This window comes from Hyaena hyaena, unplaced genomic scaffold, assembly GCF_003009895.1.
Source record: "Hyaena hyaena isolate Hyena2069 unplaced genomic scaffold, ASM300989v1 scaffold_583, whole genome shotgun sequence".
Lineage (NCBI taxonomy): Eukaryota > Metazoa > Chordata > Mammalia > Carnivora > Hyaenidae > Hyaena > Hyaena hyaena.
In genome coordinates this window covers 463,030-535,118 of record NW_024081216.1, presented here as the reverse complement: position 1 = coordinate 535,118, position 72,089 = coordinate 463,030, and positions in this window count along the sequence as shown.

Sequence of the window (72,089 nt, the reverse complement as noted above, 5' to 3'; positions counted from 1 at the left end):
TTAAGAAATAGAGGACCCCAATAAATAATTTTCCAAAGAGGACAGACAGATGGCCAACAACACACAAAAAGATGCTCAACATCAGTCATCATCAAGGAAATAAATGCAAATCAAACCATAATGAGATATCACCTCACATCTGTCAGAATGGCTAAAATAAACAAGATAAGAAATAACAAGTGTTGGTGAGGAAGTGCAGAGGGATCTTTCAAAAACACAAGTCAGGTAATACTGTTCTCCTGCCTAAAACCCTCTTGCTGTGCTTAGAGCAAGAGCAGAAGTCAGAACCTCTACCTGCATGGCCTGGCAGACCCAGCCCTCTGCCCTTTCCACCCCCTCATCTGCCTTCCTTCCCCTTGCTCACATGGACTCCCTGCAGGGCCTGAGCTCCTGGGGGTGACTTGGTACTGGGTTCTTTCCTCTGGCTCCTTCTCTGTCTCTCACATTTTAAGTCGCAGTTTAAATGTTTTGAGAAAATACTCCCCTTACCTGTGGCTGAAGCATACCCATTATTGTTTCATGCAGCGCCCATCACAACCCTATTCACGGTCTGTAATTATTTCGTGTTGGCCTGTGGATTCCCTGATGGCAGGAGCCAGACCTCCCTATGCTCTGCTGTGCTCTGCTCAGCCTCCTGGCCCTGGGCCTGGCACGCTATAGAACCTCAGTGAATATTTATTTTTGGGTGAATGATGATATTCACCATATATTACTGAGTGAAAAAAAAGAGCACAATGCTGGGGCACCTGGGTGGCTCAGTTGGTGAAATGTCCAACTTTGCCTCAAGTCATGATCTTGCAGTCTGTGAGTGAGGCCCACACCAGTCTCTGTGCTGACTGCTTGGAGTCTGGAGCCTACTTTGGATTCTGTGTCTCCCTCTCTCTCTGTCCCTCCCCCCTCACAATCTGTCTCTCTGTGTCTCTCTCTCTCAAATATAAATAAATGTTAAAAAAAAAAAAAAAGCACAATGCTAAAAATGTAGCTCTTAAAGTAAGAAAAGGAAAGCTCCTATATGTGTGAATAGCCAGGTATGTTTAAGCCACTAGAAGAATTCAAATTTAGAAGAATCAAATTTATTGCCGGAATGACCTCTAGGAAAGGAAGTAGATGGGGATATACAAAAAGGTGACTTCCTCTTTTTACCTCATACACTTAAAAATTTGTTTAAAACAATTTTTTTGGTTATAAGCATGTATAGCCTTTTTTTAAAGGAAAGAACTTGAAAATAAATAAAAAGTTTTTCTAATTGAATATGATCAGAGAAACTAGGCAAAAAAAATATTTTTAAAAAATTATGTTTCTGTAATGCCTCCCAGAGGTGTCCTTCTGTCCTTCAGCATTGTTCCTTTCCCCACCCCCATAAGTGGTGACTAGACTTGGCCTTGACCTGCCCTGACCTGGCTCCAGGAGGTCTCTGAATGACGGTGAGGGATGGGTCTCCAGTCAGATATGCACATTCCCTCTCCCTCCTATATCACAGCTCTGGCATTTTCCCACCTACAGAACAGAGGCTGAGATCCCAGGCCTAGTGGGTGTGTGTGTGTGGGGGTGTGTGTGTGTGTGTCTCTCTCTAAGGGAGTTGTGGCTCAGTGATGCTGCCAGAGTCCGACCCAACTTTCCAGCACTGTTCCTCGTATCCTTCTCACACCCCGCATACAGGAACCCAGAGCCAGGGCCCTCTGCCATTTTGCCTTTCTAGGCTTTTTTACCTGCTGTGCTGTCCATTGAGAAAGCTTTTTGTACCTGGTTAATATCTGTGCATCCTTTACTACCTGGATCCTCTGTGGAAATTTCCATTCTGTGCTTCCTGACTCTTCCCCCTCCCCAAGCAGAGCTGGCCTCTCCTTTCCTGGGAAGCTCCTAGAGAGATAGGAGGAATGGTTCAGAGAAAAGTCTATGCCCCCACACTGGCCACTCCCTGGTTCTAAATCCCAGCTCCGGTACCTAGTAACTGTGACTTTAGGCAAGCGACTTAAATCTCTGAGCCTCAGTGTCTTCATCTTTGAAGTGATGATTTGCATGATGACACTCATAAGGTAGTGGTGCCTTTAAATGGGGTGACCTATCTGAAGCTCAGCAAACAGTAGTCTTAAGGAGCCCGTGGCACAATGAATGTATCAGGACATGTAGTAGGTGTCCCGGAGGACCAGGGAAGCTTTACAGAGGGAGCAGTATCTGAGATGAGTTCTAAAGGACAGGGAGATGGCTCCAGTTGGTGGGTGGTACCAAAGCGTCAACCACACACAATGGGAGTCCAGAAAAGTAGAGTCATGGAGGAGAGAATGTGCCCAGTGGCCCAGAGGACGAAAGCCCCAGGCGTCAGGCCAGTTCCCTGCTGGAGGGATGTGGGGACTTGCAGCCTTTGTGCTACTTCGGTCCAAACTGTTTGGGGTTTGGCGTGAACACACAATAGTGCCTGAAGAGGTGGCTGCAATTTTCCCCTCGAGCTCTCAGATGTCTTCAAATTGGTCTGAATAATTTTTTCCCCTCAAATTGTTCAAAATGTTCTGTTTCTGGCCCGAGTGCTTGGGTTTCCTGTTGCCTCATGGAAATGGCCCTGGGGCAGATTTGGAGGTCTCGGGGAAACTCAGTGAGTCAGGGCACCCTCATCCACACGCCCTGCTTCTCTGCCAAGCTAGCACCCCAGGGGCTGGAGGGGCCAGTGGCTGGAGGGGCCGGTGGCTGGTGGGTGCTAGTGGGGCTGAGCTCCGAGGCCCCACACTCAGGCTGCGGCCAGCGCCTGTGGGCAGGCTGGGCTGCAGGCCAGCGAGGGCCAGCAGGAGCTGCTGGGAGCCTGGCCAGCTGAAGCCTGATACCTGGCTCCTGGCTCCATGGGTAGCTGCCCAAGAGGGTGGGACAGAGGCGTGGGCCTTCTCGGGCGGCCAGCCTGGGGGCGGCTCTGCGGCTCTGTTAGTGTTGGCGCCAGCAGAGCAAGAGTGAGGAGGTGCCGATAGCATCTCAGGGTCCAGCCAGTCTCCAGAGAGATAGTGCTTGTGCTTCCCTAGCACGGGTGGGTGCACGCACACACAGTGTTCACCCATCAGCCCCCTTCTCAAGCTGGCCCTCAAACGAACTTACACGCACACATTCCAGTGAAGGAGAAGGTGTTAAGGAAAGGGGTGTGTGCAAGGAATATGTGTCCAGGCCAGGGGAGTCTCTCGGACTGTGGCATCTGGGGTGGGCAGCAGAGATGTGGACGCTGGCAGGCAAGAGGGTTTGGGAGGGTGGGAACGCTCTGATTATAGAGAAGCCCTTTCACACTCCCAGCCAGCGTGTACCTCCCAGTGCTCTATGGCCTTGACTCAGAACTCTTTTCTCAACTGCCCTGTGATGGCCAGGCCACTGGCTTGTACTCTACAGCTCTGGGGCGGCATTCATCCTGCTCTGTGGAATCGTGTCACCAAGAGTAAAGGTGCTATTTTCATAGAATGAGCTGTAAATATGCCCCCTGGGCTGGGCTGGGCTGGGCAACATGGTGGCATGGAGAAAGGCTGCTATGGGGAAGGGAACACTAGCTTTCCCTGGGCTTCAGATCCTGGGGCTTCTATACCATCCTGCAGATAAAAGTCAGGAAGTCAGGAAGTTGTTTTATTATGTATCGTGCAGGAGAAAGGGGGTGGAGTGGGGGGTCTTGCCCATTGATGCTGATAACCAGTGGACACTACTCAGTTCTCCACAGGGTGACATGTCCATGACGGCTTGTTCCTTCCTGAGAACCTCCTGGCTTCCTGACCCTCCTCAAACCAAACCCACACAGGCCTTTGATTCAGGCGTGGCTTCTGCCTTGCAAATACAGAAAACAGCTCTGGCCAATTTGATTAAAGTGACAGTTTATTAAAAGGGTGCTGGGTACTTGCAGAATCTCTGGAAGAGCCAGGGCTCCTGGCCTAAGGCCTCCCAGCCAGAAACAACACTGGAATCACTTTGTAGAACTGATGGGCCTGAGGAGAGCTCTATGGCTGTCACTGCAGGGTGCTGACACTACAGTGGGCACTGTCACTGCCAGCACTTGGTACTGGACGCTCAGAACATTAGTCCTGGTTCTTCTAGAATCTGGTGCAGGAGCTGCTGTACTCTCACTGAAATGGACTCCAGGACACATCTGCTTGGTTACGTCATTTCCTTTCCATTCCAGGTTTGATGTGGGTGAGTTGGGTCACCAGAGTGAGGTCATGGGCTTGAGCTTTGGCTGCAAGGAGGCTGGGAAGGCAGTGGTCTGGCTTCCATACAAAGAGGTGGTCTCTGCCTCCAGCCAAGACTCGGAGAGGGGGTTTCCCCAAAAGCAGAAGGCAGCGGGGAGGGCTCTTCAAAAGTGACAGATGAACACCTCAGAGGTGTGCAGAGCCCATCTCAAAAGAGAAGCACAGAGGTCTTTTTCTTTCTTTTTTTTCTTTTTTCTCTCCTAAGGACAGTGGCAGTAAGCCTGGAATGCACAGATGCCTCACCTTCCTCTCATTTCCACATAGCTCTTCTGCCCAAAGACCTGTAGTCAGGTGTCCTTACCTCCTTTACCCTGGAAGTCACATATGACCTGGGGGAAGAGGTTCCCCATCCTCCTCGCTCTTGTACTCTTCTCTTCTCTTCTCTTTTCTTTTCTTTTCTTTCTTCTTTTCTTTTCTTTCTTTTCTCTTCTCTTCCTTTCCTTTCCTTCTTCCTCTTCCACTCCTTCTTCTCCTCCTCCTTCTCCCTCTCTTTCTCCTTCTCCTTCTTTTAATATTTGTGAATTTGAGCACCTTCCAGCTTTGAGCAAATGGAAGGAGGCTTCCCTCTGCTCCATCCTGCAGCTCAGGGGTGACCTTGAGATCTATCTGGTGAGCAAAGGAGGAGGTGTGCCCTCAGAGTATACTGAATTGCAGCTGGCTCCCTCCTGGTTGACACTGACAATAGCACACCTGGCCCAGGTGACCATTCATTTTTCCTGAAGATAACATGGTGTGGTGTCAAGTGGGCGATGGCTGTTAACCCTGTTAGCTTGACTTTGATCCTACCCCTGCCCATGCAGTCCCCCAGGGTAGACCCTTCCCTCCACTGGCTCACATAAGGATAGTCAGTGCTGGTTGGGAATGCATCACCCTGTGTTGGGGGATGTGGCTTCAGGGCACATCAGGTGTGGAATTGAACACCCATCTCATCCCCCAATGCCCGCTGCTATGGTCTTTCACTCAGTTTATGCCACTGCTCCACCACACAAAGGGCTTTCTTTTTTTAGACAACCTTTAATTTATTTTTTAATTTCAGAATAGAAATGTCTATGTTGTTCTTTATCATAAAAGTAATGCATATCCTATACAAATGCAAGCAATATGTAAATACATATTTTAGGAGGTTGAGTCTTCCTATATGAAACCCCACTTAGATAACCATCACTGAAAGTTTTAAGTCTACAAATAAAACTGTTCTCATATGTATATCTAAGGATGAAATGAGTGTGTATGTGGAAAGATATTCCAATATAGCGTGGATTTGAAAAGCCGTTTTGCATTAGCATCTGACTGTGGGGGAGGTGGGAAGGGCTGTCTAATGGAGTGGCCAGCCCTGCGATGGAGCTCCCTGCAGTGGAGTTGTGTCGGCCAAAGCTCACCAACCAGGCATCCATCTGGAAGGTGACCCAAGTGGCCAAGTTCTTGTCTTTTTAGCACAATCGTTCTGGAGTCCGGTAGTCGGCAGGGCCAGGGATGGCCAGCCATGGTCACCCCTATGGACGGAGGTGAAGAGAGCAGAGGGCACACGGGCTCTGAGAGGCCTGGCCCTGGGTCCCCCAGTGCACCTTCTCCTCTGACTACACCAACCTGGGGAGGAGCTGCTCCTTCTTGGGGATCATGAGAAGGTGGCAGGGCCTATTGGCCTCCCAGAGCTGTGGTCCTCTGGGGCATTTACAGCTCCAAATGCTAACCTGGGGAGTTTCAGGGCCCTGAGATAGGACAAAGATGGGGGTTCGGCAACTGCTTGCCATTAGTGCCTCGCTGGCTTCCTCACCAGAAGACACCGAATGAATATCTGCTGAATGAATGCATGAATGAATGGTGACATGTCACCTTGTTCGTATAATCTTCATTGGCTCGAGCTATATTTCAGAGTCTCAGGGAGCCTCCCCACCCTGTCCCCTTCAAGACGTGGACCTGTTCCTAGCAAATCAGAGTCCTAGGCTCATGGAACTCTGGTTTTCTGAGGAGGGTGGCCCCTGAGGCCACCTGTCCTCTCTCCTTCTGTGCAGACATCTGACCTGTGATTGCAGCCCTGTGAGCAGGGACTGGTCCAGACCCAGCTTCCCACGAGGGACACAGCAACCTGCCCTGCAGAGAGAGTGGCCCTGCTCTTCATGGAGGTGTGTGAATAAGCCATCGACCTAGAGGTTGCAGGGTCCACTCTGCCTTGGCTGGGACCCTGCTCTTCATAGTTCAGGGGTGTGGTGTGATTGGGGAAGGGGGGCATCTCTCATAGTCTTGGGGCCTGAGGTTCATTGCCAAGGTTTCTCATGTGCTGTGGGAGGGTCTGCCAGGCCCCTGCCCTCACTCAGAGTCCTCCTTCCCTGGTCTTGCTCAATAGGCCTTCCCCTCCTCCATTTCCTCCCCTCCCATCTGTCTCCCCTCCCCACAGTTCCCAGAAGTAGGACCCAGGCCACCAGCTGCAGGCTGTCCAGGTTCCCTATCGGATTATGAAGCTTAACATTTTTGTGAAGGAAGAAGAAAGCCTTCCCTCTGGGAAGTGATAAGAACATTCCATCGTCCTCTGGCTCCAGGGAGCCTGGGAAACAATCACCAAAGGGAGAGAGACTCCCCAGGGACAGGCTCCCCGAACACAAGGCTGGGCTGCCTTCTGCCTACTCCCCCTTCTCTTCCTCTCCTTCCCCCTCCCTTCTGCTGGGTCTGGTCTTGCCTGTGGTCAGCCAAGGAGACCCTAGGGCAGTGAGCCTGGGGAGCAGGGCAGGCCTCAGGCCCCAGCGACCAGGGCCCCTCTGTGTGGTTGTCTCCTTCCCAGCAGGGGGCTGCCACTGAAAACCTTGGGAAGCAGCTCTCTTGAGGGAAGGTTGTACAATCTGGGAGGTGGGAGCTTCCACCAACAGGAGTACCAGAAGAGATGGTCATGGTGGGAGTTGGTTAGCAATGTGGTGGTGGGCCCCACTCCTGGTGATGACCTAGAGACCCTCATGTCTGAGATAAGAAGCTGAGCTAATCACCTAGTGGGCACTGAGCCTGAGGGAGGCTCCTGTGGTTGACACTGTGGTAAGAGCATTGCCCAACCAGTGTTCCCTCTGTCTTTCCTCCTCTTCTCTCTCTTTCAATGACAATATTCACTAAAGTCTCCCTGGTGTCTGGTACTGAGAGAGACAAAAGGCTAGGCTGTGCCTTCTCTAATTCCTTGACCGAGAAGGACTGTGCCTCAGGACCTTTGCACTTCTCTTCCCTCTGCTTCTCTTCTTTCAGAAGCCATACCCCTTGACTTACTCAGATCTTTTTTTAGCCTTACCCTCTCAGTGAGATCTCCCTTGCCTCTTGATCTAAAATGGCAACCATCTTTACCCGCAACAATTCCCAACACCCGTCTCTTGGCTTTTATTGCTAACTAATGTATATTTTACTTACTGACCACACTTCTTGTTAGTCTCTTCCCACTACAACAAGTTCCCTGAGGGCAGGAATTTCCTCCTTTGCTTCAGTGATTAGAAGGCTGCCTAGAAGAGCAGGCTGTATGGCTGGAGGACCTGGCAGAAACCAAGTGATGCACTGTGCCAAATGTAGGGGGAGGGGTGAGGTGGGAGGAGTGTGAGTTTTGAAGGAATTTAATAAAAGGGCTGTATATCAACTGTATTCATGGTTAAGGAACACCAACAAGGGTGTGAAGCACCCCAGGGCTAGTGACAGAGGGCTGCTCACTTGTCCCAGGTGGGTGACAACAGTTACCAGACTGCTTTGGTCTCTTCTTGTCCTTTGGTCTCATGAAACCAAAGGACAAGGACACCTGGATAATGTGGTTCATGGAAGTCAGGCCCCTGGGATCTGGAGTTGAGTAAATAAAGCCTAGATTTGGAGGATCACTTGAGAAGCTCCACACACAATAAATCTGTTGGATAAATGAATGAATGCCCTCCAAAACTCACATATCAGTGGAGAAGACACACTCATTCATTTCCTCCATTCATGTATTCGTTCATTTAAGTCATAGATGCTGAGCATTGGGTGGGCATAGCACCCATCAGAGACCAGGGTGGGACATTCCCAGCCCTTCCTGAACCAACTGGGAGAAATTTTCTGGAAAGATGGACACTGAGGGCAGGTTTCAGGACCTGGACTGTCTTGCTGCCTCACACACCTGACTCACCTGCTGGCAGCATGCTATGGGCATGGTCGTAGAGCACACCTGGGTAGGGTGTAGCTGGCTGATGCAGGACAGAGCAGAGAAGAAAGCTTTGGTTCTTTGGGGGACCTGTTAAGTCAGGCCAGAGCACATAGAGTGACTGGGTGTGGGGAGACATCATTTGTCCTTTGTTTTTCTAAACCCTGGGGATTTGAAGCTTGGTGAGGAGGAAGTCACAGAGAAGGGCAGCCTATGGGCCCTTTAACCCCCTAATCACTCACACTGGAGAGCACTCACTGTGCCAGGGCTCTAGCACTTGTCCTCACTTAATCTGTGTGACAGCCCTATGAAGTGGCATTACAATGCCTGTCTCACTGTTGAGGGAACTGAAGCATGGAGAGTTTAAGTAACTTACTTAAAGGTCCACAGCTACTAAGTGGTGGGGTTGGCATTTGAACCCTGGCAGTTTGTGTCCAGAGCCTATGCTACCATCCTTTATGCAGAGACCTTTGATAGATGGTTCATAATGGAGGAGTGTGGCAGTCCTCTAAAGATCTGGGCTGATTCTTAATTCCCCAGCTTGGGAGGAGATCCTCTGCAGGAAAAGTCCTAGAGGAAGGGGACTTGGTCGGAGATAAGTGTGGATTTCTGGCTTGATGAGTTAAAGCCCAATGGGAGTCCCAGGCTCTAGAAGCCTGCTCTGCCCTTCAGCCTCACTGCCGCCATCTCTCTCTCATACTTGTCCTGTGGCAGCTCTCCCCCCACTGGCTACCCAGACTCCTGTCCCACCATTGCCCCATTCATTCTCCATGCCATATGTCTCCAGAACTCAAACATTGTCATGGTGACCCCAGGATAAAAATTCCAACCTTCTCCCCTTGGCCTGGAGTACCTCACATGATGTTCCCCGTCCACCTTGCTGGCCTTGTTTCTGGTCATTTCTTCCTTGACTTCTCCATTCTAGCCTGCTGGCCTTCTTGCTGGCTGTAGACCATTATTGCCATCTCATCCCCGAGACCATTCCATCTGCTGTGTCCTGTGCACTAGAATATAAGCTTTACAAAGGAAGGAAATTGTGTTTTGATCAATGTTGCATCCTCAGTGCCTAGAACAGTGTCTGGAATACAGTATCTGCTAAATACATAACTCTTGAATGAGAACTTGCTCTGCCATTTCTTATCGCTAGGCCTTTGAACACACTGATCCTTCTGCCACCTTCTTCACTCAGATGATCCCACTAACCCTTTAGTTCTGAGCTCAAAGGCCACTTCTTCAGAGAGCCTTCCTCCCTGCGTACACTAGCCCATGTCCTCCCTTAGCCCCTGCGTATCTTCCCTCCAGGATCATTGCACTTCCATTGTTGCATCTCACTCCTGGCCTTGCAAGGTCAATTTCTATCACTCTACCAAAAAGTAAACTGTGAGGGCAGGGACTGGCTGTTTTGTTTACTCCTGTGTCCCTGGTGCTTAGTGCAAAGCCTGTTACTCAAGATTATGTGTTGAATCATTGAAGGGACAGGTGGGGCCCTCAGGTGGCCGTTAGAGTGAGGGAACAGATCATCCTCATCTGTTTCTCCCTTGAAAAGCTCTGCCAGGCATCTTCACATACATAATCTCAATCTTTTAATATTCTTGTGAGGTAGGCATTGTGATCTTTCTTTACAGACAAAGAAACAGAGGCTTAGAGAAATTAAGGGACCTTCCCAAGATTATATACTCAAGAACAGCAGAGCTGAGACTCAAACCCAGGCCTCCTGACTTGAGTCTTTTTCTTGGGATCCCTTGCAGAAAGTAAGCTGCGGGGTAGATTCCAAGTGAGGTGGGAAGCAGCCCTATCCCTACCCCAGGTTCTTCACTTCCCTCAGAGCCTGCATTAGTTATCTGTTGCTGTGTAACAAAACCTGGTGGCTTGGAACAACAGCATTAATTGTCTGTAAGTCGGAATCTGGATGTAGCTTCAGAGTGTCTCACTGGTGCAGTCAAGGTGCAGGCTGGGGCTGCAGTCATCCGAAGGCTCAGATGGGGAAGGGGCCACTCCAGGCTCACATGGCCATTGGCAGGATGCAGTTCCCTGCTGGCTGTTGGGCAGAAGATATCCCCATTTCTTTGCCACAGGAGTCTCTTCCTCGAAGCAGGCAAGTTGAGAGGGCAAGAGAGAGCCAGAGAGATGGAAGTCACAGTCTGTATCACTTCATCATGGAAGTGACATCCCATCACAATTTGCTGTATTCTATCATGAGGAGCATGTATCCAGGTCCCCCCACACCCAGGGGAGGGGGCCACTGGGAGTCATGCCAGAAGCTGCCACTGCACAGCCCTGTTCCCTCTGGCAGCTCTCAGCTCATGAGTACCTGCACAGCAGCTGACATTGTCCTGTTCACAGATATCCGTGGGGACTCTGCCTGCATTCATTCACTTATGGACTCATCTATTTGACAGACATTTACTCTGTACGTACTGTGGGCTAAATCTTTTTTTCTTTTTAAAAACTTATTTTAACTATGTTCAGCTAATCATGTTTTTAGCTAATTTATCTTATTGGAATATAATTAACATACAGTGTTATATTAGTTTAAAGGGTACAACATAATGATTCAACAATTCCATGCACTACTCAGTGCTCACTCCCTTAAGTGCAGTCACCATCTGTCACCATACGTTAAAATCTTACTGACTATATTCCCTATGCTGTCCTTTTCCTCTCCGTGAAGTATTTGTTTTGTAACTGGTAGTTTGTACCTCTTCATCCCCTTTATCTATTTCACCCATCACCTCACCTCCTCTCTGGCAACCTCTAGTTTTATTTTTCTTATTTAGGAGTCTGTTGTTTTTGTTTTGTCTCTTTTTTACCCCCTATTTCTTCATTTGCTTTATTTCTTAATTCTATATACAAACAAAATCATACAATATTTACCTTTCTCTCTGTATACCCTCTAGGTCCATCCATCTTGTTATGAATGGCCAGATCTCATTCTTTTTTTTTTTTTTTTTTTATGGCTGAGTAATATTTCATTGTATGTACATACCATGTCTTTTTTACACATTTATCTACTAAGGGACACTTCGGTTGCTTCCATAGCTTTTGTAAACAATACTTCAGTAAACACTGGGGTGCATATATCTTTTCAAATCAGTGCTTTTATTTTCTTTGGGTAAATACCTAGTAGTTGAATTACTAGATCGTACAGTAATTCTATTTTAATTTTTTTGAGGAATCTCTATACTCTTTTCTACAGTGGCTTCACCAGTTTGCATTCTCACCAGTAGTGAACTGGGTGCTAAATCTTGATTACTGGGATTACCAAACTGAATAGGCTCATTTCCTGCCTTGAAAGAGACAGGTCTGTAAAGAAATAAATGAGATTTAGTGCATGCTCACACAGACTTTAGGAAATAATAGTGCTAATGCTCATTTAGCACTAACTGTGTACCAGCCATCACGCCAGATGCTTCCTATGTATTATCTGTTTTGCCCCTCACAGCAGCCAGTAAGGTAGGTAGTATTACAATCACTCCACTTTATAGAAGAAACTGAGGCACAAGAAGGTTAACTCTTTACTCCAGGTCAGCCAGTGGCAGGGCAGGGCTGAGACTCCAGCCTGGGCAGTCTGACCCCTGGGTCCATACCCTTAGTCACTGTGCCGTCTGTTCTCTTGAAAGATGGGCTCCTGGGGATGGACTGTCAGAATGGCAGGTGTTGGGGCATGTCTGCAGGAGCACTTCTTCCCTGTTCTTCAGGAGCAGTCTATCGACGGGTATTTTTTTTTGTGGGCCTCGGTGAAGCTGCCCGCTGGATTATCCAGGACGGGAAGAATGGCTAGGAAGCCCAGTGGCAATCTAGGGAAGAGAGTTGTTTTGGTTTAAAAGATTGACATTTTAATAAACTGCTCTTAATTAACAGCACTTTGAAATTCTGAGTGGTGCGCTCTCCATCTTAAAACACGCGGGTGGGTGGCTTCTTAGAGAGTGTGATGCTTGTGGGTGATCTCCCTTTTTGAAACAAACCCAGACCCTCCAGTCACAATGTATTTTTCATTCCAAAAATGATCTTTACTGCAAATGTTGCTTTGGTTCGAGTGAATTAGAAAGCCTTATTACACAGGCAGGCACTTCAAACAGTGCCCAGCTCGCTGCGCCGGCTGTGGCATCAAAGGCTCGGCTGGAATCCCTGATTACCACCCAGGCTGTCGGCCACTCGGGAGCAGGCGGCATCTGAAGCGGGCCCTGGCCCTGCGACCAGCAGGCTCAGGGTGCCCAGAAGCCGGGCAGCAGTCTCGTGCCAGGCCTGGTGCTTCCCCCCTACTGGGAGCGTGGAGGGGTGCTGTGTGCTGAAGGGGAGAACGGCTTAGTTGCCCTTCACTGTGTCCCAGACATACTTTTACATGTGTTATCTTATTTAAATTTTCCAATAGCCACTTACAATAGTTGTTGCACCAGGAGATGACACCCTCCTTTTTCTCCCTTATTCTGGCCTAATTAAGAAATAAGATGAAAGAACAAGACAAATAAGAGACGGCATGCCATGTTTATTACTGATACAACAGCTGATATTGGAGAAGGTGGCTTGTATCTGCAGGGAAGCTGGCTTTCTCATCCTGAAGCTCACAGTTATCTCGTTCCTTCCCCTGGGACATATACACGCTTACTGGGACCTTACTGGGACAAGCTGTCTCAGGTGAGATCACGGAAGTCTAAGTTGTTAGCAGAGAGCAAAATACATGCCCCATGAAGGTAAGCCAGCTCTCCCCAGATAAAGAGAAGGGCTGAAGGGGCATGGACACATTAGTCTTACCAAACTCACTGGTCACATAATTCCTTTTTGGTTTTTGACGGCAAGTGAGTGAGGACAGAGGAAGGGGTCTGTGGGCCCCTCTACAAGTAAGGCAACAACAAACCCCCAGCCCCTTTCCCTAGCCACTAGTATTATTTTCTTTATTCTTTGGCCAGGGAAGGAGGGCTGAGTTTCACAGCTGCCTAGTTAGTAGGTGATGAAGCTAAGATTCTGTCTGACTGTACTTCCTCTCAAGAGCTCGAGCTCCTCCGGGCGCCTGGGTGGCTTAGTCGGTTAAGCATCCGACTTTCGCTTAGGTCATGATCTCGCGGTTCGTGGGTTCGAGCCCCGCGTCGGGCTCTGTGCTGACTGCCAGCTCGGAGCCTGGAGCCTGTTTCAGTCTGTGACTCCCTCTCTCTCTGACCCTCCCCTGCTCGCGCTGTCTCTCTCTCTGTCTCTCTCCTAGAAATAAATAAAACATTAAAAAAAAAAATTTAAAAAAAAAAAAAAAAAAAAAAGAGCTCGAGCTCCTCAAGTTCAGAGGTGGGTCCCAGGCATTCAGTGTCCTTAGGAACTGTCAGAGGGTCTAGCTCAGGGTCTTTGAAGTGACCAAAGAAGACTCATCCTTTCGTTCAGCATTTATTGCATTACTATATGCTGGGTGCTGTTCTAGCTGTTGATGGCATTTAGCCGGTCAAGTGGGTGAATAGTGGCCCATCTCCCAAAAGATAGGCCTTCATGCTAATCTCTGGAATCTGTGAATCTGACCTTATTCGGAAAAAGGATTTTTGCAGATGTCATTAAAGATCTTAAGATCCATCCTGGGTGGGCTAGAAGCCCAGTGACAACCGTCCTTATCAGAAACCAAAGAAAAGGCAGGAGAAGGGGACAAGGCCACTTGAAGACAGAGGCAAGAGTGATGTGGCCACCAGCTAAGGGACACTGGGAGCCTCCAGAAGCTGGAAGAAGTGAAGAAAGGTTTCTGTTTTTGGAGGGAGCACAGCCTGGCTGACATGTTGGTTTTGGACTGCTGGCATCCAGAACCACAAGAGAATAAATTTCTCTTGTCCTGAGCTCACCAGTTGGTGCTAATCAAGTATCACCTGGGCAGCTCTACCTAGGCATTGGAGGATAGGAAGACACCTTGGGCCCCTTCCTCTCATTCTTGACACACATGGGAGGCATGGGAAGAGGTGGCCAGTCATCTCATCAGGACCTGGGTCTGGGGTGCTGGACTCCCTCTAGCTAAGGCATGAAGGCAGGAGGCCTCTCTGCAACTTGGACGTCATTGTACACAACATGCTACTGAGTCAAGTAAACATAAATGAAAATGAATAGCCACACATGCACTTGGACCCCTCTATACCAGATCATGGAGATATGGGGCTGGAGGGTTTGGTTATAATCTGATGGGTTTTCCCTGTAGCTCTGGCTGTTGAGATCTCTTGGCATCCAGAAAGGAAAGATGGAGAATTGCCAACTGGGTTTTAGAGGGAACTTCAGGAGCTACCAGCTCTGCTTGCCAGCCTTCTTCTCAAGGAGACATCCAGCTGCTGTCCCAGTGCCTCAGAGAGTTGGCACTGCATTGGCACCCTTCCCAGGGTACCTCTGTCAACATACTTCCCTGCATGGAACCTACATCTGGCTTCCTGTGATGGCAGCTTTCACTTTCATTTCACAAAGGAAGAGACTGAGTCTTGGCAAGTTTCTAGGGCCATATATATGGCAAGTGCTGAAGTGAGTACTCAGAGATGAGAAAACCTCAACTATCTTTGCTGGTAGTGAAGAGACTGAAGCACAATATACAAGTAAGGTGTTATGCTTATCACCGTCATGCTGTGAAGCCTCATCGTTGGTTATAACAAGCACTATCGTAACTGATCCAGGGCTTAACTATGGTCCTTGGAAGACCAGGTTGGTTACCTAAACCAGTGGCATTCTGTCTGTATCTCCATAGATATATGTATTTTGGGTGGGTTTTTTCAGAATATTTCATGAATTTTGGTGTCCTGGGTCGATGTACAAAGCACAGATTTTGCCGAATAGAGATCATCTCTCTGAAACCTGTTGGCTTGCTCAAGGTAACATTGGCCATACTACATATCAATAAATATTAAATGCTGATGCAATTAGGGGCATTGGGGAGATAAGGATTGTATTTGAACCTGCATTCTGGCTGGCCACTCACCTCTCCTTCCACCTGGGCTGTTTGCAGAGGCCTGGGAAGACATGGTGGGGACGTGGGTGGGACCTCTCTCCCTCCATCTAACCTCAAATCCGAACCATAGCACCAGCCACATGTGCCGTTCGAAGTGAGGGCTGTTCTGTAGCACGGTGATGCACAGCAGAGGCCTCTGTGAACTGTTAGCTTCTGCAGTGAGATAAGCATCATATGCAGAATGTAAATCAACACTGTTTCCTTCATCAAGAAAATCTTGCTGGGAAAAGTCAGCTGCACTAAACAGCGTGCTTAGTGACGTAGGTGATTTACGGCCTTGCCCCTAATCTCATTGCAGACCATACTTCAGCAGCACTGCTACAGTTCAGGTAAGGCATACAGAGAGATAAAAGAGGCAAGGTCTGCCCTCAGGAGGGGCAAGCACCTGTCCCCTACCATGTCCTCTGCCCAGAACCTACATTAGGGAGAGAGGCCCCACGGGCGTCAGGTCTCTCCATCAGTGGTCCTGCTGATTAGGAAGCTTGGCCTATCTAGCCCTCCTGGAGGCATCCTCTTAGCATTGGAATGAGGAAAAGGCTGGTCAGAGAGATGAAGAGAGGGATCCTACAGAGATGTCTTTCAATTGTGCTGTAAAGCCTTAGCAACAAGAGTGAAAGAAATTCCTGGCAATCATTATGCAGCCCCTACATGTTCTTGAATTTACGGTTCTTGATAAATGTAACAGCAGAAGGCCTGCAGGCATCTTCCAGCCTTCCTGGAAAATGTTATGTTTTGTTTCTAGGGTGCTGGGATGCAGGTTTTTGGATTGGCAAGCTCCCAGGAAAGGCCGAGATGAGCACACCTTAACCATTTCTTCCACTAGCTAGAGTTAATCCTTACTAGTAACTGACTGGAGGCCAGAGAGGCCTTGGGGCATTCCCCTGCCACTGGGCAGAGTGGCCAGCATTTGAGGGATTGGGATGCCCAGAGTTTTGTCCTGAGAACACATCAGGGACACCCTTGGGTTTGGGGGTCCTGTTGCAGGGGGTCTGTGGCAAAGCAGTCCATCCCATCACAAGGTGGGCAGTGAGCAGACAGGGGTCCTGGGGTTGCCCTGAGATCTTGCCTGTTTGCACTTGAGCTGGTCATGAAAGGATGCCAGAGAGGACCCAAGTTGCCAACCTGCTGAGGAATGAGGGTGAGTTTTCAGGGAAGGAGCTGGCCCTGGCTAGACTTTGCCTGGGCAGCACTTGGCTGCCCAAGGAGCTCAATTAACTGATTCTGATACAGCCTTGCCTCCCAGTGCCTCTTTTGTGGTGGGCTCTGTGGGGGGAACAGAGCTGAGGCAAGCACACCAAGCCTCAAGCAATACTAACGAGAGCTAATAGTACATGTTTACCACATGCCATGCTTATGGTCAGAGCTTAATTAATGCGCGTCATCTAATTTAAGTCCTCCGCAGTCCTCAGAGGAGGTGCTATGTGATCCCCTTTGATAGTTTCAAATATTGAGACTTGGCGACTTAGTCTGCATGAGGTCATCCAGCTAGTGATGGTGGAGCTGAGACTTGAACTCCACAGCCAGGCTCTGGATCAGTGGTTTGTGCCTTGGCTGCCCATGTGCATCACCTGGAGAGCTTTTTACAACTTACTGCATCTGTATCTCTTCATAAACCAATAAAACTGGGTTCTCTGAGGGTGAGGCTAGGTAATGATATTTACTAACTTCACCCCAAGGCTGCATATATTCAACCAGGTTGAGAACCTTGTCTCTAGAACCCTTGAGCTTAACCACTGCACCACACTGCCCTAGCCCTGCTCATGTCCACAGCAACCCCTAACACAACACATCATGATGACCCCTGAGCACTTGCTTTTTCCCACTGGGCCATACCGGCCCTAGAATGGGGCTCTCAAGGGAGGTATCCTCTCAGCAGGGAAGAATCAAAGATAGCTTCATGAAGAAGACAGGAGAATCTGGGGAAGAGTAAGAGATCAGAGAGGCTGCTAGGAGCTTAGCAGGAGCCCTTGGTCTTTGTTCATTCATATGAACTTGATTCCCTAGGTACCATGGTAGGAAGGTGTCTGAGCATGGTCATGACCCCAGCAGAAAGCCATTCCCTTGCTGATGCCCTTATAGCTCCTGTTGCACCCTCTACTTGTTTCTCCCCATCTCCCTGTCCACACTAGCAGTGCCAAAGTCCTGCAGCCCATACACTTAGTGCTTCACTCCTCTTGGCCTTTGTTCCCACGGTTTCTTCTGCCTGGTAAGGCCTTCTCTCTTCATCAGCCATATGAACACATTTGTGTTTATAGTTCAAAACCTGCTCCTGAAACCATTGTGAACCCTCCCTGGATAGACTTAACCCCTTCCTCCTCAACACAGCTGTAGCATGTACATAATTCTAGGGCTGCACAGATCACCCTGTCACTGTAATTGTCTGTGCCTGGTTCCCTGCAAGACTGGGAGCTCCTTAAGCAGAGGGTCTAGCACATAATAGGTGCCTAGATCATGATCGGATTCAATTTCTCTCCAAGGCCAAGAGTCTTGGAACAGCAGAATTTTAGGAAATCTCCCTATCCTCCTCTTGTAATCTCTTTCCTCTGTGCCTGCCACTGCTGAGCAGGATTCTCCATGATCTTTGCTGCCTTGGACCAAACAATTGTTTAGGAAGGTCTCTTTTGGAAGACAAAGGGACTACCTGTGATTTTGGTATCAGTAATTTTCTGGCAGCCATTCACATCTGAGCCCGGCCAGCCCAGATTGTCAGATTAGCTATCCCGGATCGTGGAAAAAAGGAGGCACAGATATGATACATTTTGGAGCAGATATGAGAGCAGGAGGGGCCTAAACCCAAGGGTGCAGTGTTTTTACGAGAGATGGAGTGTCTGTGAGTGCATTACTGAGGCCAGGGGTAGCATCTCTGGTGGTGCTGCCAGATGGCCTGAGGGAGGCCGTTGGATGTATGTGCAGAGAGGAGAGAGTGGGGCTTAGGGGGTGGCTAAGAGCCCTCTGATGAGGAAGGGGGAGAGGGAGCCATCCAGGACTCGTGGAGGTCTGGCATCATTTGGATGTGTAAGGGCATCTGCCAGAGTTAGGGGGTGGACCGTGTGCACATGCGCTTATGTGCAAGTGTGCGCTACTGGGTCCTCCCCCACCACTGTGGGCAGACCCAGGCTCCTGGAGCCAGCCAAAGAGAGGATTACTTTCTGGTTTAGTAGATTAAATGCTGAGGTTTCTGTGAATTAAATCCCAAAGCAGCTTTGGAATGTTTTCACTATCTCCACTGAGAAAATGAGATCTTTTTCATCTGGTAACACAGGGGTAATAATACCCAGATCCCTGGGCTACAGTGAGGATTAAATGAGATCATGAATGTCCAAACTCTCGCCTATGCCTGGGACACAGGGAGGCCCTAATCAGTGGTGGTTCTCAGGTGAACCGAGGCTCAGGGGGCTGGTGAGGGGCAAGCCTGAAATAAGAGAGTTTTATTCCTTAAAGACAGCAGCCAGTGCCCTTGTCTTTGGTGTCCTTTGGTCTGTGAGCCTTCAGTCCTGGGGCAGCTCATGCGTGGGGTCAGATGTGGGCTCATTCCCAGGCTGTCCGTGTCCTGGTACAAGACCTGAAGCAAGCCCTTGAATCTCTCTGAGCCTTGTTGCCTCATAGTATTAGGACTGACAGGGTTGCCCAAGGATTTGATACTCTCATCTGCCCCTTAGCTCCCAGCTTCTGCCTATGACCTCCTCCAGACTGTTCGCCCAAGAGTGGTGGGATATGCTCTTTAAAACTGAAGTCAGCCTGTTTTCCTGAGCACACAATTCAGAGTGTTTAAAGTGTGCAGTGCTTGCTATGGGCTGACAGGTCCTGGGTGATCAACCCCTTGCCATGTCTCCTCCCTGGGTAGATGCTGCCGTGCCCTGGGCCAGCAGGCAGCTTCCCTGCCGTTCCTAATCATACCAGGCTCCCGCCTCAGAGCCTGTGCTTGCTCTTCCCACTGCCTGAATGCCTTTCCCCCAAACAGTGGCATAGCCAGTCGCTGGACTTAATCTCCACTCAAGCCTCAAGCCTCTGGTTTCCCTGTCCACACAGCCCTCTCAGCCCTCTCTGTTCCCTTATCCAGATACAGTTTTCTTCATGGCACTGAGCCGTGGCTGCCGTTGTCTTGTGTGTTTGTCTGTGGTTGGCTCCCAGGCTAGGATGCAGGCTTCCGGAGAGCAAGGGCTTGGTTCGGCTCACTGCTGTCAGCCCAGCAACTGGATCACTTTTGGCTTAGTAGCTGTTTGGTGAAGGAACAGATGACTGAGCGAGTACCTGCAAAGCATTGTTCCCACCATCCAGTGAGCCCTCGGAATTATTAGCGATGGAATGAAATGGCTTTGAATCCATAGCCCTAGGATTCATTTCTTTCCTTGTTGTCAATTTACTGTGCAACCTCAAAGAGCAAACTTACCCTCTCTGAGCCCCTGGGAGAGCATTGGGCAAATGGGGATTTGTAGCTTCTGCCTTGGCTGAGGGAGATCAGGGTCATGGAAGGGTCAAGCTGATAAGGGTATAGTTTGTTAAGCAAAAGAAGCCCCCAAAATATAAAGTAGAGAGGCCCATTTTCTCTGAAGAAAACCAGTCACTTATTTCTCAATACACTGCCAGCTGGTCTGTGTCAGGTGGTCGTGTGGAAGAGAAGAAAAAATCCCTTTGACTGAAATGGTGGTATTTTACTGAGGCCCCTTGGTTTTGCTTTCAAATAATTTCTTCAGGGCTCCCAAGTGCCTCCTCTTTCTTACTCATTAGCAGTCTACAGAACTTAGAGGGAGACTCTAATTAGGGAGAACTTTCCTATCATTTGCTAGAGAAAGAATGAGGAGGGGGCTACCTTACAGGCCAGAGAGAACTTTTCGAATCTATGTGGAGACCCTTTGGCTGCAGGCCTTTGACTTGAGCTCAGGAGCAAAAAGTAAAGCCACAGGTCAGGAGGATGAATCTGCTATTCAGAACAGGGAATCATCATTATTTTTTTTAAATATAAATTCTGGAAGAGTACACAGGTCTGGGGCGTCTGGGGTGCCTAGGGATGGGTCTGACTCTTGCTTGTTGAAGAAGTGCAATTATTGACTCTGATATTACTGACGATCGTGGAGTTTACAGGCTCAGGGCAAAGGAAGAGCAATGGGGACAGCCTGAACTGGCAAAGAAGATTCCAGAGACTGCGCTGCCCTACTCTAACTCAGACCCCATAACGAAGGGGACAGGCCTACGATCTGAGTTCCTCTGGAAATCTGTGAAGGTGAAAAACATTTCAGCTCTTTTGCTAGTATTAGCTCAGTGTGTGTCAGCATTGGGGGAAGATTGCTGATGTCTTGGGTCATATCAGTGTAGGTAGAGTGGCTGAATGAGGGAGGTGATAGTCCTGCCAACCACCATATTGATCAGCTCCACTGAAATTCAGTTGTTCGGCTGTGGTTCCCATATAGAATATAGACAAAGTGTAATGAAAAGGAGAAAGTGGTAGAGTGATATGATTATTTTTTAAAACCACTTAATTAATGGTTAAGCAGCAGAACTAAGAAGGGTAGGGGGGACCTTTCTGACAATGACCATGCTTTGGGCAATGCACAAGGCAGTGTTAGGGAGGTGACCCCTGGTCTATGCGGGCAGAAGCTTTCTCGGGTTGCTCTGCTGCCTCTCCTTGTCCTTCTGACTCTTCTAGCATGATGCTTGCCTGTGATGTTTGTCCTTTGGGTGGGAGGCAAGGGCTGTTCTTAGGTGTGGCCCTTGAAAGCCTTAGGCCTATTTCACTCTGTTGGGCCAAGATATGGGAAGCAGTGCTTTGGATGGCGTTTGGGAGTGACAGGGACACTGCCAGCTGAGAACAAGATCACATGGGGGCTGTTGACTCCAATCCCAGAGGCAAAGAACTCTGGGCCTCAGTCTCTTCTGTGTGTCCTTTGGTCCGATCTGTACCATCACCCCAGCCAAGGCACCTCCCTTTGGAGCCACTGGGACCGTGGAAGACATATGCTCCTGAGCCCTACCTACAGCCATTAGCATGAGTTTGGGCTCAGAAGCAGACTGGGTGGTAGTTTCAACTAATGCAGTGACAGGAATGAGTTGGTTTAGGTCTTGGATATCTGAAGCCCCTGAGTGATAAACCTCTTTTTGTACTTCCCGTATCCCCATGGCATTCCTTACATTATTGGAGTCAGCAGGCCCCAGGAGATCTGTTCTGGTTGGCATCATTCACATCATTCCCAAATGCCTGAGCCTCAGCCCTGTTGGTCATTGGTGGAAGGTGGTCAGAGAGGGGAACAATGTGTTAGACATCAGACACATATCATCTCATCAATTTATGAGATAGATATTCTCAGCTCCATTTAACTGATGAAGAAAATGCAGCTCAGAGAGGCTAAGCAACCTGCCTAATCTCACACAGGTAGGGCATAATGAAGCTGATTTTTGCACCCGAGTCTCTGTAACTTTAAAGTCTGTGCTCTCTGCATCAAGACCTGTTTTGTCCCTGAAGAGATTATAGATGGGGAGACAGAGTGTGGCTGGCTGAGCACCTGCCCCAAGGTCTCTGTTTGAGACACAGGACAAGATAGCCCCCTTGAGAATGAGAATTGAGGTTAGCAAGTGAGGTGTCAGGACTATTCCTGCCTCTGACCCATGAAATGTTGGTATGGAAGCCAGAGGCCGGCTGCCTTTCAGTGGGGTCCGTGCAGGGGACTGAGCAGTGGGAGAGTCTGGGGGAGCCACTCAGTGGCTGCCTCCCATCCTGACTGTAGTGGTGAGAAGAGCCACAGACCCGTATCAGTTGTCCTGGCCCAGATGGCGAGACCCTGTCACTAGCTCTCCACTGGCTTTCTCTGTGGCCTTGGGCACACCCCTGCTCTCACCTCCGTGGGCATGCATAGCTCATCCTTCTGTACCAGGACCTCTGTAACTGGACAGTGCCTGGGATTGTGTGTTAAAAGTGAGATTCTGTTTCAGGAAGGCTGCAGAGGGCCTAAGCATCGGCCTTTCTAACTAGCTGCCAGGCAAGGCTGCTGCTGCTGTCCAGAGATCACACTCAGTAACCCCGTTCTCCTGCTCTGGGCTCTGAGCCACACTGTGCAGACAGTGTCACAGGAGCTTCCTTCAGGCAGTCTTCTCTGACCTCCTCCCCACCTGCAGCTCCTCTGCGTGCAGGGTGGTTAAGAACATGAACCCTGGAGCTAGATGTTCTGAGTTCAAATGCTGACCCTGCCTGTGTGACTTTGGGCAAGTTACTTGACTACTCTGTGCCTTGGTTTCATCATATGTAAATTGGGGCAGATGAGAATACCTATCTCCCAGGATTGGGGAGTAAAGCAATTGCTATGTGTAAAGCTTTCAGGGTGAGCCCATTATAAATGTTAGTTCTATCCTCTTCATTATTTTTGTCATTATCACCTTCTTTTTCCTGTCAGCCTCCCTGTCTTGCTCATCTCTGAGCCCCGTGCCTAGCTCAGAGAAATTGCTCAGAAGTCGAGTGGGGAGCACTGATGGGCAGGCAGAGCAGGGTCACTTCTCAAAGGATGCAGATTTATGGCCTGGAGGCCAACACTGGGGCCGAAGGAGGGATTCTGTGGGGGTTACTGGCTCCTCCCGGCAGGCCCGACCTTTTCTCATCTTATCTGGTTGCTGACAGAAAACAGAGGGTGTCCCAGCCCCAGCCCCAGCCCCACCCTGCTCCGGCCCTCTGTGCTCTGGACCTTTGCCTGTCTGCTGGGTTTTGCTGGGAGGGCAGACATCTCCCATAAACCAAGCCTCGTGAGGGAGGGATCTATAGGCCCGGGGGGTGGGGCATGCTTCAGAGCTGCCAAGACAGGGCCCCCGATGAGGTCTGTTTCATCAGGGATCCTCCTGTCTTCTTGCCAAATGCTGGGGATGCCAGGCCCTGCCGGGGGCTCGAGGGGTTGATGCCACATTTTGACAGAATGCAGTCCTCTCTTTAGATTCCTGGCTAAAAAGAAAAATGCACACACACGAAACAAAAGCCCTGCTGCCTAACATAAAATACTGCTTCCTAATCCCAAGTGTGGCCAAGTGGGCTGTTAAGATATTTAGAAGGCCTTTAAATTATTTCCACTTTAGAAATGGTTTTATGTCTCCCATTTTGTTCACTCGGTTGGCTAAGGTGTAATTGCTCTGCTGGCCCGGACTTTGCTTCCTCACCAACGGGGACCCTGGGTTTGCATCTTGATATTAAGAACAGATACTGAGAGCTGAATGGGGCATTGTTTCCTGGCCAGATCAGTAGCTGCTGCCTGCTTGGAGGAAGCGAGCCGTCCGAGACTGGCCGCCTGACCTAGCCCATGTTGTGGCTTTGATTACTTGGTTCTCTCCGGCTCCAATTGGGAGCCCATCACACCATCCAGGTTTTCCTTTACACCCCCCCCCCCCCCCCCCCCCCCCCCCCCCCCCCCCCGCTCACCCTCACCCCCACCGTCCATTTTCCATAGTTGCAGGTTAAAGGGGTGGGCTTGGCCATTGGCAGCCTGAGCTGATTTTTTAAAGGGACTGCGTTCAGGTATCTAGGCTGGAGGGGCGGGGGTGTCCCCTGGGTGTCCTCTGGTTAGATTGTGGGGCCAAAGCAGAGACCTGGAATCCAAGTACCTTCTGCTCTTTTCCCTTACTTACTTGTGACCCGTAAAGGTTCAAGGAACATCTCTCAAACTGGGAACAAGAGGGAACACCCATTCTTCCCCCAGAACAGAGAAATCACTTGAAATTTTGCTCTTTTCACATTTTAATCAGATAGGTTGAAAAATAGAAAACCACAGCATCTCATTTTGAAAGGATTTAGGAAAACATTCTACTGGTTACTTAAAAACTTTTTAAGTCTTTATCATCTTGCCCCAGTGCCCCACTGCTCCCCTCCCCCTTGATCATCATGATGTTTGGTCGTAAACGCCAAAAACCCAAATAGAACCCCCTGAGCAGTGAGACCCAGCTGACGAACAATGACAGGATGTTGGCTCACAGAGTGTCAGCATTTGCCAAATAAGTTTATCCTTTATTTATTATTTTCATTGTGGTTTAAAACACACAGCCCCCAAAGCCAAGTCTCTAAACCAAAACGTATGGCAGGCCTGCGTCGGCCCAGAGCGCACAGTAAACTCAGAGACTTTTCCCCTCCCTCCTCGTCAACGATCAGAACTGGAGATAGTATGTTTTGAATTTACTGAGAGATCTACTGCTTTGGGCCCAGTTTTAGTACTTTTAAAAAGCAATCAATAATGGCCAGTTTGTAATAAGAAAAATTTATGAACTGACAGGCAAAATGTAATTACGGAGGGGATTCTTTGCAAGAAAAAAGAGGTGATGTTAACAGACATCCCGACAATCTGTTTGCGCTCATTTCATTCATATAAATGATGAAGTGCTTCTGGGTTAAAGCAGCATTCTCCAAAGGCTTCCCGGGAGCCTGGAAAAGTCACTGCCAAAGTTTCTGCTAACGGAGGGCAATGAGTCTTTGCATTAACTTCTCATCGTTACCCGCAAAATGGGTTTTTCACGGTGTTACTTTTATGACTATGACTGTTCCCCAACAGCAGCTTACACACCTCATCTTCTTGGTCCCTGAGGAGACGCAGGGTACTTGTGAGCTTTCCAAAAACCAGGTGGTGTTGCAGGCACCTCTGGAGCCTCTGGCTCCTCCCAGGCCTCACTTTCCTGCAGCTTTCTCCTTTCAGCCACCACTGCTGAGGACAGAGGCGGAGCTTTTGGAGTGTAAAAGGTGCTTGGAGAAAGGGAAAGCAGAGGCTCCTGGAGAAGACAGCAGAGATTGCGCCCAAACTGCCTGATCCTGATCGTACAGATCACCAAGCCCATGATAGGTCTCCACAAATGCTTGACAATGCTAGTGACGTCTGACACCTACATATCACTTTTCAGTTCATAAAGTACCCATGATAACAAAGTCTGTCCATTGTGACCATCCCAGCAACCTGAAGGGACATTCATTGTTACACCCATTCTGCAGATGAGGAAATTCAGGCTCAGTGAAATTACTTGACTTCCCGTGGTCACACAGCTTATTACTGTTTCTACCAGGATTTCAACCCACGTTTCTCTATCTCTTAAGCCTGTGTTCTTTTTGAACATGCCAAGAAGGGAGACACTGGTTCTTTTAGAAAGAGTAAAGAACAGGACAGACATTCTTGTTAAAGAAATGTGTTCCAGTGAAATTTTATGTAAATATGTTGACTTTTAAAATGAGACCAAAGTTGCCAGAAGTAGAACTGTTTTACTGTTTTGCATTTGCAGGGTGTGATGATTTTCCAAGTGCTTCCACATCTCAACTTTATGTCGTTTGCAGCTTACCATGGCTCTGTGGGGTGGGTGGGGGAGGGAGCAAGGAAACTTCATCATTCCCGCATTGTGGAGCAGAAGCTCAGAGAGGCTGGGAGACCTGCGTGGGGCCAGAGAGCGCGCACCCTTGGGCAACTAGAAGCTCCTGACCATGTCACCACAGCTCATTGCCATGTAAGGGGGTCCTTTATATTACCTTCTCAGAATAACCTTACTGTGCTAGAAACAAACAGGTTCCTTAATGATTTGCTCCTTTTTTCCATGTTTTACCTCTCAAGTTGAAAGTTAAATGATCACAAATCATGTTGACATCCAGGAGTCAGGAGAAGAAGAATCCAAAATAGGGGGAGTTATTAGAAAGAGTCACCCAGGGGAGGTGCCAGGGCCAGCCCAGCCTCAGGGTAGCATGACCCCCATCTTGACATTCATTCCCGGCCCTGATGTCGTGGCCTTGTTAACACTAAGTCATGGAAGCAAAGGATCACATTTCGCAGAATTTTTTTAGGAACATAGGTAGAAATGGAAGGGCTCTTAGCCTTCAGTTCCCTTAGGAACCAAATGCACAGCGTCTTGTATTTCTCCGGGCATGGCTGCTGGTTGCAGGTTTGGGTGTCTTTGGCTCTGTGTCACCTTTCCTGACACAGTAATGGGTGATGAGGGTGGCCAGGGACAGGTGTGGCTGTGAGGGAAGACGTCAGGATAATCCAGTCAGCCTTTTCCGTTAGAAATTTAGTTTTTGGATCTCCATTTGTATTTCTCATTTGTTGCTCTAATAATGCTACAAACCTTGTAACCGTGGTTTAAAACAACACTTTCTTCTTCCTCCTGTGTTTGTGGGTCATCTGGGTTTTGGCTGATCTCACGGGGGTTGGCCCTAGGGCTCTAGGGTGGGTTCACATCTGCTCCCTGTATCTTTCCTTCCTCCAGGGCCAGGGGAAAGCCCAGAGCAAGAGCCATGGTGACAGCAGAGTCACAGGACCCCAGCCAAACTGCTCAGCACATGAAGGTCTCTTCTTGGACCACTTTTGCAAATATTCCACTGGCTAAAGCCAGTCACGTAACCAAGCCAAACCTCGGCAGGCCAGGGAAATCTGCTCTGTCCTCTCCAATGAGCTGAGAGGGGAGCGAATATTTACTGAATTATCTGAACTATTCACACCATCTGCCTGACTTCAGCATCTATTTGTTAATTGACTATAACTCAGAAGGAGAAGAGATGTGCTAATCATTATTGAAATTCCCTAGATCTCCCTGTATGGGAGAGACAAGCCACGGAAGCCGCAGGTGAAGAGGCTTAGAGAAGGGGGTCTGGCAGGTGTGGCTGCCTCCATCTGAGGGCAGAGGTATGGAGCTAGGGACCAGCACATCCTGAGGAGTCTCTTGAAGCACTGCAGGACAGGAGGATAGGACTGGGATGCAAGGGAGAAGCACCAGAGCCTGACTAAACTGGGTTCCATCCCAGCTTCCCTGTTCTCTGAGCATGCTACTCCCTTCTCTAGGCTTTGGGTTCCCCATATGTCTTCATAGGACGATAATGCCATACACCTCAAGGCAGGCAAGGGTGCAGGGACTGGAGGCAGAAAGTAAGAACCCCTTGGGGGCACCTGGGTGGCTCAGTCAGTTAAGCATCTGACTTCAGCTCAGGTCATGATCTCACGGTTCGTGGGTTCGAGCCCCACATCAGGCTCTGTGCTGACAGCTAGCTCAGAGCCTGGAGCCTGCTTCAGATTCTGTGTCTCTCTCTCTCTCTGACCCTCCCTCTGCTCACGCTCTCTCTCTCTCTCTCTCAGAAATCAATAAAAACATTAAAAAAAAAAAAAAGAACCCCTTGGTGAAGGAGTGTGGCTCTTCAGGAGGGAAGGAGGAAAAGCAGTACTATTTGAAAAGTTTTGGGTTTCTCTATAGGAAGAGGGCTCTAAAATGAGTCTGTAGCACATGAAATGATGCTCAGCATCCCTCCTCATCAGGGAAATACAAATCGAAACCATACTGAGATACCACCTCACACCAGTCAGAGTAGCTAAAATGAGCAAATCAGAGAACTCTAGATGCTGGCGAGGATGTGGAGAAACGGGCACCCTCCTACACTGTTGGTGGGAATGTAAACTGGTACAGCCCCTCTGGAAAACAGTGTGGAGGTTCCTAAGGAAACTAAGAGTAGAACTCCCCTATGACCCAGCAATAGCACTGCTAGGAATTTACCCAAGGGATACAGAAATGCTGATGCATAGGGGCACACGTACCCCAATGTTCATAGCAGCACTCTCCACAATAGCCAAAACATGGAAAGAGCCTAAGTGTCCATCAACGGACGAATGGATCAAGAAGATGTGGTGTATCTATACCATGGACTACTACATGGCAATGAGAAACAATGAAATCTGGCCATGTGTAGCAACATGGATGGACCTTGAGGGTGTTATGCTGAGCGAAATAAGTCAGGCAGAGAAGGACAAATATATGTTTGCACGTATAGAAGGATTAGGAGGAACTTGACGGAGGAACAAGGGGGAGAAGAAGGGCAGAAATGGTAGGGGAAAGGGAGAGAGGCAAACCATGAGAGACTCTTGAATGCTGACAAAAACTGAGGACGGATGGATGTGAGGGGGAGGGGGGATGGGCATGGAGGAGGGCACTTGTGGGGATGAGCACTGAGTGTTATGTGGAAACTAATTTGACAATAAACTATTTGTAAAAATAAATAAATAATAAATAAAATGAGTTTGTAGGTAAAACAGAAGGAGGTAGTGAGAGAGGTTGAATGGGGTGGGCTTCTGCTTCAGCTCATTAGAATGCCCCCTCAGTTCCTTCATTCCTGTAGGAAATGTTTACTGAGCTGCAGCCAGCGGGCCCCACTCCACCCCCGACTTGCAGTGATTGCATCAATGAGTAAAAGATGAAAACCTGCATTCATGGTGGAGTGGAGACGCATTTATTAAGCATTTACTATCTTTAAGCCTTGTGCTGGGCTCCACATCCACCCTCGCAAGATGCTTGCTACCCTGTCTGATATAAGGACTAGAAAACCAAGACTTGGGAGTAAAGACCATCAGCCCCAGGTGGGCGCCTACAGCAAGTGAGAGGCAGAGCTGGCACTGCACCGTTCGACCCCAGAACCCTCCTACTCTGCGGCTGTCCTGGCCCCAGATGGCAGTTTACAAGCAAGCCTGAGCCTCTCAGAAGGGAGGGGGACCAGATGAGAGGAGATGGGCAACAGCATGGGGAAGTGGTTCCAAAGTCTACAAATGGGAGCTGTTTGCTGATGTGAGCAGAGGCACTGGGCCGGGTTCCCAGGTGGGTGCGTGAGCGTGGATGGGCATCCTGGCCGCAGGGAAGTCTCTCTCTTGGCCTGGCAGGAGGGGCCAGAGGGGCTCAGTGGCCCTTTCTTAAGAGTTGGGAAGCAGGGGTGACTCCACAGGTCTCTGACCTGCTTCACTGTTAAGGCCCATTACTGGTGTCAATTGCTCAAAGATAATGGAACCAAGGCTTGCCCAAAATCAAAAAGAAATCTGGAACAGATGTTAGTTAGGAAACACTTGGGTTTTGTTTTTGTTTTTGTTTTTGTTTTTTTGCTTCAAACGTGAGGATAAGCCTAACAATTATTGGCAGAACTCTGGCTCATATCAGAAACAATCAGCTGCCTGGCCTGAGACTGAATAGAATCTCCAACTTCCTTCTACTTCCTTCCGCATTCAAGCCTGGATGTGGACTTCCCATGGGGTAGATGGACCCCCTGCCTCCAATTCAGTCTAGTCTTCAAGGCTCTCTGCTCTGCCCCTTTTGGTCCATCATCTTTCCCTCTTCCTGACCTTTTCTCTCTAATCCCGCCTCCTATGAATCATGTAAGCTTGGCAGGTGCACACATACACACTCACACACACCAGATGCTGCAGCTTCCAACCTTGGAAACTGCCAACGGTTCATAGTGGGGGTCATTCCCAACAGGGCTAGCTGTAGCCTAAATCCGCCTCTTCGCCAAGGCCCCTCAAAGAAATCTTTCTGTGGGGGTACCTGGGGGGCTCAGTGGGTTAAACGTCTGACTCTTGATTTCAGCTGAGGTCATGTCTCATAGTTTGTGAATCGAGCCCTGCATTGGGCTCTGTGCTGACAGCACGCATCCTGCTTAGGATTCTGTGTCTCCCTCTCTCTCTGACCATTCCCCCCCGCCCATATATAAATAAATAAGCATAAAAAATAATCTTTTTCTAGACTTCACTCTGAGGCACTCCAGCTGAATGGGGCTTTTGGCTGGGGCCCTGCTTTGGAAATTCCAAGAGTGTGAGGTTCAAGGACACCATTTGTTTAGCACCTATTACGTGCCAGACATTGTACAAGCATATTCCAACTTTGTTCGGGATCTTTTTAGCCCATAGCCTAGATGAGGGTCTCTGAGGTGGTCTTATCTTATGTTTCATTGGCTCTTGCCCCAATCTACAGAATTCCCTGGTCCTGTTTGGAGGGGCCCTGGGATGGTGACACAACAACTCCAGAACCAGCTGGCTGGCTGTTATTTCCATGCAGCCTGCATTAGAGTTTTCCTTTCCTACCCTCCTGCCTATGGCAGTCTTTAGAGTTTTGACATTAGTGACTAGGGCCAGGTCCCCAAATGCTCCTCAGTTTGTCACTCTTCAGAGGCTTGAATGTGACTGTACTCCACAAAAAATACCTTCCCCGCAGTCTGTGTTGATTGGGTTCCAGACTGTGTTGGTTATGGACCACGTTTCATCAAGTCTCTCTGGAAATTCATTCTTTCTTCTCCCTGCAGCTGTTCTCTCTATGGGGTTCACCCCAAGGTTCCCATAACTAGACTGAGTGACCAAGGTCCCCAACACATGTCATATTGTCATAGCCTTTCTGCTTATGTTCTCCTTCTCTCCATGTTCCTTTCCCCATGCTTTTGGACATGCCGAGATGTGTCTGATTCTAAGGCCCAGTGGTACTTGCCACTTAATCTCAGGATAGGTTAGACTGATTCTTGACAACAACTGTGTGAGGACATTGGCCGTATGATTGTGTGGTCAAAATCACGGGCTCCAATCAGCAGGCTGAATGTCACTGAGGAAAGATCACTGAATTGTGTTCTAAGAGTCCTGAGTTCTAGGGCTGTCTTGCCACAAATCCTGATGTGGCCTTGGGCAAATGGTTCTCCTCTGTGGTTTTCTGAGCTCCTACTCATGACCTGGGGGCAGCAAGAAGATAGCTCCCCAAATTCCCTTCCTGCTCTAACAGGAGAGATGTCTAGTTTAAGAATAGGCTGGTTTTCTTTGCCAGCCAGTGACTGGCCATGCACTCCTTGAACGTCCTCAACAAGGACATTCAGTGCTCAAAGGACTGAGTCAGCTCAATACCTGTCTGCCCAGATGGTCTTGCTGCTGTCTGCATTGACCTCCATCTTCACCTGAAATTTACTTAATGAACAGGGCCCTCACTACCTGCCAGACCTCCTCTGCTATTGCTGTCCTTTGGTCTCTCCATTTCAGCCATATTGGGCTCTTTATGGTTCCTTGACACATAGACATGCTCCAGGCTCAGGGTTATTACCTCTTCCTGAGACACTTTCACCCCAGATACCAGTGAAGATCTATCCCTTCTCCTTCTGGTCTTTGTTCAAATGATACCTTATCAACAAGGCCTTCTCTCCAGCCTCTTTATATGTACTCCCCGCATTACCACCCCTCTCCTCTTTCCCTACTTTATTTTCACCACATCAGTTATTACGCTCTGACATGCTATATATTTTACTTATGTTTTTGAAATCTGTTGTCTGTCTCTGCACAATGGTATGTAAGCTCTAGAAAGGGGATTTGGTCACTGTTGTTGAGTTTTGCACCCTTCCCATCTAGAACCTGGGCTAAGACACTGCACAATTCCAGAAGGCACCCTTCATGTAGAATACAGTGTAGACTATGATGTAGTGGTTCTACCTGAAATAGTCCCTGGCACATAGTTCGTCCTTTGTAGATTCCTGTGGCATGAATAAGCCATATATCCTTGGCATAGTTAAATCTCTTAGGAGTTGAATGGAATAACTATATGTGAGTTCCCCATTCAAATACAATAAAATGGGATGACACAGCCTTAGAAAATTAGGTGGAAACTTTTTTCCCCTAAGTTTTAAGCCAGTCTCTTGCTCCTTCTCCATCCTTACCTCTGAGCCAAGAGATTTAATAATCAGGGCATTAGAGAAATAGGCTGGAAGCCCATTAGAATGATACTTAATGCAGAGAGATTCAAGTTTATTCACTAAGTCATCATAGGCAAACAATTTTCATGGGTCTCTTGAATTTTGCAGATCTGGTGAGTAGAAGCAATGACTGTTCTTACTCTGGACTCTCTTTTCAAGGGTGTTTGTACAGCTAACAGCCTTGCTAGACAGAGACAGTGCCTTCTTCTGGATGGAACCAAGGTCAGGCAGGATGGGTATGTGTCCCTTATAAAAGATTGGGGTTTCCTAAACTGAGGGTTCCTCTCCTGTGGCACACTCTGGTGGGTGTGCACATGTCATCTGGCCCATTTTAAGCTACCTCAGGAGAACGGAGACTCGGGGAAATGCACAAATGCTAATCCTCTAACTAGTCCCTTGGAGTCTCTTCCCTTCCTGCAGCATCCATGGAACAGTGGTAGCCCAACTCCTAACTTGTTAGCTCACAAGTAAGATCAAATCTCAGACCTTTCTCAGTTCTTGACACTCTTTCATTCCTTTATCCCTTTTAACATTTTAAACACCTTCTATCGGATTAATTACAAAACTAGTACCCATTTGCTGTGAAAATTTTAAATAATACATAAATGTAAACAATTTATGAAAGCAAAAATTCCTTTTCCCATTTGCTGGTAGTTGGTACATATCTTTCCAGGTTCTTGTGCATGTATCCATAATCTCCCTGTCTCATATGCATGGTAATCTCTGTTCTTCTCCCAGACTCATGCTCACATTCACTTACTGAATTCGGATTTTTAAATTAAGAAAATGGGCACTATAAAGGCTCTTATGGGCACTCCACTATGTCAGTCTGTACAGACCTACCCCCTTCCTTTGAGTGATAGCATATTCTTCCACCTTCTGGGTCTACAGAGGGAAGTGGTTTCCATGGATTGAGTTCTTCAAAGCACTGGAGATACACGAGGTGGAGAATGTTCAACTCTTCCATTTTGATCCAGGCATTTTTAGTATAACTATTTAAATCAGAATTATGTAATAATGATGAATTTCTATTGTAAAACTATTCTCCAGCACCAAAAGGCCTTAGGTCAACTCAAACCCTTGACCTGTCTTTTTTTTTTTTTTTTTTTTGTAGTTAAACTGTTAAATAGTTACAGAATCTTTACTTTTCCAGTTATCACTATAGATTACTAAAATTATGCTTATTTTTGTTCACTCCTTTTCCATGAAAACTTTACAATAGAGATCTGGTTTATGGATCAGTTTTTGATTCATATCAAGCATATTGATCATTGACTTGGGTTTGATGAATTTTCTTTTCTCAGTATTATTTCTGTCAAGTTCAATTCTCCTGGGTCAAATTGTATATATCTACATGTTACCATTTTTATCCATTGTCTGTTTTATTTTGTTAATTATTTTCACAGATAACATTCATTAAGCTTTGGATAAAGACTCAGTAATCATTATTTATAGCAAATCCTAGAGAAATCCTGAGTAATTCCCCATGGGGTTCCAGAATGGCTTTCTGGCCCTGGACTGGTCTATTATATGGTGAGCCCAAACCACCTTCTCTTGTTTCCCATCTCTTTGCCTTATGGTGTATTCTTATTGTGCCCTTGGCTAGGCCATTAGCAAATGGAAGCCATGACATGTGGGATCAAACATCCTTGTGGCCAAAATAGGGGATCTAAGACATCTTCCTTTGGGTACATGAATATAAGACATGGTTCATGCTCTCTAGGTATAGAGGAATAAAGATGGATACAAAGACCATTAATCACCTAAGCTAAGGGCTAACAGAATCTAACTCAGTGGTCTGGGAACATAGAGGAAGACTCAACTACCCCTTCTTCAGGAAGTTAAGATGGGAACAACGACCATGTTCACCAACTCACTCTAATATAGAAACGTGTGATTTCATAAAGTGTTTCAGGAAAAAGGCTGAACTATAGACTGGAGGGCTGGGGAAGCTTTTTTGGTTAACTTTTAGTAAGCTGGAACTTTCCAATTACCTATAATCCTCTCCCCCATCCCCTTGCCCTTTCCTGAACACTCTAGTTAATCAAGGTTGAACGGTGCCTCCCAGGGGGTCTCGGAGAAGTGCCCTTGAGCTTACTGAACATTTGGCTTCAGGGACAGGAAGACACTTATATGGTGCTGTGTCTTTCAGACACAACAGGCTAAGTCATCTCTTTCTTTGTCTCTTTTTCTAAACCGAGTATCTATTAATACAAACCTTGCCCGGCGCTGGGGCACAGAGGGCTGGGCAGGAGAGTCTGCACGTGCCGCTGAGAAAGCTTTCGAGGCCATTATCTCCAGGGGCGCAGCGGGAACCAAAGTGGGTGTCATTAGAGGCCTCTAAAGGGCTGGTCTGCATCCCCCCAGAGATATAAAAAAGGGTTAATTGCGAAGAGGAGCTGGCTGGACAAAGGACCAAAGACAAGAAATTGTAAACGGTAGGAAAAAAGGACACAGTGGAGACAAGATAACGTGGGAGCAGATCACAGTTCCCCAAACAATCAATGCAGTGGGAAGTTTCAGGGCTCCTCTGTAATTGTGGGAGCTAGGAGGGAAAGGGAGCTTTTAAAACACATTAAGATAGGAATCTTCAAACCACAACTGGCCCTAAATCCTGCAGAGCCAGACCTGGAAAGAAAGGGGTACCCCCAGACTTCTGGCAGCATTCTTTCTGTATGCCCCATAGGCTCCCTTATCTCTTCTGGCATTTATGGACAATACTGTAAGTTTTTCATCTCTTGAAATCAGCGAACTTAATAAGAGTAATTAACTGTATTGCCTCTCCTGGCTTGCTTGTATGTGACATTTGTAACAGAACCCTTTCTTAGCAACCTCTTGGTGCATGTGCCTGGGACGGGACAACCAGACCCACCATGGCCTGAACCTGCAGGCTGAGTTACCTTCTGGGACACAGGCCCTGCCTGAAATCATTATTAGTCCGTGTACTGTAGGCAAGTCTAACATACAAAGAATACCACAATCAAAAAAGACATGGATTTAAATCTCAGCCTTGCTAACTTATGATCTGTGGGAACTTGGGTAGTCACTTCACCTCTCAGAGCCTCTGTTTTCTTCTCTGTAAAATGGGACCAATAGTAGCTGCCAAAAGGGCCCATGGGATGATATAGTGAGATGGCTCCAAGTCTAAGAGACTCTTTTCTCTATGTCACAGCTGTCCTCCTCTGCTTTCAGTGTCCTGGTCACATTCATGACATTAAATGAGCTCTTTAAACATGGTGATGATGATGTTGTCATAGGAATGTGATGACCAGGACAGGGGCACGGCCTTGAGCTTAGATTTAGCTCTCAAAGTAGGATGTTGTCCAACTGGGACAATCAGGGTAGATGGAGACTCTCCTCACATGCTGTGGGTTTATTAAACCAGCATGTTGTAGAGCCATCCCTCTCTCTCTTGTATATCTGGCGAATGTGGCCGTTCACATTCATGCCCACTGTTTGTATAGGCGGACACCTCTCTCTGCGTGATTTCTCATGGATTGGCTCGTTAATTAATTTCATGGCATATGTCGTTTACCAACACCCTTGAGAAATCTGAAATACAAATAAATGCTTTTATCAGAAGTTATATTAAATATTTGATTAAGTGGTTAATAGATATTTAACATTACATGGCTAGTCTAGATATAAACCTTGGGGATTTCTGGGTGACTTTCAGTCTGTAAAATTTCTTTGTAACCTATGGCCATTTTATTTCCTTTCCCAGGGGCATTCACACATGCAAGACACTTTTCCTCTTCCCCCATCTTGGGCATCCACCATAGGCTCTGAGTTTCCCCAGGAGGCAGGAGCTCCAGGCAGCTCTGCCTGAAGTAACCTCTCTTTTCTCAGCCAGCACCTCCCACCACACCCACGATGTCCTCTTGTGATATCCTTAAGTCTGTCCAGTTGCCTGATGTATATGGGGTTGAATGGTGACCCGACCCCCCCCCAAAGTTATACCTACCAAGAACCTGTGGATATGAGCTTATTTGGAAAAAGGGTCTTTGTGGATATAAATAAGTTAAAAATCTTGAGATAAGATGATCCTGGATTACCTCAGTGGATCCTAAATCCAATGACAAGCGTCCTTACAAGAGACAGGGGAAGAGAAGACAAAAAAGACAGGGGAGGCATGGGAAGACAGAGACAATAGGGAATGCAGGCAGCCAGTAGAGCTGCAAGAGACAAGGATTCTCTCCTAGAGGCTCCAGAGGGGGCGCTGCCCTGCTGACCCCTTGGTTTGGGACTTTAGGCTCAGAATATGAAAGCATTCAACGTTGTTTTAAGCCACTAGTTAGCGATAATTTGTCACTGCAGCCCTAGGACACCAGGACACCAGCCTGGCTTACTTTTCACTGGGGCTGGTCTCCCAGTCCTCTCTGGTATCACCCGGGGAGGGTGATTTACTTGCACACTGGGGTCCCTACCTCCTGTCTCCTTTCTACTGACTTTCAGTTTTCCTCTTTACCTCAGAAAATTGTTCTCTCAATGTTCCATCTGCTCCCCTGATTCTCCCCGTCCACTGCTTTGTCTGTGGCATCCTTGCATTCAACTTTATTTAATTTGTTTTAGCTTTTAATATTCAGGGGTTCAGACACATGCCTCTCAGCTTCACCCTTTCAACCTGAAGATACCTGTGCTTTGAGGCCGCAGTTAACAGGTGACTCCCCCATCCCTGTGCTCATGGTAGATGGTCCTCTAGAGCAATGGCAACTTGGCAGGGGGGCTTTCTAACACCTGGCCATCTGCTTGTATTTATTTCTAGGTGTGGAGCTCACCAAGCCTGGGGAAGCTTGTCTGGTTAGATTCCATCTACCTGTTGAGACGTTGTATTGGCCAGATATTTAGCCAAATTTGTTCATTTGCCTGCAACTGCACCCTCTGCTCTTTTTCCCCTCTGGAGTTACTTATGATAAGCAGGCCTCTAATATTTGCTGTCATCATCCCTAAGCTCTCTTGGTGCCCAGATGAACTGTCACACTTCCTCTGGGTTGCTTGTGCCAGATGTGCTTCCGGACTCAGGGCCCAGCACTCTCCTCTGCGGTGTCTTCTCTAGCCCGTCCATCATGGCTCCTGATGATGACAAATGTCCTCTGGTCCCTCACACCACAGCCCTGGGTGAAGGGCTTGTCAGCCACTGCCCTTCTGACTGCCTCTCTTCCTTCTGGGAAGAGTCTGTGTCCTACTCCCTGTGATTCTGATGAGGCTGACCAAGAGTCCCATTCTTCTCACCACAGGGAGAGTACAGATTCCCGGCAGAGCACCTCATACCCCTGGATGACTCTTGCAGGGATTCACTTGGGATCAGGTGTTGTTATTATTATGTAAGCCTGAGCCTCTCCCACCCCTGGTAGAGGCCCTAGTAGAGAATGCTGCCAGCCCAGTGGAAAATGAGAGAGGTTGGGGGGCGGGGATTGATTCTCTGGTGATATACTTGGAGTGTCTGGATTCAACTGTGTTTGATGCTAACCCATCCCTGGATTTTTCAGTTATGCGAATGCCAAAATTCCATCTTTGCTTGATCTAGTTTGCCTTACGTTGCTGCTTTTGCAAGCAGGAGTGTTGACCAGTACATCCAGCGCAGCCAGCGCTCCCCTGTGGGCCACTTAGGAAGGACATACTGTGTTTGATCATAGCTATTACCAAACCTCCTTTCCTCCACTGACTGCAATCAGCCATGGTCATGCAGTGTCCTTCCTTCATGCATGACATCCCAACCGTTGCTGTCCTCTTGTTTCACATTGGTCACTTGCAGCCCAGCCTTCAGTCTGGGTGTCCCATCCTTCCCTGCCTCTTGCGCTCCATCTCTGGGCTCTACTCCATTAGACAGGTCTCTTGTGCAGAGGGATGTCCCCGTGCTGTCACCAATGTCCTGTCCTCCTCAAGCCCAAAAGGAATCCTTTTGGCCTGTTTGATATTTCTGCATTCCTTTCAGGGGACCCACACTGCCGAGACTCCAAGAAAGATTGTGTGCACAATACAGGAAAGAGCACCTTCATTCAGTCCAGTTTAGCCATAAGAATAACGGTGTTGAAAAACAATCTTTAGCAGTCAATGCTGCAGTGAATTATGCAGCAAATCATAAGCATCACCCCCAAATATTATGTCTACAGGAAATGGCCTTATGCAGCTAATTGTTAACTGGGAAACTCTTTCATTAATTCAAACGGGTCAACATTTTAAATGATACTGTCATATAAATGCGGTGTGAAGGTTTACGTGCAGATCACTCCAAGGTATCCCCCCCCCCTTTTTTTTGGTGAAGCCGACTAATGCTGCATTATGTTTTATTGTGCAATAAAATTATGTGCTAAAATTATGCTCATAAATGTACGCAAATGTAAACCAAGCTATTAGTTATGTTTTCACAGATAAAAGTCATTAGCATAGCTATCAAACTCTTCTCCCATCTGAATAACAGAATTATGTCTGGAGTCTCTGGCTGGCTTGCTGGGGTTCAGTCTCAGGGAGAACCAGTGTAAATCTTGCTGCCTGTCGGGTATGTGGGAGCAAGCATCCTGACCTGACTCGGCCCGCCAAGGCCAACTCTGTGCCAACCCTGCTGGGGTCACGGGCTGAGGAAGAACCCTTTCAGCAACTCCCAGCATCTTACTTCCCTGGGAAGTCATTCTTAACACCTCCCCACCTATTTCCTGCTAATTAGACTTATCGAAAAACAATTGCAGATCTTTTGAGATTTCAGGAGGCTGACAGCATCCTTTAGCAAACAGTCTCAGGGAAACAAAGTTTCATGTATAATTCATGAGGTGCGTGGTCATCCTGGCGGGAAATTATCTCCTGACAGACTCTGCGGTGGTGGTGTCCTGTCAGAATGGCCTACAGTGTATAATTAAAACCTGAACAGAACAAATTAATGCTGATTACTTTATAAACACTTTGAAAGCTTGAATTCTTTTCCCTGTCTTGCAAGAAGAAAACAGATATTTCAGAAATGTGTAGCTCTACCCCCCACCTCACTAATAGTTCTGCTAATAAAGGACCCTTGAATAGATATTAGAGTTAACATTCTTTGTTGTCCAGTTTGCTCCCATGAAGCGCAACTGCACTAAGTCAGAAGCACCGAACCAAAAATTTGGCAGGTGCTACATTGCCATGCTGACAGCGTCTGCCCCTCTTCTGTAAATGCATGTTTGTCTGTCTGTCTGGGCTGACAAAAGCTCTAACGTTCACAGAATGTGAGTGCTGTGAGGTTCCCTGCCAGGTCAGTGAGATAACACCCCTTGTTTTAGAGAGGAGAACTGAGGCCGCTGGAGGCAGTCGACTGGCCCACGGTCAGGCAGGCAGAGCTTTGCTGAGATACGAAGGTCAAGGTTGGCAATCTGGGGCTCCTTCCAGAACCCTGTATTTGGAGCAACAGCAGCTGCGATGTTAAACTAACATTTTTGAATACTGATTAAGCACCAGGCACTAGGCAGGCAAATCTCGCTGAATTCTCACATCCCTGTGAGGTACATATGATTATTATCCCCATTTTACACATAAGAAACCAAGGCTAGGAGCACCTGGGTGGCTCAGTCCATTAAACTAACAACTTTAGCTCTGGTCACGATCTTGCGGTTTGTGGGTTCCAGCCCTGCGTTGGGCTCTGTGCTGACAGCTCAGAGCCCAGAGCCTGCTTCAGATTCTGTATCTCCCACTGTCTCTGCCCCTCCACTTTTGCTCTGTCTCTCTCAAAAATAAACATTAAAAATTTTTTGAAAAAAAAAAAAAAAAGAAAGAAACCGAGACTTAGAGACATTCAGGTGCTTGCCAGGGTGCCTCATTTGAATGAAGGTCTGATGCCTGGATCATTTTAACTCTCCCCCCCATTGTCACAGATGCCCACCTCACCCAAGCCCCCTGCACTTTTGCCTGAACTGTGGCCCCAGCTTTCTAAGTAGTCTGTCTCATAGATTCTGACTTTCATCTCTTCTCATCGATTCTCCACATCTCAGCCAGAGCTAGCTTTCGGAAACAGGAAATAGATCATTTCGCCTCTAGCATGAAATAATCAGTTCAGCAATTCTCTATTAAGCTCCTGCAGTTCTCTGGGCACAGGGCTAGAGGTGGTATGTCAGTGACTAAAACAGACATGGTGCTCACCCCCGTGGAGCCTGCTGTTAGGTGGGGGGACAGATGGCAGCCTCCGCACTGCTCTTAAATCAAGGTCCAGATTCTTAAACATACTTGAAAAGGCTCGCCAAACCCTGGGCCCTGCCTCTTTCTCCAGCTTCACCTCCAATAGTCTTTCCTGCCTTAGACCAGTTTAGAAAGACAGGGAATTGGGTCTCGGCTGGCTTTTTTCACTGCAAAAACCTGTGAGTTGAACTTTTGTCAGTCCGGTCTGGCCCACAAGAACCCCTACCTAGAGTTCTCTTTTAAAATGGAAGTACTATCGCACAACAACCTTCTATCACATCCCTCCCTGCCAGGTATGGTGTGACTGGGTGAAATAAGCTGAGGACTGAGCCAGGCCTGGGTCCAAATTCTAGCTCAGCCTCTTAGCAGCTGGCTGAACTTGGACATGTTAACTTTCTATGAGCCTTAGTTTCTTCATATGAAAAAGGGGGTCTTTTGGTTTGGTGTCATCCCACTTGTTTGTTTTTGCTTTTGTTGCTTTTGTTTTTGGTGTCAGATTAAACAAATCATCACCAAGAGCTATGTCAAAGAGCTTACTGCTTATGTGTTCTTCAAAGAATTTTACAGTTTCAGGTCTTACGTGCAAGTCTGCAATCCACTTTGAGTTAATTTTTGTGGGTGGTGTAAGAAAGTGGGTCTAGGCATGTGGCTATCCAGTTTTCCCCGCACCTTTGTTGAAGAAACTGTCTTTCCCCATTGTATATTCTTGCCTCCTTTATCATGTATTAATGGGCTATATATGCATGGGTTAATTTCTGGGATCTCTATTATGTTCCATTGATCTGCATATGTCTGTTTTTATGCCAATACCATACTGATTTGATTACTATAGCTTTGTAACATAGTTTGAAATCAGGACATCCCTTTTTGTGATTTTCTTCTCTTGACCTTCAGTATGCACACTTGAGGAAGTGCAGACATGGGCTCATGTGCAGTCACTTCCATTTCTGCAAAGGTCAATAGGAGTGTGATCTTGTCTGACATGGTCAACTCCAGGCTCAGGGGGAATTCCATTTTTCACTCATGGCCTGGCAAGGGGCTGGGCTCTCACAAAGGCAAGGCTTATTTTTTTGCAGTGTTTTCTGATTGTTGATCTCTGAATCCTGTGGAATGTAGGAGGGAATTCTGTCTGTCCCATAAAAGGTAGTACCCATGTGGGCAGAGAACTTGAAGGCAAGAAGCACCATGAAGGATGCCTGGGAGTTAGAATATCTTTGGCTTTACTGGTTCCAGGAACAACAACAATCCAACACAGCTAGATTGAGGGGAATAAGGTGGCTCACAGGCTGGCTTGCACAGTTGTTCTGGATGAGCATTATACAACTCTAGGATGTGCCATTCATACCTTATTCTTTGTAGACTTGTATATTTATTTACTTTTCTGACAGATGGCAGGTAGTAAAATATCTCAATAAAGGAGTGCCTTGTTTGAACTGGTACAAAGTATTCCGTAGGCTGGTGATGGTACTGATCAGATATTGATCCTGGCAGCCATCTCTGAGGTACAGAACACACTCCCCACCTCTCCTCCTAGGTTGATATGTGGTTGCTCTTCTCCTTAAAGCAATGTCTGACCCTACTGTGACAGACATAGTGGACTGGGCTCAGACCTGCCTATGTAGGGCCAAGCTCTGCCTGAGGGGAGAGTGGACTCAGCGTCCAAACAGCCTGAGTAAAGTTCCCAACTACAGGGTTTCAAAAAATTCCTTTCCCCCAGGACAGTCCAGGGAGTAAATGCTAGATGTCAGCGTCAGTTCACCCCCCAACTTCCTCAAGAGTAGGAATATCCCACCATATGTTCTAGAATGTGGGGTGAGATATTCATCCCTGTCCTTAGAGCCAGGACTCCTCTTGAATTGACATCTTCCAGCGATGTGGAAAGAGCCCTGACCAGGGAAGCTGAGACCTGGGTTCTCATCCCCCCACTGCTTCCAATCATATTCAGTCCACCTCACCTCTCTGGGACTCAGCTCTAATGTTTTTTTAATTTATATTCAAGTTAGGATACTGTGTAGTCTTGGCTTCAAGAGTAGAAGCCAGTGATTCATCTCTTACATATGACACCCAGTGCTCATCCTGAAAAGTGCCCACCGTAATGCCCATCACACATTTACCCCACTCCCAGCCCCCATTCCAACAACCTCAGTTTCTTCTCCATAATTAAGAGTCTTTTATGGTTTCATATATACAAACACATTGATGGCAGAGTAAAGTGTATGGTCTCAAACCCCTTCTCTGTTAAATTATATCCCAGGAGCCTGGTGCATTTCTTCACTTTTCTTGGGCTATGTGTCGAAAGTCCACTGCTGGCCTTCCTTCTCCCCCTGTGAATTCTCTTTCTGCCTGGCATTACTCCTCTCAGCCTCTGACTTCATGTCAGTGTGTGGAGTAGCAGTGGGTAGGTAGGTCATTTTTGCAGCACAGACAACCTCTCCTCACGTGTCCTCTGCCCATCTAATTCATGCCATCATTTTTCCATTTCTTGGCACCAAATCCTTACCAGCACTTGAAGTGAAATCTTTTGATTATTTTATTCCTTTTAAAAAGTGTGAGGTCTTCAGCACGCCAGCACTATTTAGTATCAAGACTGTAGTTTTAGAGAAGTGTGTGCACTCATGTGCTTGTCGGGGGTGACGGGGAGAAAGCCGTAGAAAGGTCTGGAAGGTTATCTGTTCTCCGTCTTAGCAAAGAGCAAGCAGAGATATGCACACATTTCAACCCAGGAATGGAGATTAGACACCAGAGAGAATTTACTAAGAGAAAGGAATGCATACTTGCACAGTCTGTCTGCATGGAAGGCCTTCAAGCCTTCCTGAATGCCACCTCTCTGCAAGGCACTATATGTAGGGACTGTGGACCCAGGGTTGATCAAGGCTCAGAGCCCTTTTCCTCAAGAAGCTTACAGTGGAGGTCTGGAGAAAGAAGTAAACAAATATGTGTTTACAACTCCTCAGGAACAAAGATCTTTTTAGACAAGACTTGAAATTTAAAAGCCATAGAAGAAAACATTTGAATGAAATCTTTCTAATGAAATTCGAAGAAATGATTTGAAGACATCAAAACTTTGAAGTTCTATATAATAAAATACACAAATAAACAAAATTAATAGTAAGCAAAAGATTGGTAGGAAATAGTTGTCACATGTATCATACATGAAGGACTTTCAGCTGTGTTGTATAGAATGCCTACAAATCAAAACATTTTTAAAAAAATGGGCAAAGCATATATATTTGTGATCTATTGCCACATAACAAATTATCCCCCAAATGTAGTGGCTTAAAACATTTATTATCTCACTGCTTGTGTAGGTCAGGAATACAAGCATGGCTTTGCTGGGGCTTCTTTCTCAAGATCTCTCCCAGGCTCAGTAGAGGTGCTGGCTGGAGTGTAGTCATTGTAAGCTCGACTGGGGAAGGAACCATTCCAAGCTCATTCACATAATTGTTGATGAGGTTCTGTTCCTCTCTGGATGTTGGCTGGAAGCCATGTGGGCTTCTCTACAAGACAGCTAAATACATGACATCTTATTTCGTCAGACTGAGGAAGAGCCAGAAAAAGACAAGAGAGAGGGCTAACAAGATGGTAGTCACTTGTCTTCTGTAACCTAACATTGGATATGACAAACTATCATCTTTGCCATTTCTATTCATTAGAAACAAGTCACGGGGTCATTAAGGGACGGAGATTATATAAAGGCATGAATACTAAGAGATGAGGACCATTGGGGACCATTTAGAAGTCTGCCTACCACAGGTTACAAGTGGGTAGTCTAGAGACAGAGAAATGACCTATAAATTCATGAAAAGATGCTCAACTTCACTAATAATGAAAATGAAAATAATAAAGAGAAATCACGCTTTATCCATCACATTAAGGGAAATTAAATACTGATGACATCTAGTTTGAGTAAGGGTTTGGGGAAACAGCCACTATTATGCAGTCCTGGTGAAGAGAATATTGATATAGAATGTGGTGATTCTTTACAAGGAACAAGGGAACTTCTAAGACTCTACTGCAACAAAAATACAAGTGCACAAAGCCCTGTGTTCAAGACTGTTCATGGAAATGGTGTCTGTGATAGTGAAAAATGAACCCACAGGCATGCCCACTTATAAGGATGGTTAAGTTGATTATGAGAATTCTAATCCATGGGATTCAAGCTGGAGATAACAAGAGTGAGGTAGATGGGAAGATTTTCAAAACATATTTTTAGGTAAACAAAACAAATTGTAGAATAGTTAGTGTAGTGCCAGGTAAAAACAACACAAAGGCACACAATACAGCAAAACAATTGTTTTTCTATATGCATATGTATGTGTCTGGATCCTACTGAGAATATGGAAGAACACAGACCAAAGCGGTTACCTTGGGGATGGGGGGAAGAGTTGGGCAGTGGGAAGGATGGCTAAAGGGGGTTTCTTTTTATCTATGTAGCCTTAGCTTTTACAGTAAGAATGTGTACATGTATTATTTAATTAAAAAATAACTGAAAAGCGTGGGTGTTTTTGAAGCACACAGTTACCTTCAGTGGAAATAAAGTAGCCGGAGTAATCTTGGGAATTGAAAATCCTTCCTCCAAGAAAAAGAGAACATATGAGGAAAAAAGAAAGTCCAGGGGCTCCTGGGTGGCTCAGTCGGTTAAGCTTCCAACTCTTGGTTTTAGCTCAGGTCATGGTCTCAGGATCCTGGGATCCATCTCTGCGTTGTGATTGGCTCTGTCCTGACAGCACAGAGCCTCCTTGGGATTCTTTTTTTTTCCTCTTCTCTTTCTGCTCCTCCCCCACCTGTGCACTTGCTTTCACTCTCTCTCAAAACAAAGAAAGAAGAAAGTCCAATAGGCAAACAAAAATAGAGGAAAATCTGCTCTCCCACTTCTCTGACATTGTCTCCTTAAAGAAAAATCTAAAACAGTCTGGAAATGCCATAGATCCTAATGGCATCTAGAGGCACCACAACTTGGGATCAGTTAGAGCCTTAGTAAATAATGGTGAGATCAAATGATTATTTAAATACCTTTCTGGCCTATAACATCTGTAAGGCTGTCATTTCTGGTGAACTGTGGTTAAAATATTGGAATATTCCCATACTGGTTAGTAAATAGCCACTGTCACGTGGACCAGACCCCTCCCCGTCAAACCCCTCACACCTGACACTGTGGCCTCCCCCTGGGCCTGCACCTCCCCACAAATCAGCATGAAAAGAGGAAATCTCTGTCATACCAGGAGCCCAGGACCATGCTTGACAGGCCATCATCAGTTCTGATTGGCCAGTGCCAGGCTATTGCAATGGTAAATGTATATGCTTATATATATAAAGTTTTAGGTAACTCAGGATGTTTGATGCATGGCATGAGGTGATAAGGAAGCCAACCCATGTAGAACATTAAAAGCAGGTACAGGGGTTAGTGTAAATGAGAACACCTCTTTACCCTTAGGTCATGATGGAGAAGTTCGTGAAATATTGAGGCCTATGAAATTTTGAAAAAGTATCCCCTCTGGTTGACTTGGCTTAGACATGTCAAGTCGTAGATTCCATGCTGTTAGCAACACATCCTAAGATTTCGTTTTGTGAATCAGTATAGCTTGAATGGCAGTGCAACAGAGGAGTGCTGTAGTGGAAGCCTGAATGGGCCTTGAGTGCCATGGGAGTGCAGACTATAGTATGGATCAGGGAATGCTTCCTGGAGGAGGTGATCCCTGTGCCTACCTGGTCTTTCGAAGACAAATTAAGAATTAACTAGAAGAGGAGAAGTAAGGGTATTTCAGGCAATGAGAAAGGTGACCAGAAAAGAGGAGGAGGGAGAGGAGAGGAAGAGGGGAACAGGGACAGGAGGAGGATGAGGAGGGGGAGGAGCAGGGGCAGGATAAGCAGCAGCAACCTTGGGAAAAAAAAAAAGAGTGTGGACCACGGGCTGGGAGGAGGCTGGAGAGGCCAGGACAGACGTAGGCCTGAATTAGTTATAACTAATTCAGGGAGAAATGTGCCTTGCTGGGTCACCTTTTCTATATTGCCTGAAAGTATCCTTATTCTTCTTAATTCCTGATTCTCCTTCTCCAAAGTCAAACTGTGCCTTGCTGCCTCCAGCCACAGGGAACAGGTTGACTTTTTCAGAAAAACACTAGCAGAGTGGGAATTTTTTTTAAGTTTATCTATTTTTGAGAGAGACAGAGAGGCAGAGAGAGGGAGTGGGGGAGTGGCAGAGAGAGAGGGAGAGGGAATCCCAGGCAGGATTCTGTCAGCCCTGCTGATGGCACAGAACTCAAACCCACGAACCATGAGTTGACTCAAACCCAGGAGTTGGATGCCTAACAGACTGAGCCACCCAGGAACCCCAGCAGAATGGGAATCTGCAGCAGCTGTATATGAGCTTCTCTGGCAAAGATATAACCCATGGCTTCAAGATGACTGACTTGGGATCAAAGGCTCTTGGTCCTTAAAACCGAGGGGCAGACTGGAGTCATCTGAGAAAGGTGAATAATCTGTGGACTGTGGAACTCTAGGTCTGGAAGTTCTGGTCTCAGGGGAGAGAGATGCCCCTCCCCCCACCTCAGGGTCATAGTCCTGGAGACCACTTCGATGTCACCTTCACCTCCCCTCCCCTTTCCTCCCAGTGAAGGTGCTGGGATGGGCGGGACTTGCTAGGTTCTCAGGAGGCCTGCGGTTGTGGTTCATGTCTCCTAGGCAGAGTTTGGTGGTGAGAATTCTGATTTTGTGTCTGCTACTTTAATGGTTTCTGCCATGGATACTGTGGGCAAGTTGTCTACATTCTCCGAGCTTCAAATTCCTCATCTGCAATATGAGGAAAACAATACTGGTACAGAGCCCTAACCAGTAAAGACCCCCATCTCTTCCTGTTACAAAGGGATGGACCAATGGAAGTGAACATTCTCACCCAAACTGCCAGTCCCCCGGCAGGGAGCTTAGGAGAAGGTGAGGCAAAGAGCAGAAGGTTTCTTCCTAACATCCTGAGGGAGAGAGAGAATGACTCCCACTACAGGTGTTAAGATTAAAGACCAGCCTTGAAGGAGGGAGGACCCAGAGACCTACTTAGAATGAATGGTAAATTATGACAGGCAGATATGGGAGCAGTAAAGGTGGACACACAGCAATCATCCTGGCTCTGCTGCCGACTAGCTGTGTGACCTTGAACATGTTGCTTAACATCTCTAGGACTCAGTGTTCTCATCTGCAAAATGAGGGAGGCATGATAATATCAACTTAATTTTTGTTGGATTGAATCTGTATTATTATAAGGATTAAATAAGTTAATACAGGTGAAGTTACCAGATCACTGTTAACTGGATTGCTTTAACTCTTATGATGCTTACATGACCCTGGTGGCTGAATCCATTGTTTTATCTTTGGGATAAAAATCGTCACTAGCTAGCCTGACAGGGAGTGGGAGTGGTCAGTGGGAGAAACAGTAGTTCTGGGTACAATCTACTTTTCAGAGAAAATATAATAGATTGTTGGAATAATAGCATTTGGAGAGAAATTCCTGTCCCCAGTGAGGCCAGTGATTTACTCTGTGGTTATGAGTATATAATGTTACTAATGTAGTGTGTGTGACCCTAGCTCTTCTAAACTTTCAGTGTCAATGGATTTCAGCAATCCCCAGCCTCTCCTAAACGTCCGGGGGGGGGGGGGAGTGAGGCGTGGTGGCTACCCCCCCCCCGCAGCCCCTCCCTTTAGTGCTCTAATGAAATGGCAGCCCTTGGGTGGAAATTCTGAGCTCCCAGGGCCCTCACCCATGAGAGGCTGGCTCAGCCTGCCTGCTTCTTTACTGAATGCAAGACGAGGCAAGAGGCCAAGGCGATTTCCTCTCTTTTACTGTATCATAAAAAAGCATCTCATTCTGCATGTGACGTCTCTCGAGTGCTCATGCCCAGGCCATGATTAGCAGATAATCTCATAAAGGCCTGTGGTCCAGTTGCCAAGACCCACCTGGGGAGAAAGCGAAGGCCCACAACAGAGACTCTTCCTACAGCCTCGAAGACTTGCTTCCTTAAAGTCACTCTTTTCCCATCTGGGGATAATCTAGGCCCTCCTGCTCCTTGCTGGCGTGGCTCCCTGGCTGCCATTTTACTTCTTCAAAGGGAAGCTTGCTGCCGACCACGCAGACCCTTCCAAAGAGAAGACATTATTCTCTCACTAAATTAGGGAAGTATTGAGCTGGAGACTTTGGGAATTGTCCAGTAGTAAAACCCTTTCACATTGTGGTGGGGCAAATGAGGCTCAGAGACATCAAGTGATTACCCGAAGGGTCAAACCACAAAGAAATGGTAGAAGGTGGGCTTGGAATCCAGATCTCCTGACACTCACTGGAAGGAGCCATTGTCTATATTCCCACTGACCATAACCCAGGACTGTGTCCTAGGTGAGTTTTTATTGTCAGCACTATCCAAGATTGGCCTGAGATGGGGCCTGAGCTCCCAGACTGGGTCTGGTACCATCTCAGGAAATCACCAGTGCTGCTTTTTGCCTGTTTAGCTCAGCAAGGACACCCAGGAGGGGACAAGGGGATTCATGACTGGCTGGCGGCAGAGCCTCCCAGTGGGAGCCTGACTATTAGATTCTGGTGACCAGCACAGGCCATTCCTCTTCCAGTCTACAAGGAACACCATGCAGAAGGAATGGCATGGGTGTGGGTGTGGAACAGACCTGAGCTCCGGTCCTGACACCACTTCTTCCAAGCTGTGTGACATTTGGCCATATAATCTGCTCTGAATTATGTTTCAAATATAAGAGTATAAATTGCTAGCATCATAGGCTGTTGTGAGGGTTAAAAGGGATTCTTCACAGATATGCCAAGCATGGAGCCTGACACCATGCACTAAGTGTGCAGTTCTTGCCGTTATTATAATCATCCCTCCTACTAGACAACATCAGGCAAGTCACAACCTAAGCTTCAAGTTTTTCATTGTTTTCTTGAAAATAATGAGATTATTCCTACTCTCCAGACTTAACCAAAAGTTTATGGAAAAGCACCTAGTGGGTCCACCAGTCAGCTTTAATTTCCTTCCTTCCATCTGGCAAGTCCACAGAGGAGTTCTGGTAGACAGAAAAAGGTATGTTAACTCAAGGTTAAGGCTCAAGTTCTGTTAGCACCATGGATACTAAACATCTGTACCCGTGTCTATATCTGATGTGTCTCTATACCTGTCAATATATCTCTATGTCTATCTCCCTGACACACATGCTGCTAGTTTTTCTTTTTTATTTTATTTTTTTTATATATTTTTTTATTTATTTCTAGGAGAGAGAGAGAGAGAGCGTGAGCAGGGGAGGGTCAGAGAGAGAGGGAGACACAGACTCTGAAATAGGCTCCAGGCTCTGAGCTGGCAGTCAGCACAGAGCCCGATGCGGGGCTCGAACCCACGAACTGCGAGATCATGACCCAAGCAAAAGTCGGACGCTTAACTGACTAAGCCACCCAGGCACCCCTAGTTTTTCTTTTTTAAAACAAAGGGAATCTGTTCCATTGTATTTGAAAAAAAAAGTTATGTTCATGCTCCTTATAAATGATTAATATAATATTAGAGAATAGTTTAGAGGAGCCTGGGTGGCTCAGTTGGTTAAGCATCTGACTCTTGGTTCAGCTTAGATCATGATCTCACAGTTCATGAGATCAAGCCCCACATCGGGCTTTGTGCTAACAGTGGAGCACCTGCTTGGGATTCTCTTTCTTCCTCTCTCTTTCTACCCCTCCCCTGCTGTCTTTCTCTCTCTCTCAAAATAAATTAATAAACTTAAAAAAATTCTTTAAATAGAGAAAAGTTTAGCAATGAAAGTAGTAAAATAACCCAAATACTACTACTCATAACATATATTCAGAATAAGTAAACGTCTTCACTGTTGTCTTTGTATTTTTACACATAGATAGAAAAATAAATATCTAAAAACACTTTGATAAAAATGAAATCATAACTCTAAATACTATTGTAAAATATGAAGTATTACCTTTAGCTTTCCTGGAATTTAACAGAATAAAATGTACCAAAGTAAAACTGTAGATTATTGAATACATGCTTCTTTACTGTAGGATGGTATTTCATGAAATATCCTTTTAAGGTTGATGGAAGTGATTATATAAAGCATCAAGAGATGGCAGTCATTATGTCTCCTGAAACCACATTTCAGTGTTAGTAACAATGATGTTTGGAAGTTAAGGACATTAACACCCTCACACACTCTCAGCTCCCCTCTCCACAAAATTTGGATTTTGTTAGTTATGTGATTATTTGTACACTGTTCAGCCTTACAGCTCTATCTGCTAACTAGAGTAGCTCCCATATTTCCTGCAGCTGTTCAATCCAAGCTCCCCTGACTTACTTTCTAGGGTAAGTGGTGTAGGGGCAGCTAAACCACAAAAGAGTAGAATACATGGTATATTAGAAAATCATACATGCTATAGAATATAAGCAGAAAGTAAAGCATACGAAAGGAGGTTCAGAATGCTGGAGGGGAGTGAGCACGTATTGCCATAGTAAATAAGGCAGGTAAAGGGCGCCTGGGTGGCTCAGTCAGTTGAGCATCTGACTTCGGCTCAGGTCATGATCTCATGGTTTGTGAGTTTGAGTCCCACGTTGGGCTTTGTGCTGACCGCTAGCTCAGAGTCTGGAGACTGTCTTCGGATTCTGTGTCTCCCTCTCTCTCTTGCCCTCCCCTGCCCATGCTGTCTCTATCTCTCATGGGTAGATGGAACACTAAAAAGAAAAAAAAGAAAAAAAAGTCAGGTAGGGCAGGCTTCATTGAAGATACTGTTTATTACCACTATAAATACTAACTAAAACTACTGCTTACCACTAGCGCGCCTTCATGATGTTTCTGTTTCTGAGTTATTTTTTTCTGTATTTCTTAGTTGCCTGAATGTCACTGTCACATAGTTTTGTTCAAGAAGGGCCCATTGGCACTGTATTACTGATTTCTCAGTTTTAAAAAAGCATGTTGCTTTTTATATTTAACAGCACTCTTGTGTGGTTGTAACACCTGGGGTGCATTTTCTCTCTCTTATTGTGAACGCTGTCTTTTGGCCTTAAATGTTGCTGTGGAGAGAGCTGAGGCCAGCTTGATTTTAACCCATCGCAATGATTTGCTTTTGCTGATTGAATGTTTGAAGTGTCATTTTTTTTTTTTAAACCTATATAGCTCTATCTTGAGTTGTCTGTATTAAATTTTCTTGGAACATGGTATATCTCTCAATTTGCATAAGCAATTTTTTAATTTATTTAGATGATTTAAAAAATTTTACTTTTAGGTTTGGAAACTTATTTTTTTATGTACTAGGCTTTAAAAAAATCTGTTAGTTTCCCTTACTTGTTTCTAATGTTGTTGTTTTAATCTACATTTACTGTGATTATCTCAAACTCTTATCTAATTCATTTTTAGTGCAATATACCTGTTACTTGCTCTAATTTTTGTATTAGTACTATAATGATGTGGTTTGTGTCCTCAGTTTGTTTCCCTGGATCCTCCATCTCCTTTGTTTGTTTTCAACCTCATTATCTTGTCTCTCAGAGCTTCTGTTCCTGAATTTATACTCTTATTAAGATGTTCTATAAACTGAAAGGACTGTGAAGATTTCCTTTTGTTCTTTTGTTATGTTTTCTCCTAGGTTGGTTCTTTATCTTTCTCCTCTCCTCTTTTCTTCCTTCCTCTCTCCCTTTCTCCCTCTCTCCTTTCCTTTCTTCCTTCTTCTCTCCCTCCTTCTCTCCGTCCCTTCCAACTTCCTTTCCTCCCTCCACCCCTTCCTCCCTCTCTCCCTCATCCCCTTCCTTCCTCCCTTCTCTGCCTCCTTTCCTCCTTCCTTTCCTTCCTTCCATCTCCCTCCTTCCCTTCCTCCCTCCCTCCTTCTCTACCTCACTTCCTCCTTCCTTTTTTTCCTCCCTCCCTCCTTTCTCCCTTCCATCCTCCCCCACCTCACTTTCTTCTTTCACAATGTTTGTATAGCTCTTTCATAAATAAGTGAGAAATTCTTATGATGCTGTTTCAACTAACCAACATAACATTTGTAGAAGCTCATTATAAAGTGTCTGATTCCATATCCCTGCCTTAGAAAGTACCGCCTAGGGAATACATTTGAATCTATGTTTGTTGCCTGGAAGAGATTTAGGGCCTGCATTTGCTTCCCGTGCATCCAGTGTGGCAGTATGGTGGACTGTGGCAGTGGATTTAAACAGGAGACTCTGAGGATCATCTTGACTGGCCGGTGGGCTGGGACATGGACCAGTGAGGCTAATACTAGGACTAGAAGCTGTAGGAATCAGAAGAACCTGACTCAAGGGAGTCAGAATCCAACTTTTAGTATCCAATTCGAAAACTTGGCATCAGTATCGACAGTGGCTGAGAGCACTTATGTTCTGGAGAGAAGCTGGCGTTTAGTCCCGGCTCTGTAGCTTAGTGGTTTTATAATCTGGCTCCTCTGCCTTTCCATCTGTACATGGGTGGTAATGATGGTATCTTTCTCATAGAATTGTTGTGAGGATTAGATGAGGCAGTGAATCAACACTCCCCTCAGTGTGGGCAGTGTTCATGAATGCTAGCATTTTCTATCATTATAATTATTGAGACACAAAGGACACAAAGTTCTGATAGGCATTGATACCACAGAATATCTGATCAGGAGGTGGCACTGAGCAGCAGAAACATGATCAAAAGTGGCACAATGTTTGGTGTCAGGAATAGCATGTAAGGCCAGTGGTTAGTCACTCACAGTGAGATCCAAGGCTGCGAAGCCATGGGGCTCACACTTCTTCCTCAGGATGCTGGCGAAGGTGAGGGGAAAGAGGGAAGAGATGAGAGCCAGACAGGGTGGCTCTCCACAGTCCAGTGGCTTCCAAAATGTGGTCCCCAGAACAGTGACATCAGCATCACCTGGGAATTTGTTAGAAATGTGTGGGGCACCGGGGTGGCTCAGTCAGTTAAGCATCTGACTTTGGCTCGGGTCATGATCTCAAGTTTTGTGAGTTTGAGCCCCATATGGGGCTTTTTTGCTCTTGGGACAGAGCCCACTTTGGATCTTCTGTCTCTTTCTCTCTATCTGTTCCCCACTCACACTCTCTCTAGTTCAAAAATAAACATATAAAAAAAGAAAAAGAAATGCAAATTCACAGGTCAGGCTCCATACCTAGTGAATCAGAAACTCAGGAATCCAGAGGCTTCATCTAGTCCTCCCAGTGATTCAGAGGTACTTTTAGGTTTGAGAACCATTCTGACTTCTACTATTGTGCTAGTGTTTGGATAATTGAATGGCCTGGATGGGAAGGCAGTGACCGTCGGGTGCCATGGCCAACATCTTGGGAAACTTGAAGTAGGCTGTGACTGTGTGGGCAGAAAAATTGACTGAGCTGCACTTGTTAACAGCCAATGAGTATTTTAATAGGCATATCATCAACCTGTATACTTATTCCTCTAAATGTATGTCATTTCTGTATCTTCTACATAGAGTGTGGATACTGCTATGCTTAACCTGTTTTTTAGTGAACCATAGTTTTGATTATGAAACGATAAAATATAGAGAAACACTTCACTCTCATAGTTATGGTAAAAAGCTGGAGCTTACATTAGACCAGAGTATCATCTGCCATCTGGTGGCAGCATACCCCACTGACAGGTTCCACAGCAATCCCACAAATAACAGACCTCAGAGAGCTAGGAATTGGGGAAGGGGTGGTACATCTTGGGTCTGAAGAAATTAGAGGAAGATTCCTCCTCTTGTCAGCTTATTATGGTTCCCTCTCAGAGAAGTGAGGTGGAGTGGGGAAGAATATGGATGTTAGCAGCAGACAGAACTGGTCTAAAGCAACTTTTGAAAAGTTACTTAACATCTTCAAGCCTCAGTTTCCTCATTTTTAAATGGAGATAAGAGTAAAATGATGCTTCAGTTTCCAAATTATTGTGGGGGTCAAATGAGGGAATTAGTTGAAAACAGCTGGACATGTTTGGAAAACTGTTAAGAGCTGCCCAGATGTGAGTTGTTTATTATTTATGTCTGAAAGTTGGTTTTTAATTGTGGAATGTAATTTTCTCTGTTGGAGGAATTCTAGATATTAGCAAGCAGGTGGAGAAGGTATTTAGTGTTTGGTTTGTCTTGAAAAAAAATTTTTTGAAGGACTTGGGGGTGAGAGATTCTGCCCTGAGATTACCCCAACTGTGGTTTAGGGAGGAAAGTGGAATGATCAACTTTATGCCCCAGCAAGGTGGTGGGGTAAGAAGATGAAGAGCCCCTGGCCATGAGCCATTCGGGTGCCTTTTGTTCTTGTGTCGTCTAGACTTGGGAGAAGGAAAGATGGAGAGGAAAACAGAAGGCTGGATATAAGTTTGCAGAGACAAGGCTGGGAATAAGGAAAATGGAGAGAAAGATAAAGAAGAGAAGACAGAAGACAAGAAGGGAGCACACAAGAGAATAAGAGAGAGAAGAGTCCTTGGAGGAAACCAGGGTAAAAAAAGCTTCAACTAGAGGCAAGAGAAAAGGACATGTGCCCTGGCACTGCTGCCCTAGAGAGTGCCAGGCCTTTCCAACTGACAGCACTTTTTGTGAGTCCACTTTTGCCATTGGGACACTTGTTTCTTCAGGGACCTTGTGTTTTTGTACACGTGAAGTGTTTGGATCCAATGTGCTTAGTGAAAGAGAAGAGTCATACATCGCTGGAAAAAGAGACCAGATGTCTTTGAAATCATCTAAATTGTCTCTATTTAAATAAAAAAAAAAAAAGTTAGTCTTTCCATTGCTGCCAGATCTGAAAGTCCAATTTGCCAGGATAATATATCCGGTGTGGATGAAGATTTCCAAACTTGAAGTGTTTGTTGCTTAGCAACCTGGAGGCGTGAAGGGGCCACTTGGGCTCTGCCATTGAACCCTGTAGGAGACCAGGCTTCACTCAGCAGCAGGGATGGGCTGAGAAGGAACCAGGGCTCACTCAGGCCTTGAGCCCACTGTCGCTCCCCATGTAGGTTTCTCCCCAGGTACTCTTGAGGCTAATAAAGTGTAAACAGAGGAGGAATGGGAAGCAGAAAGAGGCAGAGAGATAGGGAGCCACCTAAAGAGAAAGGTCCCAGGCACTGACTGAGTCTAAAAGAAAATACCAGTTGTGCCTATGACTCGATACTTGGCTTTCGGCACACGTCCAAATATCTTCTTCTCCAGTGCTGTGGAACAAGAATATTTTTGTACTTTCAAAATGCTATTTTTACTATTAACTTTAAAGAGAAACTATGTATATTGTTGTTATTATTATTGTTACTATTATTGCTATTTTCCCTGTCTCAGGTTTCAGTGGAGACCTGCCCACCTGCTCATCTGTGCTCTACATTCTACATGAAGGGGGGATGCTGCAGTAGTTCCCCCAAACCCATTGCCCCTTCTCCTGGTAATTACTTTGGTGTTTGGTCCAGTTTCCACCCTCCTGCCTGTACACAGTTCTAGCAACAGCAAAGAGGTGACTCTGTAAGTAGAGCCTGTGGTCCAGACTGAAGCTGGTGTGTGCAATCTCATTTTCTGGCTGTAGTTATTGCTTCGGGGACAGGACTGTGACCCCCTTCTGACTACAGAACTACAAGAAGAGAAATTTGCTGGGGGTCCCTAGAAGAGCTCTTCCTCAGGCATCTAGGGAAATTTTTGCTGTGACCCTGTTTTTTTTCTCTCTGGATACTTACAGCTATTTGGGGGACCATGAGAGGGAGACAACCTTAAGGTGAATCTGAGTCTGCGAAGGGCAGGGTGAAGGGAGAGGAAATAATGAACAAATGAAAAAAATCCTTGATGGCATACTGAATCAAACTGTTCCTGAAGCCCAGCTTGATCTTCAGTCTCCAGTTACATAAGCCAATAATTGTCTTATTTTTTCAGCCAGTTTGAATTGGGTTTTCTGTTACTTAGAATCCAACATTTTTTTATTGATGCAATAACCTTTACTGAGCACCTATTCTATGCTGAACACGCCATAAAATGATCTTATGTGTATTATTCTTACCTAATCCCCATGGTAACCTGGCAGGAAAAGGGTAACATCCCTATTTTTCAGCTGAAGAAATCGCCAGTTCTAATAGCGCAGTGGCTTGTACCAGAGCTGGCATTTTGATCCAGGGCAGTCTGACTCCAGAGCTGAGGCTCAACCCCATGCTCAGATTCTCAGCCGGCTGGCCCGGAGGAGATCTGCTCTGGACAGAGTGGAGGAAGGAAAGTGGAAAGGGAAGTCAAGAGTGAGCTCTGAGCTGACCGCATCGACAAAGGCCAAGACAAAGGCTCTAAGTAGAATCTGCAGTGGGTGAAGATGATCTGGCTGGTTCCTGGTCCTCATGGAGGAAGCCATCCTCTGGCAGTATGTGGCCCCCTCGCTGGCCAGGCCACAATTTGCTTTAAATGCCAGCACCTTGAGCACCATGAGGAATAAAGACTTCATGACAACTACTCATCCCTATGAATATTTGCAAAGGCCTGAAATTTTATTTAACTCATATTTCCTAATTTAATGTCTTCCTTTCAGTCTCTGTCTTCCAAGTTAAGACATATCAGCAAACTGCTGGAATAACTAGACCATGGGGACATGATGATACTAGTTAACATTCACAGAATATTTGCTTCATGCCAGCCACTCTTCTAAGAGCCTTCCACATGCAGTTTGTATGTTACAAATTAATGTATTGTCACCCGCCTATTGCAAGTGTGGACATGGAGGTTAAATCCCTTCCCAAGGTCACACAGCTTCATCCTGTGCTCTCAACCACGACCCCATATTGCCTTTTCATGTAGACAGAATGAGTAAAACCTCTCACCAAGGTTCTTGGCAAACAGAATATAATAAGTCTACTGATACATCGAGCATGCCTGACTCTAAGCACCAGAATAACCCCATTTAGTGTGGAAATGAACCAAGTGTGGCTGTAAAGTTGTGAGACTGATATTTTAAAAACACATGCACTTTATCATGCATATGACTGCCACACTTTTACAAGTTATCCCTCACCCCATACTCTCACTTTTGAAAGAAGGAAAACCAGGGGAAAAAAATCATATAAATAGCTTTGAAAAAGAAAAATGATGACAACAGACCAGCACTGCCAGGCATGCAGTATACTACTAGGAAGTATTAATTAAAGCAGCATGGTCCTGTGGGTGAAAATAGACAAATAGATTAGTGGGAAAGAAGAGAAAACCCCTCCATACTATTATTTGGTATATAATAGAAGTAGTATTTCATATGTGGAGGTTGGGCAAAATGTGGTACCTAGAAACATATTGATTTGGATTCTTTCCTCCTATCATATACCACATTAAATTCTGGATAGATTAAAAAATAAGATGTAAAAAGTGAGGCCACAAAGTATCTAAGGGAGAATTTAAATTCACAATTAGGAAAGGCTTTCCTAAATACTGCATCAACAGCCAAAACCATGAGCAAATGTATAGATTTAACTGTATAAAAATTAAATTTATTTCTGTATAGCAGTTACACCACAAACTCTACAAAAAACAAAGGTTTCTAGCCTTGACATACAAAGAGCTCTTATAAAATCAGCAAGATAAAATGTCAAAAAATATATCAGGTCAGGGCACCTGGACAGCTCAACTGGTTGAGTGTCTGACTCTTGATCTCGGCTCAGGTCATAATCTCACAGTTCGTGAGTTCAAGCCCCTCATTGGGCTCCGCACTGACAGCGCAGAACCTACTTGGGATTCTCTCTCTCTCTGTCTCTCTCTCTCTGGCCCTCTCTAGCTCATGCTATCTCTATCTCTCTCTCAAAATAAATTAAACTTTAAAGAAATGTCAGGTTGCTTTAACAAATTGTTAATGGAAGCATAAACTCACACATGATGAAATGCAATTGGGCAACATATATCAAAGACCTTAAACATTTGACGCAGCAATTCTCCTTCCAGAAATTTATCTTACAGTAGTGACTGGACATAGACACAGAGACATTTGTGTGAAGAATAATCATCACAACATTATTCACAGTAATTTTATAAAGTTAAATTAAGCTAACTGTCTGAAGAGAGAATAGGTTAAATAAATGATGGTATCTATCCATTCAAAGAGCATTTAACAGTGATTAATAAAGTTGATATACATGTATATTAGCTGACATAGAAACATGTTCTTGATCTGCTGTTAAGTGGAAAAAGGAACTTATAAGTATGTGTCAAAATATCATATTTGTGAATAGATATAACATCTTCCTCTAAGTATAAGAATGCCTAGCAAGCTATCTACCTAGTATACCTAGGTATACTAGGTAGATAGTATACATATATATATACACACACACACACAGATATATATATATGTAATACCTATGTTTTCCAATATTCTCTGAAATAAATATACATTCCTAGGTAATAAACTTACATACATTGGCAAATTGTTTTGTATATATAAAAATTGCATAATAAAAAACAAAATCTGAAGATGTGCTTATAAGTAACAAAACTATCTCTTCCCTTTTTATGGTGCGAGTGACTTTTGACTTGGCCCATTAGGTTGCAAGGAAAAGCATGGGCTTTGAGAACCCCAGTGACTTGGTTTGAAATTTCAGTTATCCTAGCTAGACCAGTTGTAAGATTGTGGGCATACTTCTGAACCTCCTTGCAGTATTCTCATCTGCAAGATAAGAATAACCTCTACCTTGCATGATTGTTATGTGGCATACGTGCAAATAATTAAGCCCCTAGCTCAGTGACTGATACCTAGAAGAGTCTTAGTAAATTGCAACGAATATTATTCTCCTTTAACTCTCAACTTGAATGCCTCTCTGGATGTCTTCACCAACCACTTCAGGTGGCTGGTTCTCTAGTGACTGTATCTGCGTAGCTCTTCATGGGCACCTGCCATTGACTACTCCACATTGACTCACTAAATGGGAGCTCCTGGAAGCCAGGGATCAAGTGGGCCCATCTCTGGATCCTAAGTGTTTGGCACATAATAGGGGCACATAAATATTTGTTGAATAAACAAAGGAATACATGAATAACAATTAAGATCAATGACAGCAAAGCTAAAATAAGTAAACATGGGACACTGGGTGGCTCAGTCGGTTGAGTGTCTGATTTCGGCTCAGGTCATGATCACATGGTTCGTGGCTTCGAGCCCCGCATCGGGCTCTGTGCTGATGGCTAGCTCAGAGCCTGGAGCCTGCTTCAGATTCTGTGTCTCCCTCTCTCTCTGACCCTCCCCTGCTCATGCTGTTTCTCTCTCAGAAATAAATAAAACATTTAAAAAAATAAGTAAACATTTCCTTAAAAGAACAACTTTTGAGACCTACGCTCACCAGTATATATATTATGGTACATTTTTTAAAATGTATTTTTATTTATTTTGAGAGAAAGAGCACACATGTGAGCAAGGGAGAGGCAGAGTGAGAGCAAGAAAGAGAGAATCCCACTCAGGGTTCATGTCCCTGAGGAGCCTGACGCGGTGCTGGATCTCACAACCGTGAGATCACTACCTGAGCTGATAGTAAGAGTGGGCTGCTTAACTGATTAAGCCACCAAGGCACCCCCTTTTTCTTAAAAACTAGTTGAATATTATTTTGGAATCCCATCTCATAGGAAATGGGACTCTAAGATAAAAGATATAATATACTGGATATATTATACAAATAACAGTTGCAAATATTTATTGAGTACTTAACCATGGTGACTCAACCCATGTCTTTCTGGCTGATTTTGATTCTTAACCTATGCTCTTAACCATGACTCTCCCCAGTGTGGCATTTCAAAGGCTTTATTGAGAAGAACGTGGAAAACCCTGTCACCACTGGACCCATAGGCCCCAAGGGCACTGGAGAGATGACGCCAGCATGGCTGGCGAGGAAGAAGAAGGTGTGATAAGAGGTGGTAACCAGGAAGAATGAAGGAAGGGAGGATGATGGGGAGAAAGAAGATGGAGCATCAGACAGACTGGGGGGTAAACCCTTTATTGACCACCCTGGCCTGCCATGTTGGGAGGCAGCATTTTTACTACTTGGGCAAAATTTTGAAGTGGCCCATACTAATGGCATAACCGAGGCAGGGATGATGGGTATGCAAGTGAAATTTCATTTTGTTTTACAGTTTTAAAAGATCAGCCATTATTGAAATAAGCATATTGATTTGTTGTGTTGAATTAAAGCACATTGACTGTCTAGGAAAACGTTGGCAGTAGGAAGAGGTCTTTTACCTCCCTTCCTTACAAGCCCTAACCTTCCCCCCATCCCATCCCCCACCCCCAGCCTTTTCGGTGTTCTATTTCTGCTAATCCTTGCTAAGAAGTAACTGGTGAGCAAGAGGTTAGCTGGTGGGGTCTCAAGGTGTGACCTTTCCCAGGGGCATTTGCATGTTAATAGAGGATACTGGGAACTCAGGAACAGCCTCCAGGTCTCAAATGAAAGAAGTCCTGAAGGTGGATGAGAGGCGTGGGCACAGACCTCCAGGGCCCCCGCTGTGTAGGCCACGTTGATTCCGCCTGTGTGGATGGCCGCTGCTCTGGGCTTCTCTCCAGCTGCTTTTACAAAGAAGTGGTTTGGAGAAGAACAAAGAGATTGTGTTTATCCCCAGGCAAGTGTTCCCTTGCCAGGGCTATGTGCACAGTGCCCAGCTCAGAGTCTGCACCCAGACTCGGCTTTGCTTAATGGTTATTCGTTGAATGAATGAAGAAAGCCCTTTCCTCCTCCTCCCTCCTCCCCCTCACACCTTCAGCCCTGTTGTCCATAAGCTCTTGAAGCCCAAGACCACAGGCCCAGGACCTGGCCCACTTCTTTCTAGTGATAAGAACATCGCCAAGAAGAAATTCCTACCATTTGCATTTTATTATTTTTTCCTCCTTATAACTAGAAAACCTCAAAACTTGTGCTGAATTGCATGACCTCACTGACCACGTTTCATGTTCCTCGTTGAACTGTGGTTAAAACAATCTCCTCCTTAACTACGGCCAAACTGCAGAAAACGAAAATTCCTACGTGGACGTGTTCTTAGGCACAGGCACATTTCAGGGTCCTAGGGAAGGAAAAGGGGCGGGGGACAGGGAGGGAGCCGTGAGGACAAGACTACTTTTCTGTTTGGCTGAATTCATCAAAAATGTCCAAACCCCATACCGAACATTCATCACTAATTAAATCCTAGCACCATAATTCAGAGAAAACAATTACAGCATTTAGAATTTTTAAAGGAACTATTATTGCTGCCTTGGCCCTTTTAAAAATTATGCTCCCCAAAGGACAAAATGTGATCCATTAATATGTATGTATTATTACTTTTTTTGTGAGGGAAGATTGCTGATGCCTGTGAATATGGAAGCATTTATCGGTTGCCGACAGCCGCTCAGTTGACTTGCAGTTTTAAGTGCAGTATTTTCTAGAATCTAAAAGGCTATAACATTAATTACCTTTTTGCCTTTAGCTGGTGGCCTGCTAGTTTCTGTCCCATGTTCTCATCTCTTTACCTTGTCGCACTGGCAACCTGCTTATGGAGTGAAGGGGTCGTTCAGACCCAAGAGCCAAAACCATTGCTGCGAGAGATCACACAATAATCCATTCAGTTGAGGGCAGTTCCTCCCAGTTACCCTTGGTGCCCAAATGAGTCCTTGTTTTTTTTCATTTTTCAAGTGAGGCCCCTCTCTGAGGAGTCCTATGCTCACCCCTGAGTGAAAGGCATTCTGAATCTCTAAGTCAAGTCTGTGACTCTTCTACGGTGAGTGTGCCCCCTTAAACTGGGATCTGATTTTGTTTCCCTTTCATTTTATCCTTCTTTGTCTTGATAATTTAACAGAGTTATTGAGAAGCCAGTTAAGCAAGTCTGGCACCAAGGATTACAGTTGGCCTCTCTGAAGGTGTAGTGCTTACTTGACTTGTGCGTGTGTGTGGACATGTGTGGGCATGGGGTACACATATGTATGTATGTATGTATGTATGTATATATAAAAGCACGACTCAGAAACTTCCATTCGGCTCCCTGATCAGTCTATTGTCACATGCATTTGGCATTCATTATCCATGAGCCTCCGGCGCCTCTGGTCCTGTGCCCTGGCTAACAGTGATTTGGTTTATAGAGATCATATGGCAGGGAAACAGACCTTGAAAGACAGAGCTCTGAGAAGCACACTTGATGAATTTCCTATGATTTGAGTCTGGGTTTATTCTTCCCTGTGGCGGGGCAGACACCCCAGAGCACACGAGGCCGGCCTGGGAGCGCAGCGAGGAGTGGAGGCTATGACAATAAGCACACTGTTTTTTTCTTCACACGTCTCGGGTTGCATTTCCTATCTGGGAAAAAAAGAAAAGAGAGCCTTGTAAGGGATCCAGAATCTGGGCAGGAAACCACACAGAGTGAAGGTTGCCATTGTCATTAGCAATTAATGTAACCACCAGGGCTGGAAGGAGAAAGCCCTGCCAAGGCTGGGGAGTGGGGGGGGGCAGAGGCCGTTGGAGGGGAGGGGGCTGCTCCCCCCATTCACTGGCTACTGTTGGATCCATTGGTTTGAGGAAGGAGCAGGATATCTCCCCCAGCATTCACAAGAGATAATATAGTGCTACAAGTTTTTATTTTAAAACAGGGTACCTAGGACTTGATAAGTTAGTTATAAAATGTCTCTGCACCCATTTTAGTTTCTGTGGCTCCAGGTCTGATTCCCTAGTTCCCTTGATAACTTACTTTTTTTCCTTCTCTTTCAGTCTGTTGAGACTTGGCTTCTTTTTATTTTTTCATTTTTTTTTTAACAGTATTTACTGAGTGCCTTCTCTGTGCCAAGTACTTGGGGTGCTGAGCATGAGGTTGATGCTAATCTGCAACATGTGTTGAGGATATGTGTACCAGGCATGGTGCTGGGTGTTTTTTACTCATTACCTCATCCAGGCATCACTACAACGCTCTGAGCTAGGCTTTCTTCTTACCCCAGTTAACAGATGGCATAGCTGAGGCCCAGAGGAATTACTTAACTCTGTCCAGGTCACAAAACGAATGCATGGGCTAACTGGAATTTGAGCCCAGGTGAAGAATTTGTCTCTTCAAACCTGCTCCCAATCCTTGTTTTATGCCCTCAAAAAGCCCATAGAGGGAGTTTCCAGCAAGTTAATCAGTGATTAAATGGCAAGGTGATATGGACTGTGACAAGGATAAGTTTAGAGTCTTTACGTGTCCATTGAACAGACACCTAATCTAGCCTATGGAGGCACTCAGGGAAGGCTGCCTGGAGGAGGGGAGTTTGACATTCTTCCTGCCTTCTCTTGTGTCTCAGTAGTATGGCCAAACTAGTGACTCTGGAAGTGGACACTAATGTAGTAGTATCTGTGCCCAGCTCCCTATATAGGTGTCAGAATGTTCTGTCAATCTGTCTAGTCACCAAAGAGGTCTGCTCCCTGTGTCTTATGCAATGAAGTCACAATTGGGACTGCCACTGTCTCTCCTTCACTTGAAATGGATTTCAGTTTCTCTCCTATTTCTCCTCCCCCTTCCTTGCTTTGTCTCTCTGCCTCTTCATCCCTCCCCTGGCTGCCCCCACCCTCTTTCTCTTTCTTTCTGGTAGTTTAAAAAATGCCACTTTTCATTAATGTGACCAAAATGTCATCAAGTAGTTTAATGCTCTTTAATGTCCTTGTATCGTTTACGTTTTGCGAACAGTGTGGAAATGAATCCCATCTGTGGGTTCAAGAACATCAAAAAAGTTGGACAGCCTATTTAGACGTGCTACTTCACATTGCATTAGCGTGTACAATATCAGGGGGCCGAGCCAAGCACAGCCTGTCCCAACCTCAGCCCGCCCCTTCCCCGACTGGGAGGGACAGATCGCTTACCTCCGAAAACTCAGAGGCAGTCCTGGGGATGGGTTCTGGAAGGCTCCCCAGAGGCCTCAGGATAAGTGTGAAGGCTAAATAAAAATGAGAAGTGATTCAGGAAAATCTCAATCTTCCTTTCTGGTGCCAAGATGCCCTAACAATAGCTTTTTCATCTCTCGCGTGAGAGGCTGGTTATAATGCTGTTTGACATCTTCAAAAGTGATTAGCTAGTCTCTCTGTCTCTCTGTCCCTGTCTCTTTCTCTCCCCTCCCCACCCCACTCCAGCTCCCCAGGGAAGGAAGCTCTGGGACCCAAATTAAACTGACAGTTTGCAAGAAGGTGGCTATAAACCAAAGCCAACCGGAGTGTGTCAAGTTCAGGGCCAGCAGAGCTCATAAAAGAGGTGCTCTCTGGATGGCCTTGAGAGGGTCTCAAAGCCTCAGTCAACAGGGTGGTGACTCCAGGATGACCCTGTTGCTGTGGCATCACCCTGGCAAAGAGCGGTGATGTTAGAGTCACCCCACTTGAATTCTGGCTCCTCTGCTTTCCAAAAATATGCTCTTGAGCATGGGAACCCCTGTGTCTGTTTCACCAATTGTGTCAGCCTGCTTAGATGAGCTAATGGTGTGCAGCGCATTGACTCCTGTCTGGCCGTAGTAAGTCGTCCAGCAAGGTTAATCATCAGTTGTTCATAGTATTACCTTGTTATCCTGCTCTTGCAACCTGACCCCACCTACACTGTCCCCTTCAGGTGTGCTTCCAGGTAGAGTCAGCCCCCTTCTTCCCTCCCAGCTGAGCTCTCAGCCTGAGCACTCACCTTACCCTCCTCTGCAAGGATAGTGGTGAGGGGGAGGGACAGGAGACATTGACTCCAAACTATCCTGCTTTTTCCCAGCTCTGTGGAAAAAACCCTCATTCAACTGCATTCCCTGCAAGGAAAGATGTGGCTTTTTCTTTTCAGAAAGACAAAAAAACAAACAAAAAAACACATCCAAATCTTCTATTCTTCCCCAGATATGGGTAACGGCCAAAAGTGGATTTCGAACCATTCATCATTATATTTGATATATATGAACATATATATATATAATGATCCGCCTCTCTAAAGGCTCTCAATCCTTAGCCCGTATTGTAAACTCCACCCCCGTATTTTGCATTTGCTTTTATGAGTGAATATTCTTTCATTTTAAATGAGAACATAAGCAAAATAATGATTGTTATTTCACAGTCTTCAAGACAAGGTCATTCTGTTTTAACTCCCAAGTTAAACAAACAAAAACATTCCTTCAATGCAATTATCAGAAAAATAATTTGCTTCTAAGTTCTTTATAGGATGTGCTTTATGAGATGTGCACCCATCAACCTGTTGGTTATTTATGCTAAGGCAATTGGGAGAATGCCAAGGGGTGTTATAACTGGACTTCCCTGGAGGCTTGTGAATGCAGCTTATAGGAGCCACCCCTCCAGCCTTTGGGCCGAGACTGGTGGGAAGGACACTGGATTCTAAGATTCAGCAGGTCTGGTTCTAAGATCGGAATCATCCCTTCTTGCTGGGTGAGCTTAGACAAGTCACCCAGGCTCACCTAGCCTGGACTTTTTCGTCAATGTAAAAGGGTATCTGCCTGATGGCACTCTCAGTGTCTTGTCATTGTGACGTAAACATATGTTCATCCCTTAGGCTTCATTAAGTAGGTCTTTCCTGACCTCCTAACTGGATAAAATGCCAGAGCCTTCCGTAACCCATCTACTTACCATCTGAGCTCATGACAGACACTATTGTTGGCTGGTGGTATAGCACTATGGCTAACAGCACAGATCTGGGAGCCAAGCTACATGGGTTTGATTTCTGGCTCTGTGGCTTGCTGGCTGGTGACCCTGGATAAGTCATGCAACTTCAACTAAAAATAGTATCTATCTCAAAGGACTGTTGTAAGGATTAATTGACTTAATGCCTTAAAGCCCAGTGGCTGACACGTAGCGAATGTTCTGTATAAGTACATCGGGTTTTATTCTCTCTTCAATTATTTACTGTCTCTCTTTAGTCCTTCACTGAGAGTTCTCTTGAGGACAAGCACCATGTCTGCTTCCGCTGCCATAGCTCACTCAGCACTGAGCCAGAAATCAGCCGGGCACCTGGAAGATGCTCACGATTATTCCTTAGATTGTGTTGAAGTAAAATAATGTAAAAATGCTTTGTAAACCACTATGCAAGGAAGTTTGTTTTCTTATTAGTTCTGGAAGGAGTTTATTTGATGAAATATGTCCAGGGATCTCTCAGGATTGCTGCTGCTACTGTTAAATGTAACATTTTGATCGGTTGACTAGTCGGTTTATGAATCACCCTTGTTACCAGACTTCCCTACATTTAATTCTTGTCTTCTTGGTTTGTGCTGAGTTGGTCTGCCAGAAAAAATCTTTGGATTTGCTAATACATACGACTCAACCAATGTTTACTGAGTGTCCCTTACACGGCGGCCCCAGGCTGGGAGAGGCTACAGACAGGAAGCAGAGTAGGACTCATTTCCAAGCTCACAGTCTAGGAAGGGAGGCAGATGTATGTATCTAAGCTTAGCACATGCGTATTATAATAAATGAACACCTGATTCAACCCAGGCCAAAGTCCTTCCTCAGGATTTTATATAGACATGCAAGCTCTCTCTTTCCTTTGGGGTCAGAGGCTGGTCAAATATAAGCCTAGACATGTCTGGAGACCATACTTATTCTTTCCGTGTTGCCTGGAGAAAGCCCTGTGGCATAGCAAAGGATGACATCCCACAAGGTGAGACGGAGTGGGGAGTGAAGGAGAGCCCTGGGGACTCTTTGTCATTGCAGCAAAGCCAGACTATTCAACTAATATAGACACCATCTCGCCTAAAGGTCTTTCTAATACCACATACCATGGCTTGCAATTCCCACCCTTTGGAAAGCTTGTGAAATGAGTTCAGGGATTCCAAAGCCATGGGATGTGCAGGAATCTTAAGCAGGCTTCTATTTGTATCTGTCTTGTTGACATCCTAGTCCCTAATGAGGTCATTTGAACATCTGTAGCGTATCTGCCAAGAGCCAGTTAACTGGAAATGACATTAGTCACTGTTAGCACAGTGTCTCTTCCCCATTCTCCCTTGGATCTGTGCCTTGGGGACACTCTGACACAGCTCAGAGGTTCTTAGGGGCCAGACATCAAAGGGAGGGATATAGTCACCAGCAGACCCCTGTCAAAACATTCAACATTTTACTTGCTGGCTCCCAACCTTTCTGATACTGAAGACCTCTTTTAATAATCCTTATGTCTGAGTGTTGAAAGATCAAGTCTTCAAACAGAAAGTGCTGATTAAATCATAATATACTTATTTGCTCACTTGCTATTAATCTGTCTTCGTATATAGTACTGATCAGGTCATGCTAACAAGACGGAATTGATTTAATTTCAGATCAAAGAAATTTTAGTTGGGCTAGGTGGGCTTAACTATGGTAAGAGGAGTGTTTCTGATAGGTCTTCTTTTTTATTTTTAATTCACTTTCAAAAATGAGCCATTATTGTTATACCTTTGAAATGAACTGAATAGTTGAGGAATCCTTACCTTTGAGCACCTTAAAAATATGAGACCTAAAACTGCCTTATAGTCTGTCATTAATGCTCATTTGAGTTAAGAGGTGCCTGTGGGGCATGAGACCTGAGGTATAACACGGTTTGCACACTCACTATCTACCAGACCTGGGCCAGGAGCTTTGAAGTCTTACTATCTTTTGCTCATCCCCAGGCCCTGCAAAGAACCAGAGGAGTGTCCAGCAGGGCCAAGCCCTGGGATTCTTAACACAGCTCTTAGCTCTTGGAGTTGAAGTGGCAGTAGAGGCCAAGAGCCTCCAACTGACCAGTACAACCAGTTGACCTCAAGAACCTATTGCCCACTGTGACAAGATTCAGTACCCAGAAGGAACGAGGGAGAAGCTTGGTCCCCCTCCCAGGTTTGTGTCTGTGTGTGCATGCACACACTCAGGAGTTGGTTTCCTCATAAATACTGCTTTCCTAAAGGTTTTCAATATTTCCATCAACACAAGTAACCAGGCAGCTATGCTGTGACTTAATGGAAATGTTGGAAGGAGCCATAAATCTTCATTTCAGAGATGAGGAAACTGTAACCGAGAGGGGCTCTGAAGTGCTGGAGGTCGCCCATCAAGTAGGGAAAAGTCAGTGTTTCTCCCAGAGCTTCAGGTTCCAGAGACTACCTAGCTCAATTTCCTCAGTGTGCAGATGGGGAAACTGAGGCTCAGAGAAGGTATGCTCTTGCCCAGAGTTATGATCAGTTCATGAAAGAACCAGGGGTAGAACCCAGGCCTCCTAATTCTAATTCCAGGGCACCTAAATAATTCGAATGTCTGTTACAGATGAATGGGAACTTGGAAATTCACTCATTTATTCATCCACTCATTCATTCCACCAAACAACTGGCCTTCATGGCCCATAGAAATGATGACACCTTTCCCAGAGACCTCCTTCAGCCATATCTCATTGGGTAGAATTTCATCCATGCTGAAGCCTAACCCAAGACTTTATCCTCAGTGCCTAGAACTATGTCCAACACAGAACAGGTGTTCGGTAATGTTTGTTGAATGAATAAATGAGTGATTAATGAATAAATAATTGGCTTAGACAATGAGGATCCACTGCTTGTGGATGGGGATGGGACAGTTTTTTTCTAGTGGAGGGTGCATATGTGAGCAAAATTGAGTTCTACTAGCTCAGGAAGAAGAGTAAATAGATGTTGAGTACATGACCAGTACTGTCTGCTATATCATGCTTGTCCAGGTTCTGTTATTACAGAGTCACCAAACACTTTTGGATGAGCTCAGCAAGTCCCACTGTATTTTGTTCAAGCAAAACAGCCATCAGGAGGGTGTTACTGGCTCACTGGGGCTTGGCCAGGGTGGGAGCACAGGGTGTCTATTCTTTCGAGCCACAGCGAAGCCAAGAAATGAATTGTAACTTCCTGGGGCAGTGGGAACTCAGGGCTGGGCTCCATTTGTTATCTTCCCTGGTGACAGGCTGGTCCCCAGTGATGTCATCTGAGCATCTGCAGGTACCTCTGCCAGGAGCCCACTAACTGGAAATGACATCAGCTACCAGCAAAGTGACTTGGGCGCCCAGCAGACATGTCCCGCTGATCCCCTGTCTGGAGCTCATCTCCTGCCTACCTGGAAGTCTTCTGGCTGGCACTTTGGCAAACAAAGAGGCATTTGAGAGGGAATTAAGTTGACTCTAAAAGATAGCCTCAAAGTGTTTCCCAACACATTGATGCTTACATTGAATTATAGGTGCTAATAAAGCTGTCAGAGCCTTGGCGCGAGAACCAAACTCAAGCTGAAGGATCCCTGGGAAATGAGAACTCATCTGGGCCTGGAAAGTCAGTCCCTGGTCCAGCTGGAGGCTCACACACACACTATGAAGCTAAGAAAGGGCTGGAATTCTCCATTCCCACTGCCTTTTGGACTGGCCCAAAGGGCTTGCCATAGACTTGAAGCAGAAGGCAGATTTGAGGACTCCTCCATGTGCCATTGTACACTTGAGACTGTCTTAATCCCTTCCTTTCCAAAAATCTGAGCATGGCCATCAAGACCAAGTGACTGTCAGAATTTGCAGTCAAAAGGAGCCGTGTTTAAAGTGTTGAGGGAAAGGACACACGACAGAGCACATCTGGGACTTACCTAAGATCAAGGACTTTAGTGTCTATGATTTTGTACAAAAGACACACAGATAAGTCCTCGATCTATCTCACATAAAGCTTTACTTACTAAGAATTTATTATTTGCCAGTCCCTGGACTAAGCTCTATACATTCATGATGCTTTGAAAGTATCCAGTGGTCCTTTGAGCAACTATGTATATGTGCATTCATTTCAACAAATATTTAGAAGCTATGAGAATAGAGATCCTCAAACATGAGAATCTGTAACATGCTGGCCCCTGCACTAGACTCTTGGGAGACAGTAGGGGACAAGACAGACACGTTCTGTACCCTGTCACTTGGGCTTGGTCAAGTGAGCAACCACCATTAACAGTTGTACATGCGGTGAGTGTTGAGGAAGAATCTAGGGTGCCGTGTGAGGCTATGTTGGGTGAACCCAAGGCTGAGGTAACAAGGCAGCCTGCCTTGAGGAAGTAAAATTGAAGCTAGGAGCCAAAGAATAAGTGGGGTTTAAGGAAGGCAAAGTGTGTGCCAGGAGAGCCAGGCTGCGCTAATGCCCCTGGGTGAGTTTCCTGTGGCTGCCATAACAGATCACCTCAAACTTGGTGACTTAAAACAGCACAGATGTTTTCTCTGACAAATGCTGCAGGACAGAAGTCCAAAATCAGTTTCACTGGGCTACCGCCAGGTTGCTGGTGGGGCTGGTTCCTTCTGGAGGCTGCAGGGAAGAGTCTCTCCTTGCTTCTTTCAGCCTCTGGCGGCAGCCAGCATTCCCTGGTTTGTGGCTGCGTCACCCCAGCCTCTGTCCTGGTGCTCACGTTGCCTTCTCCCCTTCTCTCTTCAAACCTCCCTGGCTTCCCTTCCATGCAGACACCTGTGATTACATCACCCCTCCCCAGGCCTACCGACCCCCAGAGAATCTGGGACCATCTGCTCATCTTAAGGAATGTAATCGCTTCTGCAAACTCCCTTTTGCCAAATAAGGTGACATTCACAGGTTCTGGGGACAGGTTCTGGGGATTAGGATGTGAATATAGTTGGGGACTATTATTCCATCTACCTCAGTCACAAAATGGGGAAACACCTGGTAATGTGTTTAGAGAAGTAGCATAGGATAGCGATGAACATGTGGGCTCTGGATGCTGACTCCTAGGTGTGTAACCTGGCTGTAGTGATTCTTTGCTGTCTGATATTGGCTAACTTATTAAACCTCTCCACATCACAATTTTCCCGTCTGTGAAGTGTAGTTAATAATACGTACTTTATAGGATCAGAATAAGGATAAAATGAGTTATTTCAAGTAAAACATTTAAAGTAGTGCCTGGCATGTTGTATGCGCTTAATAAATGTTAGTTTTTAATAAATGTTATTATTCATTATTAACTATTTTTATTGAGATGCAATTGAAACATCACATTGTGGTATATAAATTATATATAATTATATTACATTATGCTGTCTATAATTGACATATATATATACATATAAATTTGATATACTTATATATGGCAAAATAGTTGTCATCATAGGTTAGCTAACACCTCTATCATGTCACACAATTGCCATTTCTTTTTTGTGGTGAGAACATTTAAGGTCTGCACTCTTAGAAAACTTCAAGTACATAATATTCTATTAGTGACTATATTCACCATGCTATATTTTAGATCCTCCTAACTTACGCATCTTGTAATTGGAAGTTGTACTCTGACCAGCATCTTCCCATTTCCCCACACTCCAGGATCTAGTAACCACCATTCTAGTCTATGTTTCTATGAGTTTGAATTTTTTACATTCCACATAAAGGCGACATTATACACTGTCTCTTTCTGTCTGACTTATTTTGCTTAACAACGCTTTCAAGTTTTATCCATGCTGTCATAAATTTTTTAAATGTTTATTTATTTTTGAGAGAGACAGAAAGCACACAGCGGGGGGGGGGGGGGGGGGGGGGGGGGACAGAAGATCTGAAATGGGCTCTGTGCTGACAGCAGAGAACCCAATATGAGGCTGAAACTAAAGAACTGTGCGATCATGACCTGAGCCAAAGTCGACACTTAACTGACTGAGCCACCTAGTCGCCCAATGTTGTCATAAATTAATTGGCTGTATATGCATGGGTTTATTTCTGGATTCTCTGTTTTGTTCTATGGATCGGCGTACCTGTTCTTATGCCTCTACCATACTGCTTTGATTACTATATCTTTGTAATATAGTTTGAAACCAGAAAGCCTGATGCCTCCAGCCTTATTCTTTCTCCAGATTGCTTTGGCTATTTGTGAGGGTCCTTGTGATCCCATACCAATTTTAGGACTGTTTTTCCTATTTCTGTGAAAAATGCCATTGGAAGTTTGGTAGGGATTGCATTGAATCTGTAGACTGTTTTGGGTAGTCTGGGCAACTTAAGAATATTCATTCTTCTATTCCATGAGCACAGAATTTGTTTCCATTTTTCATGTCGTCTTTAGTTTCTTTTATCAATGTCTTACATTTTTCAGTGTGCAGATCTTTCACCACCTTGGTCAAATGTACTCCTAAGCATTTTATTCTTTTTCCTGCTATTATAAATAGGATTATTTTCTTAACTTCTCTTTTTGATAGTTTGTTTTTAGTGTGTAGTAATGGAACTGATTTTTGTATATTGATTTTGTATCTTGCAACTTTACTGAAGTTGTTTATTAGTTCTAACAGTATTCTGGTGGAGTCTTTAGGATTTTCTATATACAGTATCATGCCATCTGCAAATAGAGACCATTTTACTTCCTCTTTTCTGATATGGGTGCCTTTTG